The sequence below is a fragment of the Tetrao urogallus genome (assembly GCF_951394365.1).
Source record: "Tetrao urogallus genome assembly, chromosome: Z".
Taxonomy (NCBI): Eukaryota; Metazoa; Chordata; class Aves; order Galliformes; family Phasianidae; genus Tetrao; species Tetrao urogallus.
The window spans coordinates 14,916,908-14,988,996 of NC_136816.1; the positions used below are offsets into that span (position 1 = coordinate 14,916,908).

Here is a 72,089-nt window from a genome sequence, read left to right on the forward strand (position 1 = left end):
GGAACTGCTGAGTCACAACCTGAACCTCTGATTGATCACCTGAGGCGAGCACTGAGTCAACCACGGAGCACAGGTGAAGGCAATTCTCCTGTGCTGCCGGAAGGGGAGGAGCCAGGCTGCACCACTCTGGACGCATTTAAGAGCTGACTACCAGCAGGGAAGGATCTCTTCTGGAGATCTCCTCTTCTGGAGTTTCATAGAGAGCCCAGGATATGGGTAAGCATTCTATCTACTCTGTTTTGGTATAATAACTGTATAGCCAAACTCTCCAGTATATTTCATAACTATAACATCTGTACATTCATTGGTTATACAAGAGTTCATTCTTTCCTGAAAGTATCAGTACAGAAATCTCTGCATCCTCAGCATTCTCAAATATTCAAGATCTTTCAGAAGCCAAAAAGAATCCTTTTAGATTTTCCTTCCTTTTTTTTTTTTCCTTTTTTTTTTTCCTTTTTTTTTTTCCTTTTTTTTTTTTCCTTTTTTTTTTTTCCTTTTTTTTTTTTCCTTTTTTTTTTTTCCTTTTTTTTTTTTCCTTTTTTTTTTTTCCTTTTTTTTTTTCTTTTTTTTTTCTTTTTTTTTTCTTTTTTTTTTCTTTTTTTTTTCTTTTTTTTTCTTTTTTTTTCTTTTTTTTTCTTTTTTTTTCTTTTTTTTTCTTTTTTTTTCTTTTTTTTTCTTTTTTTTTCTTTTTTTTTCTTTTTTTTTCTTTTTTTTTCTTTTTTTTTCTTTTTTTTTCTTTTTTTTTCTTTTTTTTTCTTTTTTTTTCTTTTTTTTTCTTTTTTTTTCTTTTTTTTTCTTTTTTTTTCTTTTTTTTTCTTTTTTTTTTCTTTTTTTTTCTTTTTTTTTTCTTTTTTTTTCTTTTTTTTTTCTTTTTTTTTCTTTTTTTTTCTTTTTTTTTCTTTTTTTTTTCTTTTTTTTTCTTTTTTTTTCTTTTTTTTTCTTTTTTTTTCTTTTTTTTTCTTTTTTTTTCTTTTTTTTTCTTTTTTTTTCTTTTTTTTTCTTTTTTTTTCTTTTTTTTTCTTTTTTTTCCTTTTTTTTTCTTTTTTTTCCTTTTTTTTTCTTTTTTTTTCTTTTTTTTCCTTTTTTTCCTTTTTTTCTTTTTTTCTTTTTTTTCTTTTTTTTCTTTTTTTTTCTTTTTTTTTCTTTTTTTTTCTTTTTTTTTCTTTTTTTTTCTTTTTTTTTCTTTTTTTTTCTTTTTTTTTCTTTTTTTTCTTTTTTTTCTTTTTTTTCTTTTTTTTCTTTTTTTTCTTTTTTTTCTTTTTTTTCTTTTTTTTCTTTTTTTTCTTTTTTTTCTTTTTTTTCTTTTTTTCCTTTTTTTCCTTTTTTTCCTTTTTTTTTTTTCCTTTTTTTTTTTTTCCTTTTTTTTTTTCCTTTTTTTTTTTTCCTTTTTTTTTTTTCCTTTTTTTTTTTTCCTTTTTTTTTTTTTCCTTTTTTTTTTTTTCCTTTGCTTTCTTTCCCAAATACAGCTGAAGACTAAGATAATCCTTTGGCCACTTAACAGACTGTGGCCCTACCAAGTATCAACGTGGTATGCTGCATTAACAGTAATTACCATTACCATTTCATCAGAAGATCACTGACAACAAGCTTAACGAAATAGCTCATTTGTTGTTCAGCACAAATCATGGTCATTGAGAAACCATGCTGGGAGATGTTCGCTTACTGAATAGGCTTTATCCAAGTATGCACAGTCTTTCAGTAGAGCACTGGTGGAACTTGTGACTTTGAACCGTCAGCAGCAAATGGAACAGCGGATATAAGCTACTTATACTACTTCTTTATAAACTAAGTTTCCTAACAAATTTTGTCTGTGTCAAAGAGATGAAAGTGAAATTTTCTTATTCACAATTTACAGTCCTTTTCATGCTGTTGGAACAATGAAAATGAGGCCAACCTTGTTTTAGCTCCATGTTTCTAAACTCAGATTGTATGGCTAAGACTGGGAGTACAATATCACACAACTGTTTTGAATCAATGAAGAGATGTGTGGGAATGGCATTGGCACCAAATGCTGTAAGAGGAAAATGTTTCTTCATCTTGTAGAATATTAATATCTAGAAGACATGTAATCAGTAAAATAATCTCTTTTCCCACCACAACTTTTAAAATCAAATAAATACAGCATAGGTATTCAGTAGAATTCAGCAGTGCCAGAGGTATTCACTGAAATTTCTTATGTTTCACCAAACAAGAACAAACAATTCTGGTGGGGGGGGGGAATTGAATTCTTTGAGTTGGAAGGGACCTTTAAAGATCATCTAGTCCAACCCTCCAGCAATCAATGGAGACACCTACAGCTCAACAAGATGCTCAGAGCCCTATCCAGCCTCACCTTCAATGCCTTCAAGGAGAGGGCTTCCACGTCATCTCTGGGCAGCTTGTGCCAGTGCCTCATCACCCTGACTGTAAAAAAGCTCTTCCTTATGTCCAATCTAAAACTCCCCTCTTTTAGTTTGAAACGTTTCCTTTTGTCCTGCCACAAAAGACCCTGTTGAAGAGTCTGTCACCTTCCTTCTTATAGACCCCCCTTAGGTACTGAAGGACACTACCAGGTCTACCCGGAGTCTTCTCTTCTCAAGGCTGAACAGCACCAGCTCTCTCACCCTGTCCTCATAGGAGGGATATTCCATTCTTTGCATAATTTTTTGTGGCCCTCATCTGGATGTGCTCCAATAAGTCCATGTCTCTCCTGTACTGAGGACTCCACATCTGGATGCAGTACTCCAGGTGAGTACTCCACTCATTAGCACAGAATAGAGGGACAGAATCACCTCCTTTGCCCTGCTGGCCATACTTCTTTTGAGTCAGCCCAGGACATGTTTGGCTTTCTGGGCTGTGAGGGCACACAGCTGGCACATGTCCATGTTGCCATCCACCAGTATCCCCAAGTCCTTTTCATCAGGGCTGTGCTTCATCCTTACATTTATGTTACAAAAAAACAGAAGCACAGAACCAGGTTGTATTGATAGTGGGCATTGCCTCAACCCAGGTGCAAGAGATTGCACTTAGGTTTGTTGAACTTCATGAACTTCTGTTGAGCACACTGCTCAAGCCTGCCTAGGTTTCTCCGTATGACATATTGTTCCTCAGGTACGTCAACTGCAACACATAGCTTGGAGTCATCCTCAGACTTGCTGAGGGTGCACTCGATCCACCGTCAATGTCATTGATGAAGATATTAAAGAGCATTGGTCCCAGCACTGACCCCCGAGGGACACCATTTGTTACTGATCTCCATCTGGACATTGAGTCATTGACCACCACTCTCTGTGTATGATCTTTCAACAAGTTCCTCATCTCAAATCTATACCTTTCCAATTTGGAAAGAACAATGTTATGAGGAACCACATCAAAGGTCTTACAGAAGTCCAGGTAGAGGATATCAGTGGTTCTTCCCTTGTCTGTTGATGCAGATACACCATCATAGAAGGCCACCAGGTTGTTCAGGAATGACTTGCCCTTGGTGAAGTCGTGCTGGTTGTCTTGTATTTATACTGAACAATTAATGAAATGAGACCTGCAGTAAAAGAAAAAATGAACAACAGCAACAACAGTAACAAAAAGCTATTGAATTAAAAATTCAAAACATAGAAGAAAACATAGAAGATTTTTTAAGTACAAAACAGAATAAAATATTTAAGCCATACCCTCAGTCGAAATTATTACATGTAGATTTAAAGAAACATCACGGTTCCTTATGTCACTGGAAGATCATCTGAACATCTGCCTGTAAAATGCTCTTATCCCCCTTCTGAACTAGTTATACTCTTACTCATACTCTCCAGCAGCTACTTCTGAGGTGAATGCTGTCCAAGCCCAGTAGAAGTTTTCTACTTCCAAATGATATACAAACTTTGAGAGACCATGCTAATTCAGTCCTCTCATCGCCCTTGCTGCAGGCCCAAACACCAACCTCCCAGCACCCAAAATCCCATCAAGACACCCACAAGGTATGCAGCAATGTGGGCACCCCTCTCCCTTTCACCAGCCTTGAGAACATCTCACACAGCTGGAGAAGGGCCCTCAGCAGTGAAAGACCAAGGCAGAGGTCTTCCTTCCTGTACTTTGGGAGGAGTTCACCCACACACCTTGCCATCAGGGAGAAGGTGTGCAGTGCTCTTGTTCCACCCTTTTGAGCTCTCCATGTATTAAAAGGTTGTTTTTTTTTTTTTTTTTTTTTTCCAGAAGGCTTTTTCCACAGGTACATTTTGAGCTTCCTTATTTTGCATGATGTGCTTCTGGATATATTCTCATGTTTCCAGTGATTATCAGCTTACAAGGTGCTGCAGGCTACAAATCCCATGCAAACAACTTCAGCTATTCAGCTCCAGTGAACACCGAGAGCCTTTGGACAATTAGAGTTGCCCAAAAGAAAGAGAATAAAACCATTACTGACCATGTATTTTTTTTTTTTTTTTTTTCCATTAATATGTTGAGGGTATGGAAGAGGTAATAAGGCTGAGGTGTGAGGAGGGAGGAATCTTTGTCATTTCTGAAATTAAAGGAAAGCCTTGAGTCTAGATGGATCATATGCAAGTGAAATGCTACCCTGCTTGCTTGTTAGCTTGAATGTGCAACAGAGTTGCAGGCTGCAGTATTACATAAGATTAGGAGTTGCTAGGTTACCCTGGGCATCAAGAATTCAGGGAAAAAAAGTACTTACATTTTTTTCAATTTTGAAAAATAAAATAGGTACTGACATAAAATACAGTGTGGCACTGGAGTAATTTGTAGCATAGAGATCAGATGAAGGCAGCCCTTCATCTCAGTGACAGCATTTCACTTCTGGTTGTGGCTCACAGAAAGCAGCAGGAGGAGAATGTTCCTGCAGCCTAGCAACTCAAAGCCCAAAGCCATCAGACAGTTGCTTCTTTCAAACAGTGACTGGTCCTACATAACACTGTGATTTATGGGCCTCAAATAGACAGGGAATGGAGAAACCTTTTCATGCTGGAAACAAATCTGAGCCTCTAGAGGAGGCTTTTTGCAGTGGGTTTTATTCTGTATCTGAATCTGGGTTTCTAGAAGATGCTCGAACTAGCTTGCGTGGCTTAGGAGCCAGGGACGGCTCAAACTAGCTTGCGTGGCTTAGGAGCCAGGGACAGTTTATGCTTGGAATATAGCACAGATTGTACCTAAGCAGCGGTGCTTGGTGAATAGGTTTCTGGAATGCTCGCTTTTGTTCCTTCGACATGCTTGTCTAACCACTGTACCCTAGGTATGTGATTTATAGAGTTGTTTATAACCATGGTTTCAGGTTCTGTATCTATATAAGGTCTGCTGTGGTTACAATAAACGAAGCTGTTCACTCATATTGAGTTGGTGGGCTTCCCCAGGTTTATCAGCAGGTTTCCCTGGCTAAGTGGGTTATTCCCGATTTTCCGCTTTTAGCCTACTGGTGTTGTGCCATGAGTGTAATCAAGGTTGTTATCATTGCCACTCTCTGTTCATAGATAATAACATTGTGCATGCTGAGTTGGGCATGATTAACCCTACATATAGGATAAAAAGAAATAGTACTGGCAAGAGGGAGGTATGGAGGAAGTTGTTCAGAAAGGCCATCTTTCCTCATGTATTCTGCTCAGGATGATCAGATTTTCCTCAAAACATGCATGGTGTTCCTGCTCCCCTAAAATAGAAACATGCTAGGAGCCAACTGAAGTGTCTCACAGAATGAAGAGACTATATGTTCCTTTCATCTTTCAGTCCAAAAGTGGCATGCACATATGTACTTCAGCACCCCCACTAGGACTTCTGTGCTGGGCAAGGGTGGTGGAAAAAAGCCATCCTCTCATAGCAACACTATGCTGCAGTTAACCATAGCCCCAGCATCTCACTGTCAGTGTAGCAGTGCAGCTCAGGCCACACTGAGGTAAACTTGGAAAGGTTTACTTTACTGTTGATGCTTTTCACATTTGTATTTTCAAATTGCTAGCAGATTTTGTGTTCTGCGAAAATGAATGTGAGTAAAGGTTACATTACTGTGAATGGATTTTGATGACACAGTAAATTGCAAGTGCAACACCTGAAAGGTTTGTAAAATCCTGACACTATGCATAGGTCAATTTTTTTTATATAATTAGTAAAGGAATAATTTTGAAGTGACCAGGACTTCGGCTTCATTTCTATGAAGTTTCTATAAAACTTCAGTTTCTGTAAAACTGCAAGTATTCTATCTACATGAATTGTCCGATCTTGTATTACCAGAACAGAACTGACCTTATGTACAGAAGTGATTCTTCATACATTCAAGCTTTTTAAACAGGGTTGTAAGGATATCCTGTGATCCATACCTACAGGCACAGGCGCTCATAGTATTGATTGGTATTTCAGCACTTCCCAAAACAAAACACATATTCTAATGCCAGTCACTCCTTAAACCCATTAGATTTTCCTCGTGTTTGAATTCCATTGTACTCTTCAGAAATTGGTATGAACTTATAATTCCTATCTAATTTACAGCAGATAGAAAGACATGTTTATTCTTCCCTTTCTTCAACTACTTTTTGGTATATATAAAGAAGATTCATCTTAGTCATCTCTTCATTAAACTCAGTGAATTCTCATATCCTTTTATTTCTCTTAACACTTGTTTCCTAGAGCTCTTCAAGGCTCACTACTACCCTCCCAAAATGCATTTACACCCCTCCCATCTTCTCTTTCTCTTGTGAATCTTTGCAACTTACTGTTTCCAGCCAGCCTGTAAATACCAACAGAACGTCCACTTGCTACACAAATGTAATCCAGATGACCTAAGCCAACAGTTATTATCATTAAAGTGGTTATGTATATGCTTGACAAGTGCTTGAAATGCATGGGTAAGAAAACACTACAAAAAACCAAAACTTTCTACTCTTTTTCTGCTGTTGCTAATCATCACTCATTATTCGCTATTTCTATAATAATGAAGCAAAATCATCACTAAAATCATTTGGAAAAAAACAAACATGAGTATGACTTTGTACTTGGCCTTCATTTGGATTATGTTTCCTTTGCACTTTATTTCTCAGCTCACTTGAAGCTGTGTTTTGTAGAATTGGCCATGCATTCATATTAGACAATACTTTACGCACCTTTTCTCTTGAGTATGTCAGATTCCCATCAGCACTAGCACTGAGGGCAAAAAATGATGCTGATGCAGAGTGCATGTGAAAAGCTGCACATTATGTCTTGGTTTATAAACCACTGTGTGCTCACCACAGAATCACAGAACTACAGAATAGTCCGGGTTGGAAGGGATCTCAAGGATCATAAATCTCCAAACACCCTGCCACAGGCAGGGCCACTGACCTCCCCATCTAATATTAGACCAGGTTGCCTAGGGCCCCATCTAATCTGATCTTGATCACCTCCAGGAATGGGGCATCCACAGCCTCTCTGAGCAGCCTGTTCCAGCACCTCACCACTCTCATAGTAAAGAACTTCCCCCTGACATCCAACCTAAATCTTCCCTCCCTCAACTTCAAACCATTTCCCCTTGTCCTGCTGTTATCGACCCTTTCAAAGAGTTGATTCCCCTCCTGTTTGCAGGCTCCCTTTAGGTACTGAAAGGCTGCAATGAGGTCACCCCGCAGCCTTCTTTTCTCCACGCTGAACAAGCCCAGCTCCCTCAGCCTGTCTTCATAGGGGTGCTCCAGTCCCCTGATGATCTTTGTGGCCCTCACCAGGGCACAGCAGGAGGACTTCCCTGTGACAAAGATGAGGATAGTCATGGGGTCACACCAATGCATAGTAAGACAAGTTAGCATTGCATTACTGTAGTGTATCTTCCCCTGTAACAGAAATATTGTTATAAATACCTCCTACTTTATGGAAATACTGACAGTCAAGTCAATTTATATCACATAATTCTGGACACTAACCCAAAAGAGACAAACAATAATTTTTCAATCCCTTGACACAATTTCCTTCTCCAGTACTGTTTTAATCTTTCTATTTATCAGATAAAAGGTAACTTGAAAATATTTTCCAGCATATTGAACACCAACATATTGAAATTATAGACTGGAGTTCTATATAGATTTTTAATTTTATAATAATTTTAACTAAAATACCAAATTATCAGGCAAAATTCAATTTCCAGTAAGATTGTAGAAAAAAAAACTTCAAATGGGATTTGCATTGCTTGATATCCTTTTTTTATTATTGAATAGTTTAAAAGTTCCTTTCTACTCTGAGAAGAGTACTTGTGAAGACTCTTCACAAGTACTTCAAAAACCACGCAGTGCATGTTTTTTAACTCTCAGTGATTTCCAAATCCAAATAACTTCACAAGCAGAGATTTCTTTATAATTCCTGCTATACTCTATATATAAGTTATGGTCCTTGCCTGCGAAGCGCTTCATTTCTCCTTTGCAAGAAAGACATTGTTCAAGACAGCTGAAATAAAAGCAAAATCTCTCACAGTATGTTTACTACTCACTCTTCTGTCTTTTATTTGCTCTGAGCAAAGTAGGAAAGCAGAGCCTGGGGGGACACCTGGATGTGTGTGTTGGGAAAAGCTCTACCTTCCTCTCCTGCTAGGCCCAGGCACCCACTGCCCATCAGCCACCTGCAGCATTAAGTAACGTGGTGCTGTGCTCATTCTACTGCCAGACCCTATCTCTGCCTGGGACAGCAGTGGCCAGTCTGGGTTTTCATACATAGAAATCCACAGCAAGGGCCAAAACGGCATGAACAAGAAGATGTTTCATCTTCAACCTTTGGCTGCAGACTCACAAGCAGCAAACATATGGAGGCATATATGGGCCTCCTCATTAGGGGAGCGGAGGGCAGCGCTGAGCTCTGCTGTGTGTGACAGCGACAGGCCTGAGGGAACCGCATGGAGCTGCATCAGGGGAGGGCAGCTGGGGGTCAGCAAAAGGGTCTGCACCAGAGGGCGGTGAGCACGGTCCCAGTGCTTGAGTTAATGAGTGCTTGGACACTGCTCTCAGACATAGAGTTTGGATTTTGGGTGGTGCTGTGTGGAGCCAGAAGTTTGATTCAAATGATCCTTATGGGTCCCTTCCAGCTCAGGATATTCTATGATTCTGTTTTTGCCTTATGATACTTAACTCCCTACATTCTCCTTGCCAAAACATCTACAAGCTTACCTAGCAACAACAACATGCTGTGAATGCTCATAAAGCAACCAAATTCAGTATTTCTGAGGTAAACAATTACAGCATTTCAACTATTAGAATGTGTCACACATACTCAGCATGAGTGCCCTACAGATGAGAGCCCAAATACTTGCCTGCATCCATTTGGCTGCACAAGGTGCCCATGAAGAATTTGCTCTTTCATTTCTGAAAGAGTGTTTCATAATGCTATTCATCTGCTCCTGAAGATTTCCATTTCCTTTGCTTTTTGGATTGCACGCATTGTTCCTCCATTTAAGAGGCATATGTTAGCATCACAACTGCGCCAGAATTGCAGTAATACGAGATCCTGTGAAATAGGTTTAAAAATGGAAACTCTGCAAATGTAGGAAAAAAAATATGCATTAAGATACACAGTGCAGATCTCCTGCGGTGAGTTTTTTATTTTTTTTCAAAAGCAATAGAACATGCAGAGTAATAGGTGGCCCAACAGTCACTAAAAGGCAGTAATTGATGTGAAGGGTTGTGCTCATGTCACTGACAATGAAAATGCAGCTCCAGAGTTAAAGATGAATTCAGCCATATGGCTCAAATCCAAGGATTAATTCCCCACTTGAATTACACTTGGTTATGTTTCCCCATTTTATCCCCCAGGAAAACAGAAACATGAAAAAAATAAACAATATCACAATATGAAATAAAACAATAGGAAAGAGATTGTTCTGTTGCCCTCTCCAGCTTTGTTATTTGCAAATCTTGTTTATGGACCACTTCTTTGCCTGTAAGTGGAGGAAAACACTTCAGGACATCCTGCAGCAAGACAGAGAACCTGATTCACTTCATTGATTTCATGCACACACAGCAGCTGGTAGAAATCAAGTCTTCTCATCCTTAAGCATTCTCTGTTTGTCTAGGTGCTGTAGTTACTAGGAACTATGATTTAATGGTGAACAGTGTATTTAAAAAAAGTGGGAAAGGAAAGTGTACTACATCAAAATGGAGAAGTAGCAATGGTTTCTTGCTGATAGGGAAATCTCTCCTCTGCCTGAGGACTTGCAGGGGAAGTTCCCCAGGCCTAGTTATTGCTACAGCCTGGCTTTTGTTCAGGCTTCAAACTTTATGAAGCACTTTTTTGAGCTAGCAACCTACTTGGAGAATGAGTGGCTAACAAACCTATAAACCAGCATTAACACTTGATTTTTGAACTCTCCTTGTCCCACAGCTGAGCAAAAGTATGAGCACTCAGAGATACAACTTCTCAAAAGTAATTTGGGCAAATTTTATTCAGACAGCAGAAAACATATATCAACAGCTGTGTTGAAACCCTCAACTTACTGTTACAACTTTGTGCCCAGCTGAGCACAATTAGAAGGTCATTATATGACACCAATAAGGCATCCTTTAACGTAGGGAAAAACAAGGTTTGTAGTTAAAGGTAAAATCTATTATGTGTCCATGAAGAAAAAAGGAATATTTTGGGCTCTGATACAATGAAAAAGGACATATTTTCTGTTGAATTTTTTCAATGGTCAAGTTTGCCAAGATGGTGACAAAGCACTAAAATTTACAATGGTTGAAACTTGAAAAGTTACGCTAAAAAAAGAAGAGGCTTAATGATCATCAATTGTATATATAGTGGCAGTGTCAGAGTCACATTCCAACAATATGCATTTTGCATCTAACTTGTAAAATGAAATAAAATCTATTATCTATTTTAAAAAAATAGATCCTGGTATGGACAAGATAACAGTAAACAGAAAGAGGGATGAAAAATTACAAACTAAGACAATGAAGAAGAGAACAAAAGGCCACATTTTTCTGTTTGTCTGCTTGAAAGTCAAGAAAACTAACAAGAAAATTACAGAAATGATCTCTGCTGTCAGACCGCAGGAGAAGGCAGGAGGAAGACAGCTCTCAAGTATGCTAAGTGACGGTGGCCTACATGGACATTTTTTGTAGAAAGGATGTACTTAAAATTCCAGCCTAAAGGAATCAGAGGAGTGATCAGGAAGGAAGAAGATGGGATTAAAACTGAGCAACTGTATCAGTGACCCTGGAAAGAAAACAAAGGTAATGACAATGAAAGAGAAGTGAGAGAGAGTTGATAAACATTCATCATTCTTTTCCTCTCAGTTTATTCCATGCAACCCGTTGCAGGGAACATGCTTTAGCAAGAGTTTAGACTTGATCTCCAGATGTCCCTTCCAATCTCTATGACTGTGATTTCATGCAAAAAATCAGAAATATTAGAGGATCTTTACTGACTGGAAATCTCCTAGCAAATAAGAGGAGAAATAGGAGGGTCTGGTCAGGGAGAAGACGGATCTGAAAAGATAAAATATCCATCTTGCATTGCAACTGGAGTTTGTTCATTCAGAAGATAACACAAAGGGGCATATTTTTAACGACTACTGAAATTGTTTTAATACTGAAAAGATTAACATGCAGACACTGATGTCCACATACGTGAACTGATATTAAAGAGAAGAATTTAACCTTTTTTAATTCCACTGGGATGCCTATTCACATTCAACAATGCAACCCAGAGTTCTATTTAAATAAATTAGTCAAACATTAAAATTAAAAGCCAGTTTTCTTTTCCAAGTTCCCTTTTCAAATGGCACAGAGAACTTTACAAAAGCTGACAGAGCCTCAGCACTTAATTCCTAATAGCAGTGATATTTCCACAGTTCAGCCAGCAGTCTGGTCAGGTACTGCTGAGTCAACCTACTTCTGGGACTTTCTTTGCCTGTTTATACCCCACATAAGCCTGGAGACATCATTATTTTGCTGCTGTGGCATTTCAGGGGAAAAAAAAAAAAAAAAAAAAAAAAGCTGCAGCTTATAAGTAAATGCTTAAAAATCCTCAGCACCCTTTTTACTTTCTTTAAACCCAAACTTGAAATGCCAGTTCACCCTTTCATGGTGTGGTATTATTTATCCCTCACTCAGATACTCTCACTGTTATTTGAGAACTCAAGGACAGTGATTTTCATTAAACTTTGAAATCTATTTATTTGCTATTCTGCAGAGCTGTCAAGTTTGCCTTACAAAGGCTTACACGGATTTTTAAAAGTGTGAAAGATCTGCTGTGCACATATTATACAGAAATGTTCTACCATTGCTGTCAGTTGTCTCATGCTCCTCACAGAAGTGATAGGTATGTAGAGTCCAGAAGGAAGGTCTCCAAATGGACCTTGTGGCCTTCCAAAAGCATTACCATGGGAGAATGTTGTTGCCTTGTGGGAACATGTGGGCAAGGTTGGGAAAAATAAGCGAAGAAAACTGTGCAAGTGAAAGGAAATACTTGGCACATAGGAGATAATGAATACAAACCAAGCATGAAAAAACTTAGAAGAAAAATTTGAAACTAATTGCAGATGTTGTCTTCTCAAAGGGCTGTTCTGTGAGAGTTGTGAAGAAAAGTTGGCCTGTGGCTTGATGTATTCAAGGAATTACATCACCTTCATCACCTTACATGTGGTTCAAATCCAGGGCACCAACCTTAGCAATTCAGTTGGTATTCTCCATTCCCATCCTGTGTTTCCCTGAAGATAATTGTGCACTGCAGACTTGAAAATATGTCCGGTACTAAGTATTGCCAAAATTCTGACAAAAAGAAAAAATCCAGACTCAATAGAATTGTAGTAATAGTCATATACCAAAAACATTCCTATCGGTCCAAGGAAATAATTTCATTTCTGTTTGAGAAAAAGGCAGTGTATCCCTAACCCAAATCTATAAAAAATGCATTGATATGTGATATTTTGAGATATCTAACGCAATTTAACAACTTTTCCTAGCACTGAACTTTTTCTGACAGGTGTTGATAACTTTTTTAAAAAGCCAGTGACTGCATCTCCACAATTCCAACAATAACTGCACATTATTGGAAGATTACATGATTGTTAAAATGACCTGTTATCTCCCTCAACCCAAGATGTGACCTTTTAAAAACAATAGCTCACTTAGAAATTGAAGATATTTTCTACATTCAGATAGTTTCTCGTTCAAAATCTTTTTTCCATTAATTTTTCCAAAGCATAGTGTTAAATTTTGCATAAATTTTATGTCTGTCTGAAGAAGTTGCTGGAAAAATGTCAGAATAATCACGCTTCCCAAAAGAGCCGAAAGATAGCTCAACTCTCATTCTTCCTTTCAGCTCAAGACTGACTTTTATGCAATGCTCAAAAAAAAAAAAAAAAAATTCCTTTAAGACATGGTCACCTCTGTGTTCATGTAGCCATTGAAAGTGGAGTTCCAAATCAAACAGGCATATTCCACTGCTCTAAAGTAAAAATAATATTTCTAATCTGTAAAATCATCTTCATGAAGACAAAAGCTGGGCAAGGTTGGTGAAACCAAGGTAGAAGAACCTGGTCGCTGTTCTCTGTCTCATGCAGAAAAAAATGTGCTGATTTCTTTCAAAGAAAATCCTCATCTGGCTGCAGAGTGAGTAAGCAGAATCTGTTTGGGCATGACCTGTTACCCCCCTGAAACATTTTTTCAAGCATTTCAGGGATTTGGGCTGAATCTTGATGAAAAGTCCCTTTTAATTGTTCCCTTTTGACATCATACACTGTCCACATACACTTTAGTGCACTGGAGTACAGCAGTGGGGAAGTCAAGCAGGGAGGCTACTCACCTATGGTGTGTGGAGCAGAGTCCACAGGTTCCATAGAGCAGGTGAAAGGTGATGCTTCAGTTGTAGGCTCTTTCATTCTTTTCCACCAGGTTTCATTTTCTTTGCTATAGTTCATGTTAAATATTGTTAGTATTTATTAACATTTTTGAACTTAACAACTATATGGATGAAAATCTTTTAAAGTCACTCTGTAAAGAAAAAGACAACAGAAGGCAGCAAAACCGTAGTAATTTTTTAATTCTCTTTTTTGTTACTTTTTGCTTATATTAAACTTGTTTTCTTCTATTATTTAATCAGTTGTGCCTTTTAATGAAACTTAGAAAAGTATTGATATATCAGTTATTTTTGCCATTACAACCTCAAAAAAATTCAGAGAAAGCCTGATAAAATGTCTACCATTTTTCAGTTCTGCACAAATCGCATGTACAATTTGGAAATATACATTCACATAGAGAAAACAGACCGAGAATATTGCCACAAAGGAAGGCTTCTCTGATAGTGATGTTCCAAACCTCTGCTGCAGCTCTGTAGGATACTGTTCAACCAAAATGATGTGGACAGACAGGATATCTCCTGCTGCAAGTCAAGTAAAACATCAAGACGATTGCTGGAAATCCTATGGCAATTTGGGATGATTTCAGGAAAATTCCAACAATAAAAATGGGTTCTTCTGGCCCACAGCCCACGTTGCTCGCTGTCCCCAGCAGCCCAAGGTGCATGGCAATGCGTCTTCTCTCACTACAAAGTATTTTGCTAGGAAACTGATTTTATTAAAACAAAATGTTCGTACAGTTGTTAAGGGCCAGATCCTTTCTATTTCATTTGCAAATGCTTTGCCATCCTTAGTTGTGCCATACGGAACCCTGGAAACTGGGAACATCTCCATAAAATGATTATATGTACACTTACAGAACTTATTACCATTTACATCTATATATAAACAAAATTCTGGTTTTCCCAAATCCACACTTTCCTAAAAAGCCAAGTTCAGCCCTCCCACAGGCCATTCAGAAGAGGGACAAAAAAACCAAAAAACTTTGTAGGATGCTCTTACATAATTACTGAATATATATTACTATCTTTTTCTTTTTCTTTGTTCTCAAAGGCTCTTTGCTTTTATGCAACACTGTTAACTAATGGTACACCACTATAAGCTGGCTTATGTACTCTTCTATTTATTTTATTTCTGATGTACTTGCTTTGTTTAGAGCTCACATTGAGCTTAGGGATCTAATTTCTCAAAAAGGGTGCAATAGGCTGAAATAATACTATGTAGAACATCCTCCAGAATTTCTACTGTAGTAAGTCAGACCTTGCGTGAAATGACTTGGCTAAAAGTCTGACTATTGGCACAGAAATATAAGGATACTAATTATCTCCTTCTTGAACAGCACTTTAGTATGATGAAAAGCATCTTCAGTTTAGTAATTGAGAACACTTAATTATGTTTAATTAATGATATTTCAATTAAGCATAGTTAATTATGCTTAACGTAAAGCACGTGAGAAATACCATCACCTCCACCAGTGCATAGGCTGCAGGAGCTTATTGGCATAAAGGTAGCACTGCCACACCTCAGCTAGCTACTTAGTTGGATAGTTAATTAATTAGTTAGCTAGTTAGTTAATTTATTAGCTCATGCACCAGTGTGCAGTTTTAAAACCAGGCTGGGTAGAGGCCATTTGGTTGAAACCAAAATGGTTTCAAACTAAAAGAGGGGACATTTAGATTGGATTTAAGGAAGAAGTTTTTACGGTGAGGGAGTTGAGGCACTGGAACAGTTTTCCCAGAGGTGATGGATGTCCCATCCCTGGAGACACTCAAGGTCAGGCTGGAGGGGGCTGTGAGCAACCTGCTCTAGCTCTAGGTGTCCCTGTTCATTGCAAGGGAGTTTGCTCCTTAGATTATATTATGCTATGAGAAATGACAAAAAGTTACCCAGGAGACTGCAACACATAAAGCCCATAAGCCTGTGTTCATTAGAGCAGCCCTGAAGAAGAGGGGTGGCTCTGGCTTGTTGCAAGGCAGACTGTTCAGTCAGTTTGGAACAGCCAGAGCAGGAGCCTTCACCGTTTATCCTCAACAAGAAGATCTCATTAATTTCCAGTCACTTTTTCTCTCCTCTTCTCTGCAGGTCCTGCACATCCACCAGGGGGTCATGTAAACGCCAAGTGTTGAGAGTGCAGGAAGAAAAAAGGTGAAAAAGAATACACATCCCCAAAGAGATAAACGGGAAACTCATTTGCACTGGGATTCAGACCAGCTATCCTCATTCAGAAGATGAAATGCAATTTATTCCCAATCATACCCAAGCAGACAATGGATTTCAGAAGTCAAAAGCAGTGTGTGAGAAGGACTTCACAGGTCATTCCAACTATATAGTACCAAAAAAAGATCAAGCATTCAAAAAAAAAAAAAAATATAGTGTAAATTTGTACTGAAGTGAAATGTAATATTGATGGAATGTGTGAATGTTTGTCATTATTTTAAGACAGAACCTCTGTATTGTAAAATGACCGCTTTCTTGCACTCCTGCCTGACTGGGATGAGTAATTGCAATTGCTAAGCAAACTGAACTATCTTCATGCTGCTCTGCAAAATAAGAAGGAAGAAAATAATGAGAGAAAGCTGTGATTTATGTTCAAAATAACCAAATCATGCCATCATGTAAGGAGACAGTTTAGAATACCTAGAATCACTTTGAATAACAAACTAATTTCATGTCCATAAGCGTTAGTAAGAAAGTGACAATTTTCTTTTTTCTAAATATGCTAGGATGCTTTTTTTCCAATAGCAAGCCTTTTTTCTGATGTCAGTTTTGCAAACTGTACAGTCTATGAGCATGTGATGATGCAGTACAACCTCTTTGCACAGCAAAGTGGCTCCCTGAATTCCATACGTGCTCTGTGACAGTGCTGCAAGGATTCCTCCTTGTACACTTAGGGCTAGGCAAGCATCTCCTGATAAGCAGAAATGTTGGCACAAGCATGGCATCTCACAGGTGGTGAGACACATGGACAGGTAGGAACTTACCAGGACAGATCATAGGGACTTTTATGAGCTGTGCAAACAGTGCAGCTGAAAGCCCCACAGAACTCATGGCAGTGATGCTCAAGTCACTAACAGATTGAGGCACTGTACAAAATTTGTAGTTCTGCAATAATTTTGAAGTGCTATGAAATGCTCCAAGCGATCAAGTCTTTCTTAACTACTGCAGATGAATAAAAGGAGCATCATCAAAATGACAGCAATTGACTTCTTTGAGCTCAGGAGATCGTCCTGTATTTTTCTCTTGTCCATTGTGTTATTCACTGAGTGCAAAAATAAATAAATAAATAAATAAAAATAATAAAAAGAAGGTCACAAGGACTCAAGGGTAAATAAAATTATTCTGCATTTCTTTGCGATCAAAATTCAAAAAATTGCTTGGATTAAAATAATTTCAGTTTTCTTTCGCAAGGCTGACTGAGATATTATATTTAACTCCCCACTCCCTGAACACAAATAAATCCCAGAAGGGCTCCACAATCTCCGGAGATCTCTCCCATAACTGTGAACATGTTTGCTGGTCAGAAGAGGGAGAAGATGCACACGTTGAAGCATGCTGTGTGAGTAATGAAAGAAACAGAGAAAGTGTGTTAAGTGTAGTATTTTTCCAATAGCTCTTACCACACAGCAGAGAGCAGTATTGAATTGTCTAGGTCAGATGTTTTTAATCATCAGCTGTGTGAGTAACGGTGTCGCAATTTAGCTATTAAACCAAAAGGACATCAGTGCATGGGGGGAAATTTCATTGTGAGTCAAATACTAGTGTAATTAACAAATATTTTAGTTCCCTGAACAGTGTGTTATTTTGGCTTTTCCTTGGATCAGAACACATTTCCTCTCATGTTGCTCATCGCTGCAGCTAGCGTGTGCTTGCTTTTCCAATAGCAAGCCTTTTTTCTGATGTCAGTTTTTTATTCTTCTGCTTTTATTGCAAAAAAAAATCCTTTTGCCCTTGTCCATATGAACAGGCCTGGAGAGAGAAGGCCTGTTGAAGCTTGTTATAGCATAGCAGCATGGTATGGGATATAAGCACCCTTACAGTACAAAGACAAAAAGAACAGAGATGTCTGCAAGGACAAGAACCTAGTTCTAAACAGGACTGGAGCAGTGCTGTGCTGATCAGTGAGGGATGTGCTCACTTGAGTCTTGCAACATGATCTTAAAGCCATTATTTCACTCATTTTGGGACTGTATTTTGTATCAAATGACACAATACATATGTCACTTAATCAAAGATACTTCAATTAAATTTTCTTTGCTTTTTAAAATTAACCAAAATCCATTCATCTTGATTCAGGAAGGACTAAAAAAGCATTGATGCTCACAAACTTCCCATGTGCATAGAATGTAGAATACTGATATTTATCACTGAAATACATGTAAAAAGAGGATGGTGCCAGGGCAAGCCATCAGTACTAACTCACTCAACGGGCAAGAAAAGCCATGGGAAGGAGCAGGACCAGAACAGGAATCCTGAAGGGGCTTGCCTAAGAGAAAAACACAGGCACAACTGACACGTATTTGTCAGGTGTCCCCTTTCAGCTTTAGCAGTCCATGTCCCAGCAGGCATCTGTCAGTATCTGTCACCCTTCCCTTGCATCTGATTTTCCACTGGAAGGACACAGACTTAAAGATGATGCGTGATCTCAAGTAACTTTAGCATAGGGTGTAAAGGAGAGTTGGAACATTTGTGTTGAAGTATTCTCTTGCCTTGTTTTATTTGCACTTGCTCTCACATGACATCAGGGAACTTCCCCAAAATAGGCTTGCCGTGGAATCGTGGGGAGGATTCTCGGGGGAGAAAATCTATGAACAGCCTCATGGAGGACAGGATGGTAAGTCCTGCATGGCTGGGGAAAGGAAGCATGCTGCCCTAAGTCAAGTGACTGAGCAAGGCTTGCTGGTGTTCCCAGCAGTTTTTTGGTAAAAATAACTTACATTCTGCCACTATCCAGGTAGCCAGACTGCTGGGGCTAAATCTCTCAGTAGTTGCCTGTGTTGTAGCATTGTTATAAAACCTCATTTCACAGAACCACAGAATAGCTCAGATTGGCAGGGACTCCTGATACACACAGTCCATCCCCTGCTCCAGCAGAGACACCCCAAGCAGGGTGCCCAGGCCCACATCCAGGTGGCTTCTGGAGATCTCTAGGAGGAGACCCGACAGCTTCTGGGTCCCTGTGCCAGACCCCCATCACCCACACAGCACTGAGTGCTGTCCCATGGTCAGATGGAACCTCCTGTTTTCCAGGTTGTTTCCAGTGCCTCTGGTCCTGGCACTGGGCACCACTGAAAAAACCCTGGATCCATTCTCCGTGCAACTTTCCTTCAGGGATTTATGGACACCAGTGAGTTCCTGAGCCTCAGCCCCGCTCTCAGCCTCTCATCAAGTGAAGCAGCTCCAGGCCCCACAGCTTCCTAGTCATCCAGTGTTGGACTCTCTCCAGTATAAGTTTCCCTTGTACTGGGAAGCCAAGAACAGAACAGACTCCAGGTGTGGCCTCACCATTGCTGAGCAGAAAGCAAGGACCACCAGTCTCATCCTGCAGGCAGTACTTTATCACAGAACCATAGAATCATAGAATCACAAGGCTGGAAACGAACTACAAGATCATCTAGTCCAATCATAATGGACATTCTGTAGTGGCAGACCAGATGCTGTCAACATTCTTAGCAGCAAGGGCAAATGCTGACTCATGTTCCACTTACTGCATCCATCAGCATCCCAAGGCCTTCCATGCAGAGCTGCTTCCAGGTGGGTGCCTCCAGCAGCCCCGCTGCCCTGGGTTGTTCCTCCCCAGGGTCAAGACTCCTCACTCGGCCTCTGAGGCAAGAGGCCACCTACAGACACAGAGTTAAGCCGGAGTATCAATACTTCCAATTTTTCATTGTTTTTCTCAGAGACCACACTTTCTTAGCATGTGGTGCTGCCACATGGCCTTTTTATTTGGATACAGAATGGCAAAACCATCAGTAAATAAATATGTTTGGTCTCTACCTGTTGCACTGTTTCCTACAGCAGAACATGCATTGAAACACACAAGCACTGCCAGACAAAATTTCTTTCAATGTTTTTACAATTTTATTTTTTATTAAGTATACAAAATGTTTTTATGTGAAAGGCTTACTGCAGTCATTTTCTCAGACATAATACTCCTCTCACAGCAAAGAGCTTGCAAAAAAAAAAAAAAAACAAAAAAAAACATTTTTGTGCCGTTAAATCAAAAGAAAGCAGAAGTAAAAGCAGAATTAGAAAGTATAAAATTTGAAGAAAGACTATTTCATATAAGCAGTACATGCCTGGTCAGTTCAAATTTTTTTTTTCCTCTTCTTTTTTTTTTTTGAGGGATCTTAACATTACCTGATGTTTTAAAAAGCAGAAGCACTGCTAAGTCAGTTAAGCAAATATGCAGCTTTCAGGACAGCTGTTCTGACCTGCGCTGTCAGGAAAATATAGGAAACTTTGGGTACATTTGTTCCTGCTCAGCCTTCCACAAAAGGCTGCTTTCCTTCTCTGGTACAGGTCTGCAAATGGAGAGAAAAATACATACAGCTCTTTCTGTCGTCAACAAGTTCAGAGCACACAGATTGAAATATTAATCAAAACATTGTTAAAAAAGAGTATCACACTAAAGGCAAATTGGTCCTGCAATATGATCACTTTTTTTCAGCATAGCTTTTTTTTCGTGCAGATAAAATCAGGAGTGCAGGGGGCCACAGACTGCAGGGATTTACAGAAGACAGCAGCATGACTTCATGTGTTTTGTCCAGGGGCACCTTGGGATGAAAGCAGAGTGAAGGATATCCAAGGGAAGAGAGAAGTCAAATGGAGAAATGAAAAGCTGTCTGCTGCTTCAATGGAAAATTAAGCAAGCTGCAGGCTGTGCTTTAACCCTTCTGTTTACTAAGGCCTGTGAGGAAATGTGGCATAAAATTTTTTAAGCAAACCACAATGTATGGATTAAGAGCACAAAGCAGGTACACACCAGTCAGAGCATGATGCGGAAGAGCTATGATGAGCATTTTGATGTTAAGGCAGGAGTACGGAGCAGGATGGTGTCTACATGTAAAAACATATACCTGTATACAAATACATATGTACTAGTCATATATATACATATGTGCCTGCGTGTTCCTATAAGGACAAAATGCTTCAGCATTCTCATTACTGTTAGTATATTTGAACAGAAAACACAACCGACATCTAACGGTCCCAAGTTACTGTTACTCTGAATTTAAGGTAACAGATTTGAAGAAAGGGTCTGAACAAAGAAGTAGTAACCACTAAATAAATGAGACAAAATGCCAAGTACACTCATGGGCAGAAGAGAAATACATAAATACAAAACCAGGAAATATTTGTCTTGCAACAGCTCAGGAGAAAAGCATCTCAGAACTATCCTATACCAAATGACATCTGATATTGAGAAGTATTCTTCTGCTGAAAAGCTTGTACAATAAATGTGGAATCTAGAAACAAAAAGTTCAAGTGAAAGCTTCCAGTGCTGTAAGAGCAATGTTCTGCTCTGCTCTTGGCATCCAGGAAGATTCAGCACCTTTTAAAAAAAGAATCCCCAAGAAAATTTTCTATTCAAAGACATTCATTATCCTACTAGAAAGACAGCATGTAATATGTACATAGCAACATGTATACCAGATTTCAGGTGCGGTAAAGAAATGCATACCCCCATCTCAGCCACGTGGCATCCAGCTATAGCAGTGCCAATGCAGAAATCCCCAAATCCCAGTTTTAGCAGAAAACTAAGTCATTTGTCCTCTAGTTCTGTTACCTTCCACTGATATTCCTTGCATGAAGAGCAATTACTTGCTTACCTCAAGCAGCTTATAGAGAGAATGTCTGAAGAAAACCCAGTGAACTGACCCTTTCAGGTTGTGATGTAATTAGAACTACATTTTTCACTGCTCTAATTTACTTAACATCAGGTTCCAATTTCTGGATCGTGTCCTGTCTTGCCCTAAGATGAAAGAGCCCTCCCCATCCAGCATTTATTTTGCCTTCGAGTATTTTAGCCTCTGACTTCACCTGACGCTGCAGAATTCTCACCTTTCCCACTGAAGATTTTTCTTGCCCTGAAGTCCTCAGCAGCATTTTTACAGGCAGATCAAAACGCTCATTTTTTGTTGCATCCTTCTGACTGAGTTGATAGCAGGAAGATGGTGAGGGTACAACGGTATGGGCTTAGATGGGGAAGAAATGGATTTCAGGACCAAAACTTGCAGTTAACTCCTTCTACCAACATAAACCAAATGAATGGGAAGCAACAGGGCAGCTGTGCTCACTAAAGAGCAGCCACATCTGTCTCCAAACAACAGCCTGTTTGCTTTTAATTTATGATAAATTGAAGACTACTGATGTTATACACCCACCAAAACATAAATCACACTAGTTCTGCACTCAATAAAAAAGCGTGCTCAAGTCTGACAGGTGGAAAGAAACGTAGGCATGAGTTACTTATCTGTCCAGCTCACAGAAAGAAGCCTGTGAGATTCATTTTTCAGAAAGAAGGACGTTTTGTTTTCCTGACAGCTTTCAAGAGCAACAAAATTGACCTGTGGCACCATATGCCATGAACAAAGCAGCCTTGCCCCCAGACCCGTTAAAGCCACACCACGGGGAAAGCAAAATGCTGATCCTCAGCAAAGCGTTCCACAGATGTCTTCGAGCACTCAGATCTTACAAGCAGCATGAAATATTGCAGAGCTCACCCATTTCCAGAGCGGGGATGATGAATTACTTCCTACTAACATAAAATAGCCCATACATGAGATGTGGGAGAGGAAAGGTCCATTTTTAATCCCCTAGGAAGGGTGGTAACACCATACAAATACCATTTTGTCTTCAAGCATCATCCTTTGCTTGCACAGAACATTCCTCCACAAAAGCCATCTCCCTACCTCTGCTGAGTTCCAGTTGCTGTTGGTCAGACAACAGTCAGACAGTAATTTAACTTCTTTGCAAATTCTTCATAATCTGATTCAGAGCAGAAGCATCCTCACTGCTTCCCTAGTCTTGCCCAAAGCAGGTAGCACCAGACAGGAACAAGATGCTTGTACTCCTGTCTGGAGTATGTTTCCACAGAATACTGCTAATAGTTTTAAGGAGCTGGGTGGTTCTTCAGCTGTTACAGTGAGCAGCAGACAATGCGTTGTTTGCATTTTACAGCAGAGGACAGCTCTGCTTGCCTTCCTCACTGAAGTCCTTTTGGATCAGTTGTGCTTAGGGCAATGTGACCTTTTTGGGTTCAGAAGCAGGGCTTCATTATACTCACAAAAGCACGGGTTCACATCTGCTGCAGAGAGTCCTACAGCAGCCTTCTGCTGCATTGCAGGCAAAGAGCTGGAAGAGCAGAGCACACACAAGTTTTGTCCTCTTGAAGTATAAATGGACAGGATTTATGGAAGGATAAATCTTCCAGGCAGCTGCTTGGCTGCCTATGCCCCGCAATACTACAGCATTTATCTCACCTGTGTGGTGCACACAGGTAAGATGCTGTGGAGTTAGCAGCCTAAATTACCCATTTGGGCTCCAGCCAAAGGCATTTTGAAGGTTAAACACAACAAACTTCATAAGGCATAAACACCTAGCCTAGAGTAAACCCTGGGGATCATCTGCACTGCATTGGTGCTCACTGATAACTTCAAGCAGCACATGAGAACCAATGCATTATGTGAACTGGAATTACAGATGATGAAAATTATTAAGAGTGTATACACACCGGGTATCTATTCTGCTGCAGTTTTAGGGACCTAAACTGATGCTTCAGGCTGTACGGAGGAACCCAATTGCTAAGAATGCTGTTCTTAGTTGGTATAAATAAAGCAAACCAAACATACACAAAAATACCACACAACTCATTATGTTTCTCCTAACCTTGATTTTAACTCATCTTGCAGTGTGTTGATCTTTTCCGGAGGTGATCTCACAGCCCAGATAACTTGTGTATTTTCAAATGCATCCAACCCAATTTCAATTTTTTTTCCAATTACTCTTTTCCAAAGTTCCAGTTAATATGGCTTTCAGAAGTTTTCATGACCAGTCTGCACAATGCATTTTGATGTTTGCAGAAAAATGTCCTTTCTGAAAAACTGTCCTTGGGACCACGGGTCATGTCTCTGTAGCAACACTTCCTATCATAATTGAAGCTTTTTTTTTGCTTTGTTTTTTGTGTTTTGTGTGTGTGTGTGTGTGTGTGTGTGTGTATGTGTTTTCTTTTTTGTACAACTTTGCTAGTAGATCAAAGGAGACTGTTTTGTCAAGGATGTTTTGCTGCTGAAGAACTACCTAAGCAGCTTGGAATCATTCATTTAGTGTGTAGCAACGTGTGCATGAATGGAACAAAAATTCATGTGTAATCAAGTTCAATATTCCAAAAATATTTTCAAAAACCCACAAGGGTTACAAAACACCACATCAGACCTACTGCTTCTTGGTGCTATCATGATGACACAATTAGAAGAGACCATGGTGGTTTTAAGCAAATCTGAAAAGTGATTCTTCATGGGTAAATAGCTACTCAAATGATTAAGACAGTCTGCATTTATGCTGGTGGGGGAAGAATGGGGGAAAATTATTCTGCTGCACCCCAAGCAATGAGGAGGGAAACAATATACAAAAATATTTCTAAAGAAGATAATTTAGGCTAGTACAGAAACAGTAAGTTTGGTTACACTTGGCAAGTCTAGAGATATACATTTAAACAAGTGGGATGTACAAAATAGGAAAAAAGCCCACACTGATAGACAATAAACATTTATTGATCTTTGGCTTCAGAAATTGCCCTATTTTGGATATGGGAAATACTATATAAAATAATGTAAGCTTTTTTAAACCTACAGTAAGTACTGAAAAACAGTTTATCCTTCTACAGTGCACAAATGCAAAGACATGCAGAGTACATGTAGGGATACTAAATACTGTATTAGCATAACTGCAGTAGACATTAAATGTCTCACACGGATCAATGCTTTACAAAGGCATGTTGATGGGGCACTCAATGCACAGCAGATATCACAGTTTTTCTTATTTGCTGTGGTATTACCACTAGTACCTAACAAACACAAATTTAACTTCAGTAACATGTGCATTATAAAAACAAATATAAATTATAGCATTTCACCAGAATTACTAGAGGAATAATAAAGCATAATCTTGCTTCAACTCACAGCATTTATTGATGTTAAAGGTTTTAGGTTTTTAGATGACAAACCAATTTTTACTATTCTTACATTAAAAAAATGCTGCCTGGTATACGCTAACACTCACAAACAAGACAAAACCAGCTTCCTAGTGCTCTGCAGTAAAATAACAAGCAACCATCTCTTACACACAGTGTAAGGAAACGCTTAGCGCACTTACTGGAGCAAGTGTTCCCCAACAGTGTACTACATACAGCGTAGGTTACTAAAGCCACTTCTCAGAGCTAAAAGCTCAAAATGGTTTTATAAGGCTTCCTTTGGAGGAAGGCTTCCTTTGGTAGATTTAAACCTATTACAACATTTCAGCTTACAAGCAGTTCACATTTGGAGATAATTTACTCAAAGGCAAGCTTCTCAGCTCCCCCATCAGACCAGGTGATTATCATTGCTCACCATTTTCAGAGGCAAGGAAGTAGCAGACAGCTACAGATGAGTTTACTATTCAGTTACTCTAAAAGCATTCTACAAGTTGGCTAATATAACTGGAGCCTCTTCTTCGCTCAGTCCCAAACAGTCATACTACAATCCACCTCTGTTGTAGTCCAAATCCATACAGGTGTGATGAACTTCAGTGTGGTCTTTCTGATCTCAAGCAGAGCTACTTATCCAGGTCAAAGCTAGCTGCAGAAGCAGGGCATGAGCAGAATCAAGGGTGTCATTAGAAAACTTTGCTAAAGTCAACTGTTTCCAAGTTGTGCCAGTTCTTTCCTTGAATCACAAAAAAGGATGAAAACTGAAGGTACATATGGCAGTGGGGTGTCACATTATATCACTAAGGTAATAAAAATGGAAAAGATTTCTCCAAAATCTTACTTGCCTCCAGTATATAATGACCTGTAAATATACAGACATTCTAAACGCCAAAAGCTGTATGGAAAGAATGTTTTTATCATATCCCCATTTTTAGGACTAGCAGTCTGTGCATTTTCTTTCCAAACACTGACCTGTTATTTAGCAAAATGACCACAAAGATACATGCAAGAAGTTTAATGCATGTCTTCTACAGACCACCTATGTTAGGCACTTTAGTCTACGGTGCACAAAAAGAATACAACATTTCTTTAGATTGTTTATTATTTGTAGTAATTGCACCTAAGTATTATCCCCACTGACTTTAAAAATAAAAAAAAAAATTAAAGTGCCAGCAATCCCCCAAACACAACATGTCCTCAGCTCTTTCAACTTGCATTACACTCTCCTGTCTCTAATTCTGACGAACTCCAAAAGCACACAGTAAATGAGAATTTGTTTTTAAAACAGCAGGCGATGTGCAACACTGGTCAGGAGGGGTCTATATAATGCAACATCCGTTTGATAACACCTTCGCTACGAAGCATGCTAATCGAACTATTTTGCAAAACTTTAACTATAAAATCATAGTTCAGAAGTAATTTAGCAGTAATAGGAAACTAAAATTTACATTAAAAATATAAAAGTCTTTTCCATTTGGCAAATACTGAAATGGCGGATGGGGAGTCCCTCTATTCTCTGATTTGTTCAGTAACATACAGTACTATGTGCTTTTCTCTTAAAAAGACAGGAAAATATTTAAGACAGAACAGCAACACAATTTATGCACGAGCCCAGCAACAGAGACATTGAAGTCAAGTATTTACAACTTGGAGGGTGTTTCCTGCGTGATTTGTAACAAGTCCATCTTGTAGGAACTTTTAGGCTTAAATCATTTAGTAGCATGTTTACATTAGCATTTAGTCACATACATGGAACAGTTGTAACATTACACACAGTGCCCTAGCATTGCTTATACAGACTTTTTCCTAGGAAACCGTATGTACTAACAACACATAGGAAAGATAACAGTGGGACAGGAGAATGACTGAAGACAACAAAAAACTGTTTGTTGGCACATCCTGACATAGGTATGAACTGCAATTACAAAATAATCTTTTTTGTGTGTATTTATTTTTTTCTGGTTTTTAATCTAAAGTAAGACAAATATTCATTCTTGAAAATTAGGGCTATAAGGGAAGCAAAGTTCCCTTTGTGAACATACAGTGAAAAGAGAGAAAAAGTTAACTTTACGATATCTTAAGCCAAGCTTTAAAAAATACTTAGCACATCACTAAAATAAAAACTATTACAGAGTTTATAAAAAGCTAGTTCTAAAATCTACTTTTTTGTTTTCCTGTGCTTTTGTGTCTGCTTGTTTTAATAGCAGAGTCATAAGGGTACAATGCTGCTGAATACTGCAAATCTGAACCTTCTCCTTCAGTCTTGCTTGATGTTTTGACAGCAAGTGAAAAAAGTTTGGTATTTACAGTTGGATTACACAGATCAATATAAAACTGCATACTTGCTAGCACTCCAGTCTGGAAATCAAGTTTTAAAAAATGTTGAGTGTAGAAGTATTTGACTTCTAGTTGCAGGCACTGATATTAATTAAAAAATTAAAATATGATTGATGGTAACAGGATTAAAAATAATTTCCATTAAAAATGCCACTAAAATCAAAGTTATAAAAATACATGTACACTGGCATGAAGTGTCCAGCATAGCGTTACTCTCCTGGCAATCCACAGTGAGACACTTGAAAAAGTTAAGTGCAGCATATACAGATTTCAGTAAAAGCAGCCTCAGAATAACATCTTGGCCTCATAATCTCTCTCCCACAGAGCAGAAAACCTTTCAGACTAGTACTGAGAACGAAGGTCAGATATACCATCAATTCAGGACTTGCACTACCCGCACCATAAAGCATGGCAGCTCTTTCTGAAGAAAAAGTTGCACAGAAATCACTCCGCAGTAGACTGCCTTCCCTGCATCAGTGTTCTTAACTAGATCAGGCATTTGGTATGTGTTGCCTAGATGCTCTTTAGAACAACTACCAGACTGCTCTTAACTTACCATCTGGAATTTTGGACTTGGAATTCAGATGCTGAAAATAACAGTCTTACTTACTCATTATGGTAAGCATTTAGCTCCAGTATACGATTTACGATCCAAGGGACCTGCTACTGACTTCCTCTGTTAGAACTTGGCCACAATGCAAAGACTTCTCCAAGAGAACACTCTATTTTGTGTGGCCTTGTTTTCATTCAAGATTGCCCATTTGCACTATGAACTTAGTTCCTGTTAGGGACAACATTAACTGTAGGGTGAATTTTTGTGGCACAGATTGTCATATACCAAAACAATCTGTAACGTTTCAAAACTAGTCAAAATCTGTTTGGAAAAAACAACAATAAACCAACAAAAAACAAAAAAAAACCAACAAGGCAATGTCTAAAACAATCCTTTGAGAATAAAAACACATGTGGCATTTTACCTTGTAGAGCCTTCAAAAAGCCTTACACATTTTCATATAAGATACTTTTAAATTTTCTATTCAATCCACGACCTCTATTAGAATTCAGCTGTACTTCAGTACAGCATAACAAAAATAATTTTAATTGCTTCTTTGACGTTAGTTGAAAACTCTGCACTAACTACCTATCTACACATTAAAGTTACGCTACCTATTTGCATAGATGATGTATCTTGACGGCATCTTTTGTAGTGAGTATGACTTTACAATTCAGGTAAGTACACATTTCTATTTGCTTATCTTCCAGTATTTGTGGGTAGAAGAAGTTGAAGAACAACTGCCACAGAAATGAGTTTTCTAAAGCACATCCCCCTGCAAAGGATCTTCTCTTGTACTGATTTAATACTTTTTCTCATGTTTGCTTCTCATGCAAGAGAAAACAAGAAGAGAAAAAAACTGCCACAGTTCCTTCAACACCTGGAAAATCCTAGAGCCTCAAATGATCAACAAAGGTCAAGTGCTGCCTGAGAACACTGCTTGCAAAGTGGAAAAGCAGGCTTGTTCAAGTCCCACTTCCTTTTCCCATTTAACTTCTCTAGCCCAAATGCTACACTTGGACTATCCTGAATCTTGTTGGAAGACATGGATTTAATACCATCTTAACTTTCTGTCTAAAGGGACAACTGCAATAGAAAAAGAGTTTTTAACCTACTAGTAATTCTGTTCAAATTCCAGCTGGACTTTGGAATTATTTAAATTATTTAAAGAACTGGTCCTGCAGTGACCAATAAATTCAAGCCCACAAAACAATAATCAAAATACAAATGTTAACTAATCTAGCTAGGTCAGTTCTTCATAACTAATGTAAGGAAAAAGTTGTGAACAGAAAAAAGAATAAAAGCATCAGACCAGTAAGTCACATTACCAGAGTGATAAAGGTAGATCTGAACTTCATCAAAGGCATCTTTCCTTCTGAACTCTCTCAAAAATGAAGTAGGCAGTGAAGAAAAAGCAAGAATCCTGAATAAAAATTACTAGCAATTCAGACTTATTCTACCTGCTTTTCCATTTTCGCAAGCTGCTTTTTCCCTACAAAGTGCCAATAAATCTCTCTGGGGATTGTGGTGTAGGGGGGACGCATTTGCCAGCTGCTGTTTTCGAGGAACTTCCTGAACAAGTGAGCAGATACTACTTAGTTTACATAATATACATGGAGGTCAGAACTATCAAGGCTGCTACTTTATTTTAAAAGTCACTTCTGAGCATGTCATATAAGGTAGTTAAAAAATGCATTGCTCACAACTATAGCAATATACTTTCATCCCATTTCACTATCATCTAAAAGTTCAAAGACGTTTATTGCTATATTACAGTTTTCAGTAAGCCTCATGTGCGGATTAAATAAAACCAAAGAAAACTGCCTCCTACTCAGATCAAACTGCAGATCAGAGGGTCATCCTTCCCATTCCATGGAACAACAAAACAGTAACAACCAGAAGCACTGATCTTAATGGTAGCATCAACCAGTGCATATTTCACTGTGAACTGTATGATATCTGAAACATAAAACAGTGTGATTCCTCAACAAAAGCTCTGCAAAGCTGAGCTACACACAGTCCTTTGCTGAAGTCCGTATTATGTAACCATAGTCACTTCTATCTATGAGCTTCCAAGAATACGCACTATGCTAAAGGAAACAGCATTATTTTGAAGTCATCTTTTTCCTATCCTTCAACTGCAACAATCTCATGCAGTGAGCTTTTTGGGTCAAGTTTACAATCAGTATCAATTTGTACTTCATTGTTTTACTAGTTTAATGACTGAAACATTAAAGGTGGATACCCACCTATGACTTAGATGCTTGCATTATTCTTATATTAATGAAATATCTTGAATTAACAGAAACTGGATCCAGTATTATTGCACCTGTGATAATTTCTCATTCTATTCATCTGAAATACAAATCCTAGGAATATTTCAAGACCTGAATCTATGAAGTAAAATACTGTAGTCCAATCTACACAGATGAATCTTTGTCCTTGTTAGTCATGGAAAGCTGGTGTAAAAAAACAAAGCTTGCAGCACCAGTAGCACTGAAATATTACACTGCAATGAAACCAGTCAAGTCATGCAAGGTGTTCTCAAGATATCCCAAACACACTCAGTAGGTATTAGCTGGTGTACGCAGATCTTTTCCTAGTGTTAGTAAATGCTTAAAAGGTATTTGACATAGCAAGACAGTTTATCACCAGTGTAAACTCTGATTTTTCTGCATTCACTGGCAGTTTGCTTTCCCACATGGTAATTTTGCAACATATTTAATATTTGTTAAACTCTTTCATTTAGAAATGCTGATTATATGCTAAAGTGGTACACAGAGTAAAGAGAAAAAAAAAGAACAGTAACATAAAAATAGCCAATATTAGTCAAAGAAGCACTGAACTCTGCACAGTGAAATATTTACTTTTTTTTTTTTAAAAAAAAAGCTACTGCATATGAATCGTCCTGTTATCCTATCACACAAAATATCCAAAACTTCATCAATCATTGTTTCACAACGGCTTCATATGTAGGCTCTATCCCTCCAGTTAAGCAAAAGTTGTGAAGTTAAAGCTTGTTCCTCCTTACAACAACTGTTTTACTACACAGAAAATTTATTTCTGAAGCCAAGAGATACCAGTTATTACTGCATGGCTAAGTTAACACAAATTAGACTGATTAAAGGAAATGATCTGACAGAGCAGAAGTTTCAAGACTAAGAGATGAAGCAGATCTCTTCTTTCAGAACAGCATAAGTTCTTTAGTAGAGCTAAGTACCTTTGTAGAGGCACCAAAAACAAATAGCCCTTTCAACTGAACTTTCAAAAAAACGTAATTTTCATTTCAAATGGGTTCTTGAACTTACTAGATACATATATATCCCTCTCCCATGGCCCTGTAATATACATTCAGTAATTTAAAATAAAGATTCCATACTTTATAACTCCATATATATTATATATTTCATATATAATATATATATATATATATATATATATGTACATCACAGATACATACACTCTCAGTCAGCAGGATTAAACTGTACTGTTTTGAAATGTTTAATTGGAATCACTAGTCTAATTATACTATTTTGTGAATTCAATGGAATTTTATCTATTATCTAAAAAGAAAAATTTTAAAAGATCCGAATGGAATCTGTGGATCAAAATTAGCACCAATACAAATGGCCATTACTTCAAAATGACTTAGGGACTGAAGTTATTTATTTATTTATTTATTTTTCTATAACTCTCCTTTCACTGTGCAAGCATTCCTGCATAATATTTAGGCAGCAATACCTGCCAGGTCCATACATTTTTCTTATGTTAAATTGAAATTTTATACAACTTTCCTTACTGTAATATACAGCATTGCTTTTGTCCTGTTGGATTATTTCATTTTTCATGCTGAAAAGTGATCAAAAAAATATCCAACAGAACTTTTTAAAATCCCCTTTTTCTGTCCATTGTATGGCTCAGTTTCAATATTATACTCAACAAGTAGCCACCATCAGCATGACCAGAACCTACTCACACAGTTCAGTTACTGACTGCTGATTCTTTAAGTGTTGAAGGCGACTTCCTCTTTATGGAAACCAAGATACTCTGAAGTTGTAACATTTAAACATGCACACCAATGCCTGCCACATAATAATATCACTCTTACCACTAGAATTGAATAAGTTACCTACCATTTGGGTAACAAAACTAACAAACCCAGTTGTGATTTTAAGCATTTTAAGAATATTCACCCTGAGAACACAGAGGAAGATTTTTAAAAATATGATATGTTTTCTCTTCATAAATATCTTTCTTCTTTTTTTCTTCACCTCCTCTTGGGTACCTGGGTTTGTATCTGGAATTTGACTTTATACTTATCAGTTGATCTGTTCATGCTACAGTCAGGTACTGGTGATAGAAAAGCCCAAAAAGGCTTGTAGAAAAGAGGCAAGCAGCAACCCACCAGGTAAGGAACGACAGGAGTCCCCGAAACAGGAGAGGAGTGAAAATATTCTTTAGGCTTCCCAAAGCCATTGTTATTTGTACTACGGTTACTTTCATCTTTCCATCAGCAGGTACAGATTCAGAATAAGCTGAATTATGAAGCAAACTGTTTTCTACTGGAGTGTTAGAACTCAGCTCTGGGTAGATGCCCCAAGAATAATTACCTGTTGAAATAAAGAATTAACAAATTTTTATTAAATTAAATTTTCTTCATTCTATACACTGTATTGTTTTATATATTTTTTAAACACACATACACAAATATTTCTAACTTAGTAAGAACTACCTGTTTTGCTCCCCATGGCTCCCTGATCACTCTAGTAACCCATCAGGATAGGATTCAACCTACTTTTTGACATACTAACATCTACATGTGAAACGGTTGCCATGGGACTCGTCAGTACCTGGTATGATTAATCTCACTAGATATAGATGTCTGCTTCAGGATGAGATGAATCACAGCCTAATGAAGCCTCTCTCTCTCAGCTGACATTTTGCAAAAAGAATGCCATGATTGCATGGCAGGCTGTGAAAGACATCCCTCGTAAGGAAGTAAAAAAAACAGTGATATCAAGTCTCCTATAAGTGAAATGAATCTTCTATTTCAATTTCTTTTCAATAACTCACTGAAAATTGAAGAACTGGGGAAAAAAAAAAATCAAATAGATAAAAGACTGTATCAACCATGCCTTATACAGCTCACTTAAAATACTTGAAAAATATGAATATTTAACTAGAAATAAAAAGCTTCATTTGTTGTACTACACAATTTCTCAGAAATAAAGCAATCAAATTAGCATATCACTGATAGACATCAAAAGCAGCAAGAGAAGATGATAACTTACAAACTATAGATCAGTATGTTTTAAATGACAGAAAACAACATTTTTCTGTATTGCATTACTCATAAATCCTAATTCTTTACAGCAACTTGAAAATATAAGAGTCCTGTACAGAACAGATTTGCCCATCAAATTTTGCCTACCTAGTGTTTTCAAAAGCAGAGTTGTGTGAAGAAGCATTACCAATGGTGCAACATACTGCAGTGCAATTACACAAAGGTAATAGAATACTCGAGCCACCTGGGAAGATAGAATAAAATCATTTGAGTTCAGAGCAAACCTACATGAACATGCAATTCATTAAGAACAACACACACGCACAAATGCGATTTTAAGTTTTCTACCATGTTTCAGTGTTATGACCCACCGTTTTCAAAATAACTAATGAAAAACAAAAACCCTAGCTGATAAGCTCATCAAGGCACTTAAAATTCCGAGCGGAAGCCGTGAAAGAAAGTAAATAAAAATATCTGTTCAGTTACAAAATTTGAAAAAATTCTGCTTATGAACATTGCATATCATTGTTCAAAGATTCCTATTTCACTACACTAACAAAAAATTAGTTTTGACTGTAAATCAAAACTTTTGTTATTTACAAAATAAATTCCACTACACAAACAAGATAGTTAAAATCCCAAGTTTCACCAAAAGTAAACAAAAATTTGGTTAAAAAGGAAGACATGTCTTTCCCAATGTAAAATACCAGTTTTAAAAACAATGACAAGAGGATTTTTCATTAGCAGATAATCGATAACAAACTATTTAAAAGGTTTTTATTTCTTATATACATTATTACTTCTTGAAACCTACTCAGATTTATCACTCTTTCCTCCCTGTAATTTGTTCCATATTTCTCAATATTTTTGCATTACGTATTTCATATAAGCTTTTGACCTAAAAGAATATATCAGATAAAGAGGAGAAAAAGTCATAAAAATCAATAGAAAGCAAGCCATGAATTAAAGCTAATCAGATTTTAGAAAATACAGAATACAGGGTGGCAAAAAAGATGAAGACAGACATGACATTTTTGGAAGTACCCCTAAAACATGTCAAAGGGCTTTGAGATGAGCAAGCATCAAAACCTAGCATGAGAAAAAAATGCAGTAAGACACTCAGAAAGGAAGTATCGAAAATACTGTAAGATAAATGATGAAATACGATAAAAAGAACAAGTAAGAAAGTAATGGTCACCTTCAAGGCAGACAGGAAAGATTTTACGGGCAAGACTTCAGAAGAAAAGGCTAATATGGTAATAAAACAAAACTGTATTTAGTGGCCATGGGTTTCTTAAAGAGAAGACATGTATGTAGTGGATAAACAGACTTATAGAAGACATTTTTGTTTCACAGGTAAGATGAAAGCCTACAAAACTAAGATGCCATCTTCTGTCATACAGATCCATCATAACCAGTCGTCACTACCTGCATTTCCTAACATTTACTACAAAGCCAAACACTATTCACTAAACATGTGAAATAACTACAACACAGTCCTCTACTAACAGTAAGATATCCGGTGGCAACAAAGACAGAATTATCAGTGACAGTGACAATTCTAAGACAGGAGTCCTCATCCCATGGCATATTTCAATATTCCTTGTGGAATACACCCCAGATCAGCAACATCATCAGACAGCACTATCACGCAACACTAGAAATCTAAGTTTAATTTGCAGGTAACATGCAACAGTGTTCTACAGCAAGCTTACAAACTTCTACCTTGTCAGTTTGATCTTTTTCATTAAAAAGAAATAATCCAGTCTTTCCTAACATTTTTGACAGTAACAAGATAGGTAGTTTTGTTGTGAGGCTGGTGCATCAGAAGAGTGGTCTTAGAGAACTAAATACATCTTATCCCAAAATATAACTAATCTATCTTAAATTTTTGTCTCAATTGAGAAATAACAATTCTTTCTAAACTCAAATTCTTCCTATTTCTCCCACAGTACAACAGTTAATTGCCACAGAGCCTATGCACTCCATAGCTTATATCCATGCAACAGAAACAAGAGAAGCATACTGTCTGCCATGGTATTTTTAAAAAACACTTCACAGCGGGATGTCTTCCAATAACACATGAACAGTTTAAGATAAAGTATTTGCATAATATGGTTGACATCTCTGCATATTTTGGTTTAGAGAACTTCTTAGCGCTATTTTTGTAGAAGAAAGCTTCACCCAGATTTCAGTCCTGGTGCCCCAGAAGACACAAAAACTGGAAAAAAAGCACATTAAAAAGAGCAAGCATTCCAAATGCAACCTTAGTCCCACTGTACTTACCATTTTTTGTAAATCCACTGTGCTTATTCTGCCAGCTTCCTTTTTCATTTGATCCACACTTTTCTGAGCTAAATTCAGATAGGCCTGCAAATGACTGCGCATCATAGCCAATCGTAAAGCACACAGCAGGATTATAATCCACAATCTCATGGTGTCAAATGTGTCTTCTGACATTCTGTAGATTAAAAAATAAAAAGCAATGCACATCCTGTAAAGAAATCTTCAGGCATGTGGTCAGAAACACTTAATGAACAATTCACAGTTACAAAGTTAATGTGCAAATAAGTATTTGTTTCCATCCATTTCTCTTTGTACTATTACTTCTCAGCAGCCCCAATACAGCATTAAATTTCACTTACTTATGCAAACAATAACAGCTCTTGAATGACTAAATTTGAGTAATGTACACAGAACATTACAAACTTTCAGGTAGCTCCAGGTTTTGAGATACATACAGTTCTAGATAGCAAATGGGAATCTCAGAAGCCTTAGACACCTTGTTACAGCATGATCATTTTAAGATAAACTAAGAAGTAAGAAGTAAAATGGAAGCAAAAAAATCTGTATTTCCAAATTTTATGTAATAAACTGATGGTTACAAAGTTGTCTTTCAAGCATCTTTTAGATCTACAAGGCCTGCTCTGAAATTACTGCCTCCTATTTTACTATGTTGGTGCACAATGTCAGAGGCAGATGTTGGTGTCATGGAAATAGAGGTTGAACCTTCCCACCAATACACCACTATATTTTGTTGCCATGAGACAGCCACAGAAGGCAGTCTGACAAAAAAAAGCATCTGATACAGAAATGCATATGAAGCAAAGGTGTGTCACTGAATTTCTCCATGCAGAATAAAACTGACCCACTGACATTAACTGACACTTGCTGCACGTTTATGGAGACAAAACAGTGGAGGTAGCACAGTGAGATAGCAGAATGCCCCAGCAGTGGTGACAAAGGTGTGAAAGACTAGCCATGTTCCAGACAGTCATGCAGATTTTTACTGAGCACAGCATTCCAGCCCTTGTTCATCAGTGGTGAAAATGTATAACTGATGAAAATGTGTAACTGGTAACTATGCTGAAAAACACTGTTTTGTAGCTGAGTATTTGCCCTATTAAACAGTGTTACTGTGATCTTTCTATTTGTTGTAGTTCCCATGGAAATAAATAGGAGGCATTACTTTCAGAGTGACCTACGTATTAAGCAATAAAACTGACAGCCAAACATATCAGTTATAAGCCTACCCAATTACCATTATTCTGATTTTCCTAGACTAAAAGCAATAGTAACAACCATCTATTCAGTAGAAAACAGTATTTTATAATATAGCATCACTCATGAAAATCTTCCATTTTTATGCTTTTAAGTATTTTATCTATTAATGAAGCAAAATTAATAGCGAAGCTAGGCACTACACCTATGATTTTGAAACACCTCTCATCATACTAAGAGCCTTTGACCAGTCCTCATATCTATGCATCTCATTTGACTTCAACACAACCACTCATTTCTTAAACCAATATGTAAGCTGTAAGGTTTTCAACGGGAAAAACAACCCATTAGTCTGCCAAAGAGATGCCAGCACATAGTGGCTTTTCTAGAACCATCAACTCAACACTGCGATTCATTCTCCCTCTGAGACAGATGAGCTCTAAAGAGCATACTTTCGATGACTCTCGATACACAATTTCTAGTCTTTCACACCACTAAACTTTCAGAAGGCACTGCTCAGACTGATAGCTTTACACTGAATAACCCCAGAAAGGATTTAAAGGGAATCTTACAAAGGTATGCTCTCTTTGCCCAAAGGTGGGTTCATAATGTAGTCCTTAGTGATTGGTTTTACCCATAGAAGAACCATAAATAAAGGTGCCAAGAAGTTTATATGTAGCAGTGTTCTGAAAAAAAAAAAGGGAGGGGGAAGGAAGTTGTTAAATGCAAACAATTACCGTACTGTTGAAATTGGCAACAAACTCAAAAAGATAAGTCCAAGTTTTAATATAGTTGAGACAAAGGTAAATAATGAGATTACTTCTCTATTTTTAAGATAATGACTTACATTCTAACAAAATATTGTATACTGTGAAACTGTGGTTTTAAAAGCGCTCTTTGAAATAATTCTTTTTCTAAACACTTTAACAATCTAATCAAAGGAATTAACTACATGCACCATATCACACTATAGAAAAGACAGTTGTTTAAAAATTTCATACTACAGCATAACACCAAAGTGCAGGAGCTTTTACAGTTTTAATCTAGGCAGTTAGCATCTTAGATGGATAACTTGTCACTAATTTAAGACTTTTTGTTTTATGAAAAAGGTACTTAGATTAATTTCCATTATCTATACAAACCAGGGGAAATTTGCATTCAATTAAAGATACTAACAAAAAAAATACAATGTTTAAAAAGCAAAGTTTAAAGTACTTGTTTAAAGTACAAAACTACACTGTCTACATTGTTAATTTAAAAGGAACTCAACATATAAAACAGTAGATTTTGAAAAAAGAAAATATTATTCTGGAGTTTTCTCTGAAATTAACATATTTCTTTTATTCCTCCTTTGGACCAATCTGAAGTCCATACCCCAGATTTACAATTCTCAAATAAAATAAGAACAGTTGAAACTTCATCTTGTGATCTGGTATTTTTTACTAGTGCAATGTTTCTTCTCTAACAGAATTGGCTCATGTATATGGCCATCTCCAAAGATATTTCCTCTAAACTATAAAAAAAAAAACGAGGTAACCAAAAGTTATTCTGAAATACTGTACTGATTTCAAGCAATCAAGCTTGCTAAACTCATTCTATACTCACTAAAAAGTTGGAGTGTTTCAGAAGCAGTTACAGCATCACTTAAACCATTGGTTTCAGATGAAGAAATAAGCAGTGTAAGTTTTCAAGTACTACTAGGGAGAACAACAACACCAAAGAGCAGTCCAGATTATCTTAGTAACTTGTGAGAACATTTTACTTGAGCTTCTAGCTAAAGACATCCTACTAAGTCAATGGACTGCAATGTACCAAATGATGGCAAGACTCCCTTTCTGCTTATTTGAGTAGAAGGAAACAGGTTGATGGATTCTTGTAACAGGTTCTGGAAAATGACTGTATGAAAATAGTACAAATTAAGACAACTCTAAAAAACACACAAAGAATGATACTGCTCACAAAAATCAAACTCACAAAATTAAAAGTGACATTATTTTTCTCCTACTTTTCTCTAAAAATTCATTCCCTGTATATACATCTGTGGAAGAATAATGTTAATTATTTCAACCACACTATTCAAGTGGTAGCTACTTATGTGGGATATCAATGTTTTCTATACATCTCCCATTTTATAAATATGGCTTCTCCTCTCTAGTTTCTTCTACCAAGTATAATCCCACGTTTGACTGCAAAGAAAGGCATTGTTTTCCCACTTCCAATTTAAAGAGCATTACAGCAGTTACACTCACACTCATTTCCTATTCCCTTTAGTCACTGCCAAACAACTGCAAACACTAAGCAATGATCTGCTCATTGACTAAAACACATCACAAAGAGCAAACACTGATCTCTTTAGGGCCCACTGGAAACTTCCAATGATAGCTCTTTGTTTTTAACTCCATTACCTATTTACAGTGCTGACTGATCAACAGTATAAGATTTTTCTTTGTTTTACATTTTTTTGGCTTGAATAGGCAAAATATTAGTAGACATTAAAAAATTGGTTGGTGCTACATAATGCTATCTTCAACAATCAGATTTAATATTCTGTAAACATCAAGACAGACAAGATTTATTTTTCAAAACCTCATACCAGTAATCATCAATCAACCTTTTAGATCTTATCAATCAAGTTCTGTTTCAGAGATTTTATATTCCTGCAGAGAATCTCACATTCACAGATCAGGGAATATGCTGGAAAATTACAACATAGTAGTAGAAAAGGCACAAGAAATTTTAAAATATTTAAGTACATAAAAATGAAAAAATGAGCACTTTATTTGCCTGATAAGAACAGACTGAGAGTTGGTCACAGCCTACGTACAGACAGAAATTTAACAGCAGATAAAGCAGGAGCCAAGACCCTGCAGCTCTAACTGCATGCATTCATCTACAAAGAGCTCAAATCTAATGCAAAGTACTTAGTTAAATATTTACGAAGAGTGAAGGACTCAATTTAAACACAGCTAATTTTTTAAGTTGAGCACTTAAACAGATTTCAGTTTATGCCGAAATATTTATTATATCCAAAAACATAATCATAGAATGGTTTGAGTTGGAAGAGACCTTGAAGATCATGTGTAGTTCCAACCCCCTTGCTACAGCAGAGACATCTCCCTCTAGATCAGGTTGCTCACAGCCCCTTCCAGTCTGGCCTTGCATGCTTCTAGGGAAGGACATACACAGCCCTGCTAGACAACCTGTTCTAGTGTCTCATGATCCTCACAGTAAAGAATTCCTTCCTGATATCTAGTCTAAATCTAGCCTCTTCCAGTTTAAAACCATTTCCCCTCTTCCAGTCAGTACATGCCCTAATAAAAAGTCCCTCCCCAGCTTTCTTATAAACCCCCTTCAGGTACTGGAAGGCCACTATAAGGTCTCCTTGGAGCCTTCTCCTCTTCAGGCTGAAGAGCCCCAAGTCCCTCAGCCTGTCATTGTGGAGAGGAGATTCTCCAGCCCTCTGATCATCTTCATGGTCCTCCTCTGGACCCACTCCAACAGCTCCGTGTCCTCCTTGTATTGGGGGCCCCAGAACTGGACAAAGTACTCTAGGTGGGGTCTCACAAGAGCAGATTAGAGGGACACCTCCCTCGACTTGCTGGTGACATAATGTTTCTCTCAGCAAAGTGGACAGACTAAATCATCACAATGGCCTATGCTGTAACATCTGTGTATTAAATATCAATGGCCAAGACCTACAAAAGGCATCTGGTGCTCCTCAGTCAACAAGAGAAAGCTGAAAAAAAAAGTTAAGTCTAAGAAAACATTTACTGCTCAAGAGCAGCTGCAAAATAAAATGTTCCTTTAAAGTCATATTAGCATCTGACTTTTTAAAATATTCTGAGTCATAATGTAAGAAGCACAAAATATTGTAAAATGAAGTATTATATGCTAATTTCTATATCTATTAACAGAAGTTTTCATTGAGTTTTATATTCACTTTAAACATTTTTCCAGTTAGCTGCCCTTCTAAGGCTATTTCTTCCTTTTTTTTTTGTCTATTTGTATTTTTTGTGGGTTTTTGTTGTTGTTGCTGTTGCTGTCTGTGTTTGCCTCTGGATCTTCCCCTATGTTTATCAACAACAGCATGATGCTCATCTATTGGGCTACTGAGGAAAATAAAAAGTCTGTGGCTGTATGTCTTCTTCCACTTAACTTCCCAAGAAACATGACTGAGGAAAGAAAGTATTATGTAGAAACATTCCTTGTGGTGCTCTAATAGGAGGAAAGGAAAGAAATATTCCTGTAACTGGGACTCTAAACACAAGGCAAAGAATGAAAGACCGTCAGAGCACAGGTTGACCAGAAAAGAGGCAGGTGGCAAGTCTGCTTGAGATACAAAATGCAGGCAGCAGCAGAAGTCTTAGTCACTACCTTCGTGTTGGAATAGCTCATTTTATTTCCAGACATCAAAGACTTAAGATTGAGTAGCATATACCTATGTGCACATATTTTTTCTTACTGTGTTATTTTTTCTGTTGCTAAATTCAGAGCATCCAGATGCATTTGAGCCAGTCGCAAGCCAGGGAATGTCAAAAAAGCACCAATAAGTGAACACAAAACAGCCAGGAACAATTTGAAGGTTAGTTTAGACACAGGACCCCTAAAAGAAAAGAGAGGAAATAAGCATTTTCTTGAGGAGGAAGTGAATGGGCAGGGTATCAGTGATTATGTTCAACAGTATCTAATATTTAATCAAAAAGCAAAAAGTATTGTACAGTTTTAACTCGGGAATACCAGCATCATTATAACTCAAGCAGGCACCAAAACAAAAAATAAGTCACCTGTTTATTTAATAAAATGAACAGAAAACCTTCCTATTAAAAATACTTCCTAGTGCAAAAAAATCTCGTAAAAGATGTTAAATTTGTTAGTACAATAAAACAAAAAAAGAGTAACTTTATATTAAAATTAACAACTAATTGTAAAATAAAAAAGCTACCAGAATGAAGTCAGTGGTTATTTTTTTAAGAGAACAGATATATCACAATTTTAAATTTTCATAGTCAAAATCAATGTTTTTTAAATTCTAAATATAAATATATATGTTAGCTGCATTCTCCTTTTACCCATTAAGGAGCTTTGTCAAACTTATTACTTTTTTTCCCACAGATTTATCAAACACATACATGTACCCAATTACTTATGCCTCTTCCAAGTAGCCAGTATTGTTTTTTTTTAATTAACTATGCATTACACCACAATTACTGAAAAAAGTACTAAGGATTAAATGAATTATGGAATTAATAAACTGAATTACAAACATACATACATACAAAAAAATCAAAGGACGTAACAGATTAAAGAAAAACAAAAACAATTCTAGTTATCCACGTAAGCTTCAGACTTGTTAGTCCACAACCTCAAACTACCAAAAGACACCACTGTCAACTCAGTCATTCCTATGAACAGCCAAAGCACTGCAAAAGTTTAAAAATAAAGGAACGTTAACAGAAAAATTAACAAAGAAGTTAGTAAAGTCGTAATAGCTTAGGTAAAACGGAGTAAAGAAAGGTTAAGAAATACATGGGATTCAGTTAAATGTTTCTCTGGTATTCCTACCTAAAAATGATATATTTTCTACGTAGGCATATTAGAAAGATCTGTTCCACAGAAATAAAGAAATTCCATAGTTCTGGCACAATACTTGAGAACTCCCAACTTAGAAATTGAAAGTTTATCCCTCACAGTAAGGATATACCCCATAACACATGTCAGCAAATGTGTAAGGACAGAGTTGTACTGAAAGTCCATTTTACAATACACAAAGCCTATCCATGACAGTGGTTGTGTACACAAGTAAAATAACAAAAATGGCACACTCCTTTCATAGCCCATACAAAACTTGAGATATCCTGTAGCAAGCAGATGTATTTGTGAAGGAGGAAAATACTACAGAACTTGAAGATGTGAATAAAAGTCAAAATTTCCTCCTAAAGCCGACTTCATCGCAAGCTCCATCTGAAGTGTCTGAAGCTTTTTTGCAAGTTCATCTGCTTACATACCATAGAAACAGCAAAAAGATTTTTTTGTGTGTTAAATAGCTCCTTCAGCACTGCAAAGATTGCTTAAGAACTGTCATGAAAATTGTACTTCTGAATTTATTTTTTTAAATGCTACAGCCAAACTACCAGGTTGGAATCTATATCTAAATTAAAGAGAAAACAAAGATACTTTGAAATATTGATGGATTATTCTCACTAATACACCTCTTCACATTTTTTTTAGCAATTATAAGCACGTACAACAGCACAATATGCGAGACAAATGCTTGCTAAGAAAATCCAAGTGGTTCAGTTATAAATGCAAACACAATGTAAAACACTGTATTTCCAGGACTTACTGGGATTCCAAACCCTGCTTTTCAAGGAACTGCATAGCACTTTCTGAGAAATTTGAGAATCCTGCGGAGACACATAGATTATATTTATTTTATCACAGTAAAAACAATACTTCCCACCCCTTCTTCCCCCCCACATAATAATACATCTTTTGAAAAGTGTTCATCTGTTAGGATAATTCTTTCATGCACTGATTACGCCACAGTACAATAAAACTCGGATATTAAGTGTCTTTGAAAATACCTATTTGATACTTGAGCATTTCATGAACATTAATGGAATTAACACTGATGCTTACAGACCAAGTACCTATTCTTTTTTCTTTTTTTTTTTTTTTTTTTCAGTGAAGGCAGCTCACTGTGCAATGCAAGGCAAAACAGATTAAAAATAAAACTGGAAGGCAAAAGTGAACAAAAAAAAAAAAAAAACCAAGCCATTTTACACATCTTAAAACAAAGCAGGAAAAATAGACAGAATATCCTCCAGAAACAGTGTATCACATAAGTTAAAGTGAGTTAAAATTAACAGATATATTCTCAAAAATTTCTAAAAGACCTGAAATAAATCTTTCTGGTCATGCAATAAGTAAGACTGTTGCAAATACTAAAGAAGGGAGTTACCTGATTCCAGTCCAAACTCTAGATAGTTTTCTGTCACAATCAAAATTGCCATTGCTTTCACAAAGAAGAAAAAGCCAAATGTGACACAGACTGATCTTTCACCTCCTTCCTCTACTTTGAAGTAATGAGTGGTCAATGAAAATAGTACCTTACTACACAAGAAAAAGGTCAAGGAAAATTAAATTGGAAAAATAACAATATTTAAAAATTGCAAAGCTGTATTTTGATCATCTTCACTAAGGATGTTCTACGCTGAGCCAATTCCAGGTTAAAGGACAGTGTAAAGCAGTGATTAAAAAAAATTATGTAGCTAGGAACACACTTCTCTGCAATATCGTTTTAATTTAGGCTTACTTACTGTCAATTGTAGCAATACTCCCTACCATGGGTTATCTTATTTTAATAATAATATATAAGAATATCTGGCTGGAATTACCAGCCAGATGACGTGGTGGATGCCCTATCCCTGAAGACATTTAAGGTCTGCAATCTGAGCAACTTGTTCTAGTCGTAGATGTCCTCATTAATTGCAGGGGAGTTGCACTAGATGACCTTTAAAAGTCTCTTCCACTTCTAATGATTAGAGCACAACTGCAGTATTTGATAGAGCATATTCTCAACTACAAAACACTATTTATCAACAAAGTCACTACCATTAGTTACGTATCTTCACCCGCAATGAAACACCCTGCATGCTAAGCTCAGAACAATCTGCACCAGTGAAAGTGATGACTGTGGCTGTCACCACTGCTAAAACATACCATCCACCCCCCACATCCACTTTTTGGTCTCCATAAACAGACATCAGTTAATGTCAGTGGTCGCCATTTGTTCCACAGGAAGTAATTCACTGACACATCATTGCTTCATAGGCAATTTCACGTCACACATCATTTGTCAGACTGCCCCTCTGCTGCCCTTTGTCACACGGTAACATGTAAAGGGATGCTGGTACCAATGTTCAACCTCAACCGTCATACCACCAACATCTGCCTTTGACACTGTGGACCAACATAACAGAAGCAGCCCACATAATTACTGACATCCTTCTGCACCCATGTTCTCAGTTGAAATCAGTCAACCACATTTTTCCAATACTTAAGTCACGATGAATAATTTCTGGCCCTGACATACTGAATGACTAAACAGTTTGGTAGATTTTAGAAGAGTTTCAGCAGCACTGAGGCCTGATATCATAACACAAGAACACAGAAGTTTTCTCCTGAAATCACAAAGATTGTTTCCCCAATAGCACAGTATTATCACTCATTGCATAAAAGCCCTTCAACCCAGCTGTAAGCTAGGAGTAAGTCACATTAATATGTTTATGTAAGTGTCAGCTCTAATATAACAAGTCTAGAATGTGCTGCTCAGTACTGCAGACTTCTGTATCACTACCTAAGCTCTCAGACTGCGCAATGGTCACAACGCTTCATTCCATCAGTGCAGGAACCATACAGTCAAATAAAGTCAAGCTCTGTTCAATATTAGAGAGCAGTGATTTCACCAGGATTTCTACAAAATCATCTGCTCTGCAGAGAAGCCTCCCTTAAAAGTAAAGTCTGTTTACTATTATGTGAAAAATAACAAACAAGCAAACAAAAAAACAAAACTCCAGCAATATAAGTTGTACGAAGTGGAACACGAATAGTCCTAACTAGAACATTTCCCTCATACAACTAATGAATGACGTATTACCAGGTTACAAATTACACATTCCATTGCGTAGGATTCCCTACCTCTAAAACTATCCAAAAGATAGAATTTTTTTCTGAACAAATTAAAACCCTTAGAATTTAGGCCTCGCTGTTTGACAACACATTCAAAACAAAAGGACACTCTTGCATACAAGTTTCTTGTTTCCTGGGATTTGTTTCTGAAGGTTTGGTCCTACATACGATGCCATTCTTCCCCTGGCTTTTCCAGATTTGCTTGTTTTAAGAAGTCTTATGCATCTTAAATTTTAACTTCTCTTTCACTTTTTCTAACTCCTACAAACTATTAGAAATCCTTAACAATTATCTCCAAAGTATATTATTACAAAAAACTAAGAAGAATATTGGTTCTTTAGCTAATACATACCCACGCAAATGCAAAAATATTAAAACATGAAGTTAACTAGTAAGTTACTAAATAAAATTTAGCTTCTGGTTGATGATTGCTTGCTTTTAATAATATCCTATCTGATCTTACAATTTAAAAAGTCAAAGTACTTTTACACATCATATCAATATGTGCACCAAACTTAATTTTCATCTAGTACAACAGGTTCTTTCACACAGAAAAATTATTTGCTTCTGTATGGGAACTGCTGAGTCACGGCCTGAACTCTGATTGATCACCTGAGGCGAGCCATGAGTCAGCCAGAGGAGCACAGGTGAAGGCAATTCTCCTGTGCTGCTGGAAGGGGTGGAGCCTGGCTGCACCTCCTCTAGACCTATTTAAGAGCTGACTAACAGTGGGGAAGGATCTCTTCTGGAGTTTTGTAAGTGAGCCCAGGACAGGGGTAAGCTTTCTATCTATTCTCTTTTTGTTATCATGATCTGCTTTGCCTAACTCTTTTTTGTAATTATAACATCTTAATATTCACTGATTATATAGCTTCCAACAATGGATAAGAATCAACTGTCCATGCCCATAGCAGAACTTATACTTGAAATCTGACATATAATTATGGGATTTAATAATGTATTTCAAGATGTTTAGGGTGTGAAATGTGCTTCATGCCAGTGTTTTGAGAAACCACAAATTAACTGCTCTTTCTCTTATCAATTCTAACATATACAAGTTTCCCCTCTATCATTCTTCTCTTTCTGCCATGTCGAAATGTTGGTAAGAAAATACAACTGATGTACTTCTGACATGCAGGGAACATTCACTCTGTTACAACCTCCTTCAGGTTCCAATATGCAGTGAGACCTCAAATGCTTGAACTGAATAAGACAAAGTGAAAAATGGTGGTTTAGGCTCAATTTATATAAAAATAGGTGGTGAGAAAGAAGCAATCAGAAGAAGACCTTGATAATTACTTGTATGTTCATACTACTAAGACAGAAAACTTGCGCTGCCGTGTAACTTAATATTTTTAAATTTCTACAATTGGTTTTGCTCCGAATTGACTAAATGAAAGTAGTAATTAGGACTGCCTTAAAACACCACTCTAAGAATGGAACACTGCAGTTGTCTTTCCTATGAAATCTATGCCAATGTATAATTCACAACCACAGTAAAATTATTTAAGCTGGTTATGCCTGAAGTCTAAAAAAGGAAGCAAAAAGGGCACTACCACCAATAAGCTGAACAATGTATGAAGCTTTTTTCCCCATAAATTCATTAATCTCATTCTCCTTCTCATTATGGGAATCAAAAGAGTTGGTTTTCATCAATTATTTTTAATAATGTCTTATTCTCTCTGCCAAGATTCCTGACTTTGCCTAACCAAATAATAATATACAAAAAAGGGTGCCTAGTTATATAGCTATAACATCACTAAAAGATGCACAAGAGCTAGATGCTGATTTTCTGCCAGCTATTTCTTTCCTTAACTTCATCAGCTCTGTCACTTAAGTTAGTACTCATGACCAGGAAAATTATGCATTTCACTTTCACTTCAGGCTAGTCAGAAAAGGAATTTGTCCTTACTGTGAAGGTACAGAGGAACAAATTTTGAATATATGTGTGTTATATCTAACTAAGCATTTGATCTGTTTGTCAGTTGTGTGGTACCAAAGGAGTTGCACAGCTTTATTTTCCAGCTCCTCTCTCGAAAACCTATGCTTCTTGAGAACCTTATCTGATTATTTTGCTTCATTACCTCTCCTATCTTTAAAACCCAACTTTCCTCTCCAAAGTCTATGACTGGTATGTGGAAATTAATTATTAATTATAGTGAAACCATGCACTGTCTTTTCTACCAAATGCAAACAGGACAGCTACTACTTCTTATGGTTCAGTATTGCTTGTTTCCTAAAATACTGTTTCTTTTATTTCCAGAAGAAAATGTTGCTTTTCACAGACCACTGAAAACACAGTACCATTTTAGCTCCTATAACTGTCTATACATTTTATTTTGCACTGAATCTAAGGGAAATAATCTTTTGAATTCTGAAGTTATGAATTCATGCATGCAACTTTGCAACAAATGATGATTTACATTATTGTATTACTTAGTTCAGAAAGTATGAGGTTAAACATAACAGAAAAGCCAGGCAGTAAACTGCATGCTTCTTCAAAAATTACAATCTGCATGGACAGCAACATTTGCCCACCCTGACAGTCAAACATTAGCTCAGAACAGCTACACATTACATTAATTCTATACTCACAGAGCTGTATTTTTTCTATAAATGGTTTGGTATAAATGTTTATATGCTATTTATATCAGCATAAAGAAGCATGCTACAGCATATACATTTCCTGAAAATGATGCTAGCTACAATTCTTTTTCCAAATGGTAAATTTTATGTATTCTCTAAAACAACAATAGAGAGTTTTCTATGAACTGCAGCATGATGGAATTGGTAGAATGATATAAGAAAACAGAAAAGGATACACTGCAAAAGCCAAGACAAGTAGACACCACACTACACTGATATTCATTTCTTGTGAGGGCTTCACAATGCTGTAATACACTTCAGTCACCACATACACAACTGTAGCTGCAACAGTGAAATCCACCAACCACTGATATTCAGGAAAGTAATGTAATGCTGAAAAATACAAGTTTGCAAACATTACAGCTATGATATATATCATATACAGAACACAATAACAATCAAAAATTGTTTTCAAGTAACTGATCTAGACATAACAAGATTATGGAAGTTAAGATCATCGACAACAAAAAAGGCACACTTTTTTTTCTATTTGATAGCCTCTCCTTTTAATTTGTATTTCTCTCTTCACCTTGGTGAATATTCTGGGTTGGTACTAAGCAATTTGATAAGGTTACAAGATTTTATTTAACAAGATTTTTTATTTTACAAGATTTTATTTAGCATCTCATTGATCTAATTAAAGATTATAACCAGTTTAGATATCAATATCATGATAGAAAATGGCTCTTTCCTTTAGTTACAGTTCTAAGGGTTCAAGATTAAAAGGTTACTGGCTATCACTTTATATAAATAATATATATTTATATATTCTCCAAAAAAAAAATCTAAGCCATTCAGAGTTTGCTCAACGTTATTAACATCTTCTGCACGGTAATAAACCATTGACTCCACCTAAAAATTCTGGGGATCATACTGGCAGGCTGGGTTATTTACAAAGAGGGAGCTCCCGAGAAATGTGAAGAACAATTCATGATAATAAAGCCCAGCCTGTCTCTCCCAAACACATTACCTAGATCATGAGAGTTAAAAAGAAAGAAGCACAAACACTACGCAGCGTTTGTCTGCTGACTAAGAGATAGCTGATGACAAACACAACATACTGGTTAAATTAAGGTATTTCCAAGTCCTATACTTATTTTGAAATAATTACTTTTATTAGATTTAACATGCTTGTACGCTTAGTTCTTTAAAACCAGTTAAGTTTTCAACTGCATTCATATCTATAAACACTCAGGAAGACACTTAGGTGCTGTATACAGCACCTGCATATGAGAACGTAAATAAGGAAAAATATATAGCTTACGTGCATAGGAAAGTCTTAAGGTTACATATGTAAAGAAAGTTGGTTATCATTAAGGAATCAAAAATTATTATTTTAAAAAATAAGCAACTTTCAAAACATTTAACATTGCTTGTTTCTGCACTGCCATTTTTGGCACCTAAGCATTTTAAGTCAGTTTTGTTTGTGTAGGTCTAGGTTTCAATGCAATAGTACATTTCATATTTTAGGCCAGCAGAAAGCATATGTTTCAAGATCAGTCAGTTACCATTCTCTCATACAAAGACTGTTTCAAATAGACCGTGATGGGATCCTTTCTGTGTTGTCTGATACTGCTTTGGATGCCTGAATGCAACAATTTTTGCAATCTCATTTAACACTTTGTATCGGTTGTACTCCAAAAATATGTTCCAGCATTTACTGCAAATAAACACTTGATAGAAAATACCACGATATATTTGATATACTACATCACTGTCAGCATCCTTATTCTTACCAATAGTGTCCCTTTCAGTCACAGACTTCGTTTCCAGATGAAGATCAATATCTTTTGGAATGGTTAAAGGCTTGTTTTCAATGTGACCATTATATTTTCTGTAACAGAAAATACATGTGTAGATTAATAAAATAAACATAGATTCCACAAAAATCAACTTTTCCTTTGTATGTATAACACCATTTCAAATTTAAGAATTCAGACTGCTATTCCCTTAACTGCAAACACTTCTCTCTAGTTTGCTAAAAGCAATAATTCATAAAGAGTTAAACAAGGCATGCCAATAACTACTGGGTTTATCTTGTAACATTCTAATACACTGTGGTGGTTATGCACATTGGTCTAAGTAGCTTCCATGCTGTATCAAAGTCATGCATTAAGACAGGAGCTGGTGGGTACTGTTTGCACCATCCCACTGTTAGACAGACAGGAATCTGTAATGATATAATAAGTAACCCCAGCATCAACAGTTATGAGTACCACTATAGAGAAGAATACATCTGTCCTGCCAAACAAATACCCTGAAGAAAATTGAAGCTGAAGTGATGCTTTCCAAATGAAGTCTAGGCAAGGTTCCAAATCCATTCCTCCCCAAAAAAAAACAGATTTCCCAAAATAGCATTAGGCTTTTAAGTTTGTTGCCTAAGCTAGATTAACCTAGATCCTTGAGGGATATATCCTATCAGCCATCAATAAAAGAACTGTAAGGCAGTTTTCTAATTTAAAAGGATGGCTGCAAAAATGGCTTTGACCTATTTCAATTCATATCCTGCTTGTATAGTAAAAAGTAAAAAAAAATAATTAAAAAATTAAAAATTAAAAAATTTTAAAAAAGTAAAAACAATTATCACTGTATTAATAGCAACCCTAGAGATAGAGTAGGCCTTGAAAAGAAATAAATACATCATGCTCTTGGGGAGGAAATAGACAAAACTATGCATACTCTGATGTTGAGACAGGGCAGGTTTCTGATTTTAGCCATTCCTGCAGAGCACAACAGATACACTGAGGCTTTAAGAAGAGCTGCAGAGAGATTAACTTGCTCCTATCATGTGTGCACAGGTGGAAAGTTTTTTATATGAAGGGAAAGACTAAGACAAAGGCTGATTGTCACATTGCTAAATCCTTCTTGGCTTCTAGCATTAAGCAATCTGGGGATAATCTAAGCCAGGTATTACATCTTCTGAAATATCTTTTTTTCTTTTCGACATTAATTTATTCAATCCTTTTCTGAAACACTCTGAAATTTGTTGACCTGCGCAGCTAATTTCACAATGTTTGTCCCACATTAAAAAAAACCCTGATAACTACCCTACTAAACTTCATTCAGCATCTTCTTGTACAACATACTTTACTACTTTATACCCACACACTGTGCCCACTCCATACATACCTGTGTCTTTGCATGGAAGCCTTACTTTTAGCTATCATCATTCCCCCTTTCTAGTTCCACTGAGTTATCTTCCAAATACAGTATAAACAAAAATGTAATATATAATTTGAAGCTTTTTTATGCTTCTCAAATTTCTGGTTACAAATAACAGTTTTGAACAATATGTTGCATGTTTCCAAAGAGATAAAGACCAGAAGGGCTACTTAGAGCAACAAGAGCACTTTTTTTTTTTTTTTTCTCCTGGAGCTTGGAAACTATGTCAACACCATTAACTTCAAAATCTTTTCCTGGGGTGCATTAAAAGGAGTATGGCCACCAGGTCAGGGGAGGTGGTCCTCCCCCCTGTACTCTGCTCTGGTCAGCCTCACCTGGAGGCTGTATGTAGTTCTGGGCTCCCCTGTAGAAAAATGACAAGGATTTCCTACAGAGAGTGTAGTGGAGGGCCATAAAGATGATAAAGGTCCTGGAGCATCTCCCCTATGAGGAAAGGCTGAGTGAACTTGGTCTGTTCAGCCTTGAGAAATGAAGACTCACAGGGGATCTGATTAATGTTTATAAATATCATAAGCATGGGAGTCAAAGAGATATGGCCAACCTCTTCTCAGAGGTCTGTGGGGACAAAAGGAAATGACCGTAAACTGGAGCATAGAAAGTTCTGCACCAATATGCGAAGGACCTTCACAGTGAGAGTGACAGAGCACTGCAACAGGCTGCCCACAGAGGTTGTGCACTCTCCTTCTCGGAAGACATTTAAGCCCACGTTGGTGCCAACCTGTGCAGTGTCCTTTAGGGTGTCCGCTTTGAAGGGGGGTTGGACTCGATATGCGGAGGTCCTTTCCAGCCCCTACAATTCTGTGATTCTGTGAAAATAAGCCATACTACAAGCTCATAATCCCCTAGAGGACTACAATAGAACAGTGTACTTTGCCAGATTTCAAAACAGCACCTCTGAAATCAGTGAAGGAAAGGTGGATTTTCCAAAGAAAGAAGAGTTACTGGTACATGAGCATTAAAAAGAAGTTTGTTCAACTATGAACATGTTTTTAAAGAGTCCTCTTAATTCACATGTAAGCTGAGAATACAACCAGAAAGAGTCAGTAAGCATTATTTCTTCATGTGATACTAGTTCTTACTATCACTCAAAGCACAAGAATTTTAATGGACAAATTGAAAAATGAGGACAAAAATCTAAAGCAACTCTCAAAAATGTGTCTACATCTAAATGAGGACTTGCCAATAACACCTTACTACTAATAACTGCCTTTTATAACTATTTTCTTGGTTACGTTTTAATGTATTATATCAATCTGATAATTGAGTGACACCAACAAAATCTGCACAGACACAAAACACTGCATCACATTTGAAGCATTAAATGTAGCATTTTAATAGTTGAAAAGTGATTTGTATTTATGTGCCTTCAGATACAGTTTCCTGCTACTTTTCACAGTACATTTTCCAAAGTTTGAAAAGTTAAAGCTTAGATATCAGTACAAATTAACATGCCATGTTGCTACTCAGTAGTGAGTATGCAATTGATCATATGTGAAAGTGAAAGTGAAGGTGCTTTGGAAAGCAGAAGATTGGCAACACTAAGAAAAGACATTAGCAAAGTAAAATTATTTTGTATAAGGCTCCTATTTATGGACTTAAAACATTTAGTTCTGTCATACCAATTATTTTAAATATATTACCGATTAGATGAACGCATAAAATGTAATGCTATTCACAGATCTTTTAACAAGTTGAAGGAAAACAAGAACGTTGTTAGATAATCAGTGTCTGAATTTAAGAGTATTGCGACAAATACGTCACAATATGAAAGAATGTGACATATGAAAGAAAATGAAAGATACTTACGTTAAGGGAACAACTTAAGTCTTTATCCAAAACACAACAAATAAGTTTCCTGAGTAACTTAAAAACTCCAGGAAAAAAAAAAAAAAGCATAAAGAATAGACTATACATGGATTAAAACAGGTGTTAGGAATTGTATATCAGTATTTCATATCAGAGTTAAAGGAAAAGGACTAAAGGAAATCAACAAGAAAGAGTGCATTTTGCTGTTTATTTTAAGCCCAGCCAATTCTGATTTTTAAAATTTATTTATCTTTCAATTACCACAACAAGCTCCACCACCTCATCATCACTCTTGGCTCTTGGGCAGTTCTACTTCTGGAAAGTCTGTTGGAGACCTTCATGACTGTATGTGAGAATCTTGTTTCCAGCTGAAGCTGATGAACATCTATCTCATCATTGCCAATTTTCTTTCTGCTAGGTTAAACAAGTCAAGCTGTTCCAGATGGCTCTTGTAAGACAAGCTGTTTCCTGCCTGATGCTAGTAGCCCTTCTGTTCACCTATTCAAGTCTGAATTTATTCTTCTTGAACATGAATGACCAGAACTTTTCACAATAATCACAACAAAATTCTACACCAGTGCTTCATGCAAGGGGACTAATACTTCCACTGGAACTCAATAAATTCCAGGAGCACATATACTTTTATCACAGCTGTGTAAACGAGTAATGATCCAGAACAACAATCCCATATCAAGTACATTCAAATCTTGCCTAAATATGAGGACCTTCAACCCTACAGAAGATTTGCTTTCCTCAGACTCCATGACACGGGTATATTGATTAAAAAAACCTCTGTAACCTAATTAGCAATTTCACAAACAACATTTAAGAACTGGGAATCATTCACTGCTGCACAATTTGGAAATTCTCTAGTAAAACAAAAGAACACAGTTCAGTACAGAGCTGTGATGATACATGTATTGCAGTCATATGCAACAAGCAGTTTTATAATCACAGAAGACAGAAACTGACCAAAGCTGTCATACAGATCATACCAAAAAAAAAAAAAAGTGTAGGAGAAAGGAGCTTAAAACAAATACTTACCTATCTTTCTTGCTTTTCCCTCTTTGTTTCCCCACAAGAATCCGTAGTTCTTCTTCAGTAGGATGTTGATACCATCGTAAACTAAAGGAAAAGAAAATCGCAAATAAAGCCTCATCAGCACTAGCAATGTAGAATGATTTAAAAAAAAAAAAAAAAAAAAAAAAAAACCACACAAACAAAACATAACTATATATAAACACAGATCTATATATATACTAAAATAGCAGTCATTTGCAACATCAAAAAAAATACCCTGCTTGGACTGAAAAACAACAACTGACCTTCACTTCTCTTCAGCACAAGTTACTTACCAGATACCATCAGAAACACATGCTACCCCTTCACAACAAATCCTTCACTTCTCAAAGCAGACAACTATTACCCAACTTTTTTCTTAAACGGTCAAAATTGTAATATCTGTATTTCCGCCCTAAGCAACATCACCCTTGTGATACCTTCAACACTTATTAGGAAAAGGACAGCAGCTTACAAAAGCACAGATAGGTAAACTAAATAGTTAAAATATGTACCTGCTGTCTATGAAAATATTTGCATATTCTACTATCTCTGTTATGGACTTCACACAAGAGTTATTCAAAAAAACAAAATTCACTAATTTACATGTAAACTGTACAATTTTCCACTTTCACACATAAATGCACCATCTATTTATTCATTTATTTAAAAGGCAAGTGGTGGCAAGGAAATTCTAAAGTGGGAAAAAAAAAGATGGCTCAGTCTCAGTAACTTTATTCAAACTTCTAAGCAAGAACCTTAGTAGCTCAAGCACAATCTTGTGTACAGCAAAGGTGAGGTGTCCTTCAGATTTTGGATGGCTGTCACTCTGATTCTTCTGCTAAAATGTTAAGGCAAAGAAGTCCAACTATGCACAGAAACATACTTGGAAAATTTATCAGTCTTAATGTATGAGTATTTTTCTTGAGAAAATACTTCTTTCTTGAGAAGGGCACTAATTTATGATACAGTTTAATACAACATAATAATGAAGAGAGAGCAATGGTATCCATAACTATTATTATTACTCAAGTTAGAAAATTTAGTATGCTAACACAAAACAAGAATACTTAAACCACAACTTGGCCTTCATTACACTACAAAAAGCATTGCAAGTAATTCAAAATTACAAGTAACAGAAGTAACAGTATACAAAAGGGTGTTGTTGTTGTTTTTTTTTTAATTTAATAAAGCTTACAGGTCTTCAATTTAAAAATCTCAAAAACAAAAACAAAAAAAAGTGAACACATTTTCATTTAGAGGTTGGGGAAAAAAAAAAAAGTTTGCATTTTCTTTAGTGAGTTTAAAACTGAGACAACTGATTACTCTGTAGCTTTGATAGAGTTTACTCTGAAGACCTGTACAAACATGCCCCAGTTAATTTGAATGATTGCCTTTAATGACTGTAGAACAGAGCATCACTTTTCTCCTGAAGTGGCTTGGAAATAGGACAAAAGAGGCTGAGAAAAGCAACATTTTGGTAGAGCAGACTTACTAACAAAAAACGCAAAGGCCTGGGTAGATACTTCAGCTGCCAATTCACTGTCTTCAAAAAATAACGAATGTTCATATTCTGATCAAGTCCTGAAAAGGTTTGTATTCCCTTTCAAATGTAAGTAAATTGTGTTTCAGCAGTTAAAGATAACCATCCACCCTACAAATGAAAAAACAACTTCTGTCTGTCTATTCTAACAACTATTTTAAATTCTGAGATGTTTATATTCCATTTTAATGGACACATATCGACATCTTGAAACCAGCTGGCCACTTGAAGGTTCTGCATTTTCCTCATAAAATGTTTACCTTCTCTCCTCTTTAGCAAGGACTACCTCCTGAAGATATTTCAGATTACTTCTTTAGAAAAGTCTCCCAACTCTTCCAAAGAAAAACATACAGGCCAAATAACTTAAATCGGCTTTGGTGATTACAATCTAGTTGAAAATAATATATTGACAGGAAAGGACAGAGATCTAGTAACTTTTCTTTGGAAAGCTGGACTTCACTGTGTGAACTTCACACTCCACCACCCTGCTTATGGAAGTCCATCTAAGAAAACACTTTGCAAATGGACGATGCTTAGGAAAATAGGTTTATATATGCTCATCAGATAAACTACAAAAAAAAAGTTTTCTTTCTGACATTAAAATTCAGATTCTTGTTTCAGTAAAGCTCCTGATGATTTTATTTCTGAAACACAGAAGTATTCACAGCTCTTTACAAAACTATAGCATTCAGAATGTTATTCATAATGACTGAAATTACAACACACTAGAATAGTTACCTTATAAATAGTATGCTGAAAAGCAACAATGAGATTTTCAAGGTTACTAACATGAAAGGCAATGAGACACCCAATGACCTCAGTGGGAGCATAATTCCAAAGCACTAGCGCAGAAATTCTGCTTTACGTACTTATCTGTATGCGTACAAAGATTAAAAACAAGAAAGGGTGGCCAAAAACGTATTTGAACAGCAAATCTTTCACTGGCACAACATTTGCCTTAGAATGTGAATACAGAGACTGAAAATGGCATTAGAATGAAGGACACAGGCATAATATTGAGCAATCCTTAAAAAAAAAAAAAAAAAAAAAAAAAGTTCTGAAATGGACATTGAGACAAATGTTTTAAATGCAATATAGAAAGTAGACTATATCATTTGAAATATAACCGATACAACACTCTGAGAGTAACACTATAAACAAGGAAGATACAAAGTTTCATACTCATTGAAAATTTTCTAGAGCTCACTTACAGTATAATATTCTTTTTAGAGAAAAAAAAAGAGGTTGTCAATACCCTGCAAGTGTGGTCAACAATGAAACTTCTCAAAACAGCTAGCTAAAAGTATGATTCCCATTTGCATCATCTGCACACTGATTACTGTTTTCCATTCCACCTCACCACTGTTATTGTGATACTTAACACACATTTATTTGTGTCTTAAGTGTCACATTAGTGACATTTTTTGTTGGCAATCATTTGGAAATTGAAAAGGGAAAAACAATGAAGAAAAAAAAAAAAAGGCACACCAAGATATTGAGGAGAAAAAAAGCAGTGGAAAACTATATAAGATTAGTTAAGATTATTTTGAAATACACTATCATTTAAGGAAACTCCTTTAGAAATCAAGGAGCAGAGCTGTTGTGTTCTCCAAAGTTTAACAATTCCAAAAGACATCATAGTATCTCCTAATCATTCAAAGTGTTTTCCTTCCCAGTAGAAAAAACGAAGCATCTGTTTCTTTCAATATTTAAGATACTTAATCATATTCAAAACCTGCCATTTTTATTTATAATGGATACTGTCACACAGGGAATGCTTCTCTTGCAACATTTTATACCTGTTTAAGCTATCATTATGAAGTCTATATTGAAATTTATAGTAGTCCTGTCCTATGAAGTTCTCAAAAACACGATTTTTAACAAATACCTAAGCACTCTGTTTCTGCAAGGCTAATCAGTACAATTGTAATAAATACTGAGAAAGAAGTCCTTTGATTCTCAACAGAATTTACTTTAGCTTTTCAATATTAAATTACACAGCTTGTACCTTTAGTAAGGTAAGAGCTGGAAAGAGCATTAACACAATTAACAGCAACAAGTCTATTCTTCTACACCTAAATACTTTGAACCTGCAAGTCAGGTGTCACTATGCTGAGTAAAGTTCAAGAACAGCAAGTAGATTAATTACTTTTCAAGACAAACCAAACTAGTAATGTTTCTACTGCAATGTGTAGTTGCTTTACCACATTCACACCCCATGTATCAACAGTTTCATATCTTACCTGCCGCTACAGAGAAGCCAACGAGCAAGAGAATAGTGAGGTATGATCTTCTGTATGACACTAGCCATTACCATGGTAACCACCAACTGCACACCTATCACACCCTGTAGAGGAATAAGTTAACAACAAGTCAGTATGTGCTTTTAAAATCTGCTGAAGTAACTTTTTGGTTTTTGTTCCTGTATTTTAAAAACACCTTCATGTAACAAGGATAATATATTTTTTTATTTTTTAATCTAGAAGGTAAAAAACTCATGCAATATCAGTGTTCAGGAAATCCCCTGGAACCTGCAATAACCCACCACATCCTTTACCAAAAGAAAAAGGCATCACAAGGCCAGCAGCATCAGCACCCTGCCAGCTTCCAACAGAGTGCCTTAGCTCAATAAGTTGGGATGCCACATGTTGATATGGCACTCCACAAGATACTCCTCTGTACAATTAAATCACTCATCACAGTCGTGCTGTTCGTGTTCTCTTTCTCTTCTACGTGATTTAACACCTGACACCCTCCAAATCCACCAGAGTTCACCATTTACAACATCCATCTCTTGAAATTTAAGCCTCCAGTTAATACAGAGCATTTGCTCCTTACTGCACGAATGGCATAGATGGTGAAGGGAAGGTGCACAATAATCAGTGTAACTTATGTATTGTATTATCTTTTCTCTCTTTCAACAACTTTTTTTCTGTTGTCCAAATATATCAGAAATTGTGCCGTCAATTCTGCTTTCACAAAAAATTACAGTCCAATCAAACATAATGGCTGATGCCCAATACCATCCTTAATGAAACACAATTTAAAAATATCAAGATAGCATAAACTACCATTTTCCATTTGTAATCACTGGAAACGAATGTTACCAGACTTCTCATAATGAGGTTTCAATTATCAATTGAGATACTTGTTACATTTATCAATTATCAATTAAGTACTTGTTACATTTTGTTACATTTTTACATGAAATAATGTGTTTGGGTTTTCTTCAGCTGTTCAGGCCTGGAGCTTACAAAGAAAAGGAAGAACAAATTTTTACCCTATCTGATAGCACAAGGATAAGGGGGGTTGATTTTAAACTAAAAAAGGAGAGATTTACACTCAATATTAAGGGAATTTTTTTTTTCTTCAAAGGGCAGTGAGGACCTGGCACAGCTGCCTAGAGAAGCTGTGGGTAACCCACCCCTGGATGTGCCCAGGTTGGACGGGGCCCTAGGCAGCCTGAGCTGGGAGAGAGCAGCCTTGCCCACAGCAGGGGATTAGAACTGGGTGGACTTTAAGGTCCCTTCCAACCAAAACCATTCTGTGATCAAAGTCTCTCCAGTGCTCTTGCACAAACACTTCTCCCTTCTTGAAATTTCAACTGCTTCCTTAAATAGCCACCATCAATTCTTTGATACACCTCAAAAGAACTGATTTCTGAAGCTTCCCCTCAGCAAGACCAGGGATTACTGCAATAAATTTTTGCAAGGAGCCAGTAATAGCACAGATTGTGATATTTCCTCTAACAACATACTATGTGGAAAACACATTTTGCTATCACTTACCTGTATATACTTACGCACAACTTATTTATATGTATATTAATACACTCTGGAAAAAATATATATCATCGCAAGCTATCTTTAATCACAGAATTGCTTTTCCCCACAGAAAACCACAAAACTGAGGGACTGTTCCAATTCAGGTTCTACCTAAATCAAAGCTCCCACACACTTTTAAGTCCTCCCATTACCACTAGTATTAGTTTTGATACTCATTTCAAGAATGAATACAAAGGCAGATTAGGTACTGGTTCCAACCAATATCTTCTGCTTTATTTGACAAACTCTTAATTAGCAGACATGGTTCAGAATTTAAAAATCTATCCCTACTTAATAGAATATAGCTTGTTTAAAGGGGAAGACATTAAAGGACGAAGCTCTTTTACAAGACACAATCTTTTGCAAGAAACAATGAGCACAAACTGGAATGCAGGATGTTCTGTCTGAAGACGGGGAAGCTGCTTCTGTGCTGGGCAAGCGACAGACTAAACAAACACTAGAGACAGAAGTCAGTACCTTACAGATCAGACACTTCTTTCAACCTGTATACAGATGAAAATCCCTCCGCCTCAAGATAAGAAGACTATAAATCACTTTCTCTTCAAAACAGGGGCTGGCTAGTAACCCCATGGTCAATGCCTCAAGCAAGACAGAACAACCAGACAGTGACTATAATGCCTAATAAGTTGCAGACTTGTGTTTTCATTTGAGAGGAAGATTTTTGGTCAGAGGTCTTTCAATATCTTGATCGCTCAATTCCAGGACCTTGAAGTACTTATGGCATCATTATTTCTATTTGTGCTGTAGAGAACATATTTTATAAGAAAGCTTTGAATAAAACATAATAAAGAATTCCTAAGCAGTCTACAATGGAAGTGTTTGCAGTTACATTAAAGAATAAGACAGACACGCTCTTAAAATCTAGAAAAATGACAGGCCCAAAAGGCAGTACAGTAAGTTCAAACAAAGCGCAACCTAGATTTCAGCCTTTACAGTCTATACCTCTAGCACTGTGTAGTTAGAGACAGTGCTACTGATAAACAAAAGAACAAAAAGTACGAATAAGTATGATAAAGCTTCCATACTCTTATCTACAAATGAATGTGCACTTACAACACAAACACATAGCTACCTCATAATATTAACAGAAAATATGAACACTGTTAAAAGTACTTCTTCCTAGAGTATATTTTTATATTTACAGAACATGCAAAGCAAGAATAATCAAGGTTAATTGTTTTATCAAAGATAACTCTTCAGACCCCACATTTTGACCTTGCCCAAGGTTATTCTCCCGTTCTGACTGTACCACATCAAGTTTTTTCCCTTGCCATATCACACAGATATGCACTACTAATATTCAAAACCTAGGTTTATTCAGGGTTTCAAAACTACTTAGTCTGTAACAATATTTATAACAGCCACCACTACCCCCATACTCTCACCCCTTTCTCCCCCCAGTTGCAGGATGAAGGCCATGATTTGAAGCCAGCAGTTGCATACATTGGGATTACTTGGCATAGTACACCAGCCAAACAACGACATGCTTGAGAGAACAGATAGGAGAACACAGCTTCATGTTCAGAACTACAATGCCAGCTACTTATTTCTGAAGCAACAATTCTTGTAAAAACATGTTTGTTTTACAGAACAAATGATGCATCACGTGGCACAGAGAATACAGAAGGAATTCAGAACCAGCAACTGCTCACCTCCATGTGCCACTTCTGCCTTGGCCAGTGCTTTCCTCGTGTTCAAAGGAGGGTCATAAACTGGTGGATAGGAGTCAGAAGCTGTATGACTCCCTTTGAATCAAGGAACATTGTTTAAAAACCAAACTACAGTCTTGTCAGCCAACATCATTTTATCCTCCATGAAACAAGAAACAAGTGTGCTCCCTAAACACAATTACAGAATTAAGGATCATTAGGAAAATCAAACTACTGTTGTAGAAGTCTCATGTCTGGAACCAAACCACTTTTGAAGTCGCAGAATTGTCATTACTACTGAAGTAATCAACAGAGAACGTGCCTTGGGCAGAAAATCAGTACATATTCAATGCAGTATTAAATTACAGGCAAAACCAGTTCGGAGAATTGATCTACAACGGAGGAAAAGAAGGTAGAAGATTACGTTAAAGGATTTTTAAAATCTACCATAACTATATTCACCTAATTGACACACAAACTGTGGAAGCTCTCACCCTCACAACTATTAACTAATTTTATAGAAGGCTTTGCCATTGCAAGAATCATTCCAAAAACAAGTGGAAAACATCTAATGTCTCCGCAGTACAGCCTAAACGCTATGGCAGAATTAAAATGCTTGCACAGAATTGTGAACATAATGAGCATTACAGGTAGAAAGATCAGCCCAGATAGCCACAGCTAAGAGTTGTACAGCCAGTCAGTTGTTGCGACAACTGTTTGTGAGCCTACTGATAAAAATGAAACTGTTGTACATTTCATTCTGCCACTGAGTCAGAACTGGAGAATGCAGCTTTCACACAGCCTACAGATAGACTACCAAGGACTATACTTTCAAGTCACTTGCATCTTTCCTGTGATTCCATAACATTTGTCGATATAGCCAGCAACTATTAAGGAAAAGTGGAAATGATTTCTCAAGCTTATAGGAAGCATTTAATGGATTGCAGCGTAGAGTGCTGAGGGAGCTGGTGGATGTGGCTGCCAAGCCACTCTCCATGATCCTTGACAGTCCTGGCTAACTGGTATTTCCCAGCAAACTGGAGACTGGCAAATGACGCCCAACTTCAAAAAGGGCCAGAAAGATGATCCTGGTAGCTACAAACCTACCAGTCTCACATCATTGCCAGGGAAGATTATGAAGTAGATAATTTAAAGAGCCATCACGGATCTACTAAAGGTCAACGAGGGGATCAGGCCAAGTCAATATGGGTTTACGAATGGCAGATCCTGTCTGACAAACCAGATTTCATTCTATGACAAGGTGACCTGCTTAGTGGATGAAGGTAAGGCTGTCGATGTGGAATACCTGGACTTCAGTAAAGCCTTTGACACTGCCCCCCACAACATTCTTGCGGAGAAGCTGGCTGCCCACGGTTTGGATGGGCATACGCTCTGCTGGGTGAAACACCGCCTGGATGGCAGGCCCAAAGAGTTGTGGTCAGTGCAGTTAAATCCAGCTTGTAGCTGGAAAGCTGCCTGATGGAAAGGGACCTTGGTGGAGTGATGGGCAGTTGGCTGAGTATGAGTCAGCAGTGTGACCAGGAGGCCAAAACACCAATGGCATCCTGGCTTGTGTCAGGAATGATGGGCTGAGCAGGACTAAGGAAGTCATCCTGCCCCTGTACTTGGCACTGGTGAGGCCGAGTACTGTGTTCAGTTTTGGGCACCCCAGTAAAGGTCACTGAGGTGCTGGAGGAGGCCCAAAGAAGGGGAAAAAGGGCTTGAAGAACATGCCTTACAAGGAGAGACCAAAGGAACTGGGCTGTTTTGTCTGGGGAAGAGGAGGCTGAGGGAAAACCTTACTGCTCTCTTCAAATACCTGAAAGGTGAGTGCAGCCAAAGTGGAGTTGGTCTCTTCTCACTGGTGACAGGATGAGGGGAAATGGCATCAAGTTGTGCCAGGGGAGGTCTAAGTTGGATATTAAGAGAACCCTTTTTACAGAAAGGTTTGGTAAGCACTGGAATAGGCTCTCCAGGGAGAGTCACCATCCTTGGATGTGCTTAAAAACCATCTGGATGTGGTGCTCAGGGACATGATTTAGTGTTGTTAGAATTACAGTAGTTTGGTTTGGTTGTGGTTGGACACGATGATCTTTGAGGTCTTTTCCAACCTGAGCAATTCTATGATTCTAATGGTATTCAATTAAGGGTCACCTTGAAAACAAAACCAAGTAATTGTTTACAACTTCCCAAAATAGCTCGAAGTGGAGTAGTGGGACAACGGTATCCTACAAATAGGAGGAATATTACAGGAATTTTAGAGTCAATATTCTATCCTTAAAGGAAAAGCAGGGGAAAAAAAATGAAAAAAGAGAAGAAGAGGCACAGTGGGGAAGAAAACAGCACAGTTCCTTTCACGTTCCAAGATGTACATAATAAAAGAACAGATAATTAGAATCAGCTTGTTAAATATTCCAGTGTTACAAGACTTAAGTATCTGATTTCACCCAAAGCACAACTTCAAAATGGAGATAAGATGCCAAGTAAGTTCTGTGGCACTTGGACAAATGCTGTCCATAGCTAAATTGATGTACTGACTTTTATAGCCATAAGTACTAATGGAACATACAGAATATATACTTATACCAAGAATAATACATCACTGTGGTGCCCAACCATATGTGGAATAGGTATCTTGAAAGGAGACCCACTCAACTCAGATAACTCAGGTATTTCATACTGTAGTTAAGGCCAAACACAGGGCCCACCCCGACTTTATATAGCAGCGATGCACTCACACCTCTACAATTCAATCTACAGACACCCATGCTGCCTGTATCACTACACTAACTACGCCAACCAGGCTTTGCTCTCTTGCTGCTATCCATCGAAGCTAATTTCCCGTGTATTATCCCACGTGCAACGCCCGCACTCAGTTAGAAAAAGCAGCCCGATTCTTCCATAAACCTAGGATTCCAGCATGCCGCCCCACACACACACAGCCCCGTCGAACCCCGGGACACCGAAAAAGGAGGAGCGTTAAAACCAACCGAAGCGTTCAGCAGAAGTTTGCAGGTAAATCCCAGCTCACACAAAGTCCCGCCCTGCCCCCTGCGCCGCGACCCACCGCCACGCTCACCATGCTGCTCCAGCCGGCGCCGCCCGCCGCTCCAGCCGCCCGTCCCGACTCCTCTCGCAGCGCATAAATCCGACTCCCGGCCCCGCTCCGCCCGGCCCGGCACCGCTCCGCTCCGCCGCGGCGGCCCAGCGCCCCGCCAGGCCCCGCGCCGGCTGCAGACGGCCGAGGTCACGCAACGGCCCGCCGGCGCCAGGCCCCGCCGGGCTGCCCAGAGAAACGCCTGAGCGAAGGTGCGAAGGAGACGAGAGGCAAGCGGCACAAACGGCCCCGCGCTTCGCGTCCGGCTCTTGACGGACACACAGACGGAAAAGGCAAGATGAGGTGCCTGACGAGTAGCAGCGCCGCCCAACCAGCGGCTTCCGGTCGGGCAGGCACGGCTAGAACTCCCAACGCCGCGCTGAGCACCGCCACAACGGCACCGGCACCGCCAAAGACAGCCCGAGGAGCGCGCGAAAGCCGCGTTCGCGCATGCGCCGTACCGCTGCTCTCCGCGAGGCGGGCCGTCTGCCGCCATACGGCGCACGCGCGCATCACGAAGAGGTGCTGAATTGGGCGAGTGAGGCGCGAGGACGCTCCGCCCCGTCAAAGCAGCGCTGTGCAGCGCGTGTGTGAAGGGCGAGCGGGTACGAAACACGGACACTGGGAACAAGGCGTGCTTCTGCGTTCTAATCTTTTATTGGAAATGCGTAAGCCCTCGGCGCCCCTCTTGCAGGGCGGAGGAGCGCGCTGGGCGCTGCCGGCCCTCCTCTTGGTGGGGCGCCGGGGCCCCCCAGCCGAGGGCTTCAGGTCCCGGCCGCGAGCGGAGGGGCCGCGGCTGCGGCGCTGCTCGGCGGGACCGGCTGCCTCGGGAGCCGGTTCCTCGCCAGGACCTGTGCCGAGGGCCCCGCTGGACGCGCCGGGGCGCTCCTCTGCGTCGGGACCGGAGGAGCTGCACGGCGCTGGGTGCGACGGCCTCTTGCGGGGAGGCGGCGGGACCGGACGGGGCCGCGGGGCCGTCCTGCTGCTCCTGGGCAGCGCCGGGATCTTGGAGGCCCAGCAGCCTCCGGGCCCCCGGGCCGCACCGGCTCTCGATGGCTGTGACGAGGCCGTCGATGAGCGGTGCGGAGCTGGGTCCCAGGGCGTGCTCTGTGCACTCCACCAGGACGTCCCGGTCCGGCCCCACCTGGCACAGGAATGCCAGGATCATGCTCTTGAGCCAGTTGATCTTCCACCAGCGGAGCTCCCCGTTGCGCCGCAATTCCTGCTCCAGCCAGGGCAGCACCGGGTCCAGGATGTCTCGTCGGTCCCTGAAAAGTGCCGCCCACTGCTCCGGCAGCAGGCCGCCCACTCGCTCCGGCTCCTCGGCCACGGGCACAGGGGACAGCGGTGGAAGGGGTGGAAGAAGGGCCTCCTCGCTGTCAGGGTCAGGGGCGGTGGTGGCGCCGAAGCCGGCGGGCACCGGCACTGCGGGCGGGGAGACGATGCAATCCACGAACTGATTGTCTCCCCGCACAGAGACCCGGATGGTCTGCATGGCCGTCCTGCACAGCGGGCAGCTGTCCCTCAGCCTCGCCCACCGCTGGATGCAGCCAAGGCAGAAGGTGTGATTGCAGGGAATCACACGGGCCGTGTCCTGCCGCACGTCGCGGCACACAGGACACGTCCACGCCTCTTCTGCAGCCATGGTCTTCCCGCTGCAGGGGCTGGGAGAACTCAGGAGGACGAGCTGTTCTCCTTCAACGCAGCCGCAGAGGTGCTGTCTGCCCTGCAAAAGAAGGGAGGTCGCAGTCACTCGCTGTGCCAGGGTGTGCGAGTCCTCAGCACAAAGCCCTCCCAAGCCCATGACTGGGCCTTCTCGTGCTCCCCGCTGGCACAGGGCCAGGCTCCCCACGGCTGCCCTGAGGGACCCAGGTGTCCCCGCACCACTCACCTCCGCTGCTGCGGGTGCGCTCAGTAGGGTCCCGGCTGCCTGCACTAGGCAGGGCCGGGGGAACAGAAGCGATACTGCGGGGTCAGGCACTGAGATGCTGCGAGCAGCCCCAGGCACGACCCAGCACAGCACAGCCAAAACCTTGCTCGACCTGCAAGCCTCGCAGAGCTGCTCAGCACGGTCCAGGAACGAGCCAGACTGAGCCAGGCTCTGCCGGCACCCCACTGTGAGCTGTGAGGGCAGAGCTGTCACAATCCGTCACCCGGTGATGTCACAGCCTGTTGCTCAGGGACATCACCATGGGCTGTCTGCCCCCGCAGCACCCACCCGTGTTTCAGATATTACCTCCTTTTCCTGTTCCTGATTTGCTGTACCCTCCCCTTCATTCCCATCCACCTTTTATGCTCGACATTTGACATTAGTGCACAGGCCTTTCTTTTTTTCTGATTAAACTAACTCTGACTATGTATTTCCTGTTTCGTCAATAGTAAATTGTGGATTTTTCACTAGTGCGTTACATAGAAATTGTTAATTCACAGAATCACAGAATTGTAGGGGTTGGAAGGGACCTTTAGAGATCATCAAGACCAACCCCCCTGCCAAAGCAGGTTCCCTACAGCAGGTCGCACAGGTAGGCGTCCAGGTGAGACTTGAACATCTCCAGAGAAGGAGACTCCACAACCCCCCTGGGCAGCCTGTTCCAGTGCTGTCACCCTCAACTTAAAGAAGTTCTTGCGCACATTCGTGCCAAACTTCCTATGCTGCAGCTTATGTCCGTTTCCCCTTGTCTCCATGTACTACTGAAAAGAGACTGGCCTTACCACTGTGGCCCCTGCACCTCAGATATTTATAAACCTGGATCAGGTCCCCTCTCAGTCTTCTTTTCTCAAGGCTGAACAGACCCAGTTCACTCAGCCTTTCTTCATAGCAGAGATGCTCCAGGCCCTTCACCATCTTTGTTGCCCTCCGCTGGACTCCTTCTGAGAGATCCCTGTCTTTTTTGTACTGGGGAGCCCAGAACTGGACGCAGTACTCCAGATGAGGTCTTACCAGGGCAGAGTAGAGGGGGAGGATCACCTCCCTCAACCTGCTGGCCACACTCTTTAATGCCATTGCCATTAGCCCTCTTGGCCACAAGGGCACACTGCTGGCTCATGGCCAACCTGTCGTCCATCAGGACACCCAGGTGCCTCTCCGCAGAGCTCCCCTCTAGCAGCTCATCCCCCAACCTGTACTGGTGCATGCAATTATTCCTCCCCAAATGCAAGACTCTACACTTGCTGTTGTTAAACCTCATCCGGTTTTTTTCTGCCCAGCTCTCCAGCCTGTCCAGGTCTCGCTGAATGGCAGCACAGCCTTTAGGCGTGTCAGCCAACTCTCCCAACTTCGTATCATCAGCAAACTTGCTGAGGGTGGCCACTATCCCCTCATCAAGGTCATTGATGAAGATGTTGAACAAGACCAGACCCAGCACAGACCCCTGAGAACACCACTGGTTACAGGTCTCCAGCCAGATTCTGCACCGCCAATGACAACCCTCTGCGCTCTGCCAGTCAGCCAGTTCTCAACCCACCTCACTGTCCACTCATCTATCCCACACTTCCTCAGCTTTGTTATAAGGATGTCGTGGGGGACACTATCAAATGCCTTGCTGAAATCAAGGTAGACTACATCCACTGCTCTCCCCCCATCCACCCAGCCAGAGACAACATCATAGAAGGTTACCAGGTTGGTCAAGCACGACCTCCCCCTGGTGAACCCGTGCTGACTACTCCTGATAACCTCCTTTTCTTACAGTTGTCTGGAGAGGACATCCAGCACCAGCTGTTCCATCACCTTTCCAGGGACAGAGGTGAGGCTGACTGGCCTATAATTGCCTGGGTCTTCCTTCTTGCCCTTTTTGAAGACCGGAGTGACATTGGCTATCCTCCAGTCTTCAGGCACCTCCCCTGTCCTCCAAGACCTCTCAAAGATGACAGAAAGCGGTTCAGCAATCACCTCTGCCAGCTCCCTCAGCACCCGTGGATGCATCCCATCGGGTCCCATGGATTTGTGAACATTGGTGTTGCCTAGGCGCTCTCGGACCACCTCTTCCCTGACTGTAGGGAGGTCTTCCATTCCCCAGACCCTCTCACTAACCTCCAGGGTCTCGGATTCCCAAGGGGGAGCTTTTTGACTGAAGACAGAAGCAAAGAAGGCATTCAGTATCTCCGCCTTCTCAGCATCCCCCGTTACCAGAACACCCCCGTCACTTAGAAGGGGAGTCACATTCTCCCTAGTCTTCCTTTTACTGTTAACATACTTTAAAAAGCTTTTTTTATTATCCTTTATCCCCTTCACCAGATGTAATTCCAGGCGGGCTTTAGCCTTCCTCATCGCATCCCTGCAGGCCCTGACAACATTCCTGCATTCTTCCCAAGTGGTCAGACCCTTTTTCCACATTTCATAGGCCTTCTTCTTTCCTTTGAATTTGCGCACGAGCTCCTTGCTCATCCACACAAGTCTCCTGCCACCCTTTCCCGATTTCTTCCTCACAGGGACACACCGATCCTGAGCTTGGAAGAAGAGCTGCTTAAATGCCGACCAGCTCTCACAGGTCCCCTTACTGTCCAACACCCTAGCCCACGGGATAGCTCCAAGTAGGTCCTGGAAGAGATCAAAGTTGGCTCTCCTGAAGTCCAGGGTAGCAATCCTACTTTGTGCTTTACTTCTTCCACTCAGGATCTTGAACTCCACCATCTCGTGGTCACTACAACCCAAGCTGCCCCCGACCTTTACTTCCCTGACAAGCCCTTCTCTATTAGTGAGAATAAGGTCCAGCAGTACCCCTCTCCTCGTCAATTCCTCAACCACCTGCATCAGGAAGTTGTCTTCAACACATTGCAGGAACCGTCTGGACCGCGCATGCCTGGCCACGTTGCTTTTCCAGCAAATATCTGGATAATTGAAGTCCCCCATAAGCACCAGCGCCTGGGATCGTGACGCTGCTTCCAGTTGCTTGCGGAAGGCCTCATCAACCTCCTCCTCCTGATCGGGGGGCCTGTAGCACACTCCCACAACAGTGTCAGCTATACCAGCCCGCCCCTTGATTCTCACCCACAAGCTCTCCACTGCTACACCGCTCTCACCCAGGTGGAGTTCAATAAATTCTAGCTGCTCTCTCACGTAAAGAGCAACTCCACCACCCCGCCTCGCCGGCCAATCTTTCCTAAAAAGCACATAGCCCTCCATGACAACATTCCAGTCATGCGAGCTGTCCCACCACGTCTCTGTGATCGCAATGAGATTGTAGCCATGCGACCATATGCAGATCTCCAACTCTTCCTGTTTATTTCCCATACTGTGTGCATTGGTGTATAGACACTTCAGGGAAGCAGCATTCCCCTGCCACACTCCATCCCTTCGAACTCCACCCTCATCACCCATCAAGTTCTCTTTTGAACCTCGAACTACCCGCACAACCTCAGCAGTCCTCATTTTGCCCCTTTCCCCCTTCTTTCCTAGTTTAAAGACCTTCCATTGAGGCCCGCCAGCTCCTGGGCTAGGATCCTTCTACCCCTTGCAGGTAGCTCTATCTGCAGCCGTCATGCCAGGAGCTGAGTAAATTGCCCCATGGTCAAAAAAACCAAAGTTCTTGTGCCTGCACCAGCCTCTAAGCCATTTATTGATGAGGAGGGTTTTTTTTTATCCTCTCAGTGTCCTTCCCCGCCACTGAAGGGATAGAAGAGAAGACCACCTGCACTCCCGCACCATCCAGTACCCTCCCCAGACCCTTGAAGTCATTCTTGATAGCCCTTAGGCTTCTCTTGGCAGCATCATCACTGCCAACCTGAACTACCAATAAGGGGTAGTAGTCAGATGGGCGAATAAGCCCAGGCAGCTTTCTAGAGATATCCCTGACCCGTGCCCCAGGGAGGCAGCACATTTCCCTCCGGGTGGGGTCAGGACGACATATCGGGCCCTCAGTTCCTTGTAGAAGGGAATCACCTACAACTATCACCCTCCTTTCTTTACCGGAAGAGGCGGTCTTCAAGCGTGGAGCCAACCGCCCCTCCTTAGGAAATCTCAGAGGCTATACCACCATCTCATTCTCAGCCTCCTCACCCTCCAGTTCCAGGGTTTCAAACCTATTACTTGGAGGCACCCGAGGAACTGAGGTAGATCGGGAAAGGCATCGCCTGCGTTGCTAAGGTGGGACGTGCTGCCATTCCTCCTCTCCTCTCAAGTCAGCTCTCTTGGTTTGACCACGGCAAGGCAGAGAGTCCACTACAGGCTGGGGGTTGCAATCTCTGCTTGTTTCTCGCAGAGAGTTACACCACCCGTCTGTCTCCCTCTCGCAGTCTCTAATGGATCTTAACCTCTCCACCTCCTCCCTAAGCTCCACCACAAGGCTGAGCAGCTCATCCACCTGCTCGCACCTCACACAGGCTGCATCCCTCCCATTGTCCCCAGCAGCAGCAGACTCAGGCACTCCCTGCAGCCAGAGACTTGAACCACCACAGTTTTGGGCAGTCCCTCTGTCTGGGTTGCCACAGTCTTCTTTGAGCAAGCCTGCCGTCTGGAAGAGACCATGTTTGAACTTACAGTCTCTTACAATTATGTGCCCTGCCACAAGACCCACCTCCCACACTTACGGGTGCAGCAACGGGCAGCAGGAGCTGCACTCACACACTGCCTGCCCTCCCTGTTAGCAGATAGCAGTGGGCAGCAACAACCTTTTTTTCACCTTTTTTCACCAGGTACGGAAAGCGGGCAGGAGCAAGCTCCCTCCCTCCTAGGGGCCGCTTATAGCCTCACGGAAAAAGAGTCAAGGTTAATTACAGAGATAAGAATGAGTGGTGCCGGCTCCACCCCTGCTGCCTCAGCAGCCCGCCCACAAGCTGCCAGCTGCTGCCACCCCCAGCACCAGCACAGCAAGCCTTGAGTTACTTAACTTTTGGAAATCTTGCCATAGCAACTTTAGGAGGAAAGAGCGAAAGGGGGAGGAATGGAGAGAGATCGCCAGTCATGGATCCAGCTTCTGACCTGCCAGTGGGGTGTCAGGCATGGAAGGAAAGCCCCCCCCCAGACTTGTACATGTGCTTACCTATAGGCCCCAGTACCTGGACTTTTGGAGCCTTCTCTTGTCCCAGTTCCAGGACTGGTTGAGACGCCTACCAAATCAAGAGAAGTGACATCAGACAGTCTCCCATGGCTTAAGAGTCTCTTGGGGTATTGTCAGGGCTCACAGCAGAGTCACATGTGCTCATCCCTCAACCTGAGGTGACCAGTTTTCACTGGCAGTCACCAAGGGAACCAAGTTTATAGAATCACAGTATCACAGAATGACCTGGGTTGAAAATGGTCATCTAGTTTCAACACCCTGCTATGTGCAGGGTCACCAACTCCTAGACCAGGCTGCCCAAAGCCGCATCCAGCCTGGCCTCAAGTGCATCCAGGGGTGGGGCGTCCACAACCTCCTTGGGCAACCTGTTCCTGTGTGTCACCCCCCTCCGAGTGAAAAAAGTTCCTCACGTCATTAAAGAAGATGAAGTCTGAGGCCACCCGAGGAGCCTGGGACACATGCCTGGGACCCAACAAGATCCATTCCAGAGTCCTCAAGGAATTGGAAGATGGAGTTGATAAGCCACTCGCTATCAGAATTGAAAAGCAACAGCAGTTGAGATGTCCCCACTGACAAGAGAACGCTGCACCCATTTTTAAAACTTTAAGAAGGACAGGGACCGGTACGTCCTACTCCTGGCCCCTGGCAGTGTGGTTAGCATCTCCAGCAAGAAGGCAGATATCCACAACGTGTGAGCAGTTGATGTGCACCTCTGTGCCCTTCTTCCTGCCCCACTCTGGCACGGGGTGTGAGGGACACCCATGGTCAGGGTGATAAGGGGCATCTGTGTTGTCAAGACCCAAAAGCTGAGCCACCAAGGGGATATGGGGAGCACCGTTTGGCAGGGTGGTTAAACCCATCAGTGTTTTCAGTGCCCTGGTGCAGGGCTGCCAGGAGGAGGTCCTGCCAGGACTTCACCTGTCCTGGAACAGGGAAGT

At 39.4% G+C, this 72,089-nt stretch overlaps 1 protein-coding gene across 1 annotated transcript; it reads right to left on the reverse strand.

Annotated features, from left to right (window-relative positions):
* Positions 1-32,184: 32,184 nt before the first annotated feature.
* Positions 32,185-57,906, reverse strand: TMEM161B (transmembrane protein 161B; the record flags this gene model as incomplete). The annotated part of the gene is made up of 11 exons (XM_079548071.1): positions 57,809-57,906; positions 54,008-54,088; positions 49,711-49,808; positions 48,151-48,307; positions 43,599-43,750; positions 42,981-43,041; positions 41,100-41,240; positions 37,210-37,323; positions 35,423-35,597; positions 33,284-33,380; positions 32,185-32,462 (listed from the first exon to the last, which is right to left on the reverse strand). Exons 1-11 carry the CDS (start codon positions 57,880-57,882, stop codon positions 32,185-32,187), a joined length of 1,428 nt encoding a protein of 475 aa, XP_079404197.1. The 5' UTR covers positions 57,883-57,906.
* Between the last annotated feature and the right edge of the window lie 14,183 nt (positions 57,907-72,089).